This window comes from Cryptomeria japonica, chromosome 3 (genome assembly GCF_030272615.1).
Source record: "Cryptomeria japonica chromosome 3, Sugi_1.0, whole genome shotgun sequence".
In the NCBI taxonomy this organism is placed as follows: domain Eukaryota; kingdom Viridiplantae; phylum Streptophyta; class Pinopsida; order Cupressales; family Cupressaceae; genus Cryptomeria; species Cryptomeria japonica.
Window position 1 is genome coordinate 676,697,161 of NC_081407.1, and position 72,089 is coordinate 676,769,249.

A 72,089-nucleotide genomic window follows, 5' to 3' on the forward strand; every position below is an offset into this window, starting at 1 on the left:
CAACCTCGAAGAGTGTAGGCGAAACAATTAAATTTACCATGTGTCCACCATAGATTGTATTGACGAAATCGTCACATAGAAACATTTAATTGCATAAAACATATGGCGATCGGGCTGTGACTTTGACGGAAATTGATAATGTTCTGGCATCATGGCCCCCCCAGTCGGTATAAAATATTCACTTTTTGACATGGCCGATGTGAAAAATTTGCCATTGGTGAATATTCGCCACTAAAGTAATCTCTAGTCTTCACGTATTATGATCAGTTGCCATGATACTTGACCCTATCCTCATGGTGTTGGCACAATTCATATTATTTTTCCCAAGCCTAGAGGCTAAGTAATATATCCAAGGGTGTCTAGAAGAATGGAGTGTATGATCATTGACTTTGTATGTTGAAACCATTATACATGCCCCTCCATTGAGGGTATTGAGGAAGATTGGGAATAGTGTGTTTTGTTGAAGAAACATGATGTGAGAAGTTTGATGTAGAGACAAGGGTAGAACTCAATATTTCATATTAGGATAGCAACCACATTGATTAGGCAAGTCAAATAAGGTCTCTCCAATGTTTAGGATACACAAGGGCAACATTAGTCATGTAAGTATGCATGAGCATGGGAATGGATAGTTACTTTCCTTTTAGACTAACTTGGGTCTATGACTCTCAATGGTGTTCATCCCAAAAGTATATGTAATATTATTCACTTGCACCCAAGGTGTGATTGAGAATTTTGTCTTACTTTTTACTGATTTGGATAGTAATGAGAGGATCCTATAAGGATGGCTATCACCATACTCTCGATGACTTCAAAGCATTGATAAAGAACTCACATTAGACACTCATGGATTACCCCAATTAGACATTAGTCAACTTAAGATATGATACAAGGATTTCATACCACAAATCCATTAGCATATCACCTGCTCTAAATCACCACAAAGCCATTAGATATGTTTTGAGATGAAAAAGAAGAATTAAATGGTTGTGGTTCAATTTGCATTATTTCTATATTCAAGTAATTTAATTTGGTATTACTTATATATAACTAGTTCTATAGCTGGTTTGTTTTGCCTGTGAAGAAAGACCATGTCAGACAATATCAGCGACAACAAAATAAGGAGACAATTGCTAGATTATGGTCTAACTTGAAAAGAAAAGGTGATGGAAAATGTTATTGTCCCTGCAAAATTTGTAAGGGGTTAAAGACTAGAAGACTTCTAATCAAAGCAGCTAAGAAACATTATAGGTTGCATGGTCACATTGAAGGGGGACATGATTATCATCCATTGGTAAGTTTTTCATTATATCATTTTAACAATTTATATACATAAGAAATCACTTGATGATGAGATCATGATCATGGTTTATTTATGCTAATCATTTTTATATAGGTTGAGCACCCCAAAGAACATGATATGGATCAACACAACCCAGAGAATATGGTTTTCGAAGTGGAGGAACATGGAGGTGTGAATATCAAAGTTGAAGATAATTATCCCATGGAAGATGATGATCATGAGCCACAAAACACAATTGAAGATGATGGTATAGATACATTGATCCATGACACATTTAGTACCTGGCATAGTTGATCATGATGATGAATATGACCTTGATGTTGTTCATGATTTACCTCTACTTGAGAAGGCATATGAGGCCCTTTATGAAGGCTCCCAGAAAACTCTTCTCTTCGTTGTATTGTTGTTGGTGAACTTGAAGGTTATGAATGGTTTATCCAACATAACAATCTCATGTATGTTAAGGTATGTCATATATGTCATTATAGTTAATAAATGGTGAATCATGTACCATTAATATTCTTTATATTAACAAATTATATTTTTTTGTTGTAGATTGATAGGTGAGTTTTTGTTACCACCATCAAATATTCTACCTCGCTCATACCGAGAATTATCTGCAATTATGAAAGATATTGGAATGGAGTATCAAGCAATATATACTTGTCCCAATGATCATATTATATATCAAAAACAACATGAATTTTGAACTAAATGCCTTGAATGTCATATCATTAGATATCGAACAGATTAAATAACAAAAAAGGTGTCTCACAAGGTTCTTCGTTATATTCTCATTATTCTGCATATGCAATGACTATTCATGTGCACTAGCTTGGCACAATTTATGGATTACCATGCACACAATAGAAGTCGAGATGACATTATTCGAATTCTTGTGGATGGTTTAGCATTTATGGACATAGAGGAAAACAAGGCCACACTTTAAAGAATAACCTTGTAATCTCAAGCTTTCATTGGCAGCGGACGGTGTCAATCCATTTGGAGAGTTGAGATATGTTTACTTCGTGTGGCATTTTTTTGTTATCGAAAATAACATTCCTCCATGGATGTCAATAAAGAGGGAGCACATAATGTTGGCAATGATTTTTCTAGGTATTTTATCATTTAATAGTCGTCTACTTTTAATTATAAATATTGCAGTAAAATGGTCATAATAATTATGTAATGTTTTTGTTCATTCGACTAGGTAAGTACCAAGTTAAAGATATGAATGTATATATTGAGCTTCTTATCGATGATTTTCTGGAGTTATGGAATGGTGTCACTATGTATGACATCTCTAGACCAATAGGAAAAAGATAATTTCAATTCCATGCGATGCTTGTATGGACAATACACGATGCCCCAGGGCTAACACATTTTTGTGGTATGTATGTTCAAGTTTCGCATGATAATTATAATTAAAAAAATTAACATATTTAATCCAATTATACATTATCTTGTAGGTCTTCAAACAAAGGGAAAATTTGCATGTCCAGTTTGTGGTCCAAAGATGAAATCTCGTCATTCAAAAATTTTAGGAAAGCGGGTGTTTGATGAGTATAGGAACTTTCTCCATAAAAATCATAAGTATCAAAATACTGAAAAACATCTTTTCAATGGGAAAGAAGAGAATACATCAAAGCCACGAAGAATGACACCTCACCTGTGGAAGTCGGAATATAATAGAATTAATCGTCAAGGTAATGCCATTCCATCTAATGGTTTATGTCATAAAACATTTATCTATCGTGTTTTGTTTACTAATGATGTGATTGATGATCGTTGAGGTTGTCAAGGCATTAATGACCACCTTCCTAAGGGACTAAAAATTTATCCCCAACTATTTAGTAGGTTACCCTACTACGAGCAATTACAAATTGTGCATTTGTTTGATACTATGCATATTGGAAAGAATATAGCAGAGACATTATGGAAAATATTAGATGGAAGGTGTGACAAAGAAAAAATTGTCAAAATTTGTACTGACATTCAGGATTCCAATCATGCAATGAAAAATGTCATTCAATCAAATAGCCATGGAGACCAGATTAATATAAGTGACCTTCCTTGGTTATTAATGGACCAACAAAGCAATGCTATAAAAAAAGTCATACGAAAAATTTGATTTCCCATAGGATTTGCTACGAACATAAACAATCTAATATCAAAGAAAAGTGAATTTGGGCTAGGGATGAAAACGCATGATTGGCATACCTTCATTAAGGTAATTCATGTTCTTGTGTATTTACTATATATTTGTATATTGCGCATGTACTTTTCATTGTATTATGTTAGAAAAAATGAAAAGATAATTTTATAATTTTGTAGTACGTTCTACCTCTATCTCTCCCATACCACTTTGACAATAATGTCAAGAAAGTCATATATGATCTTGGAAAATACATGAGGTAAGTAGTGATTGTAGACGTATAAAAATGACCATATTCCTAAATGAATATTTTATGTTCATTTCCCTATTTAATTAAATCCAATTTAATTAAATTATCCACATTCTTCTATTTTATTAAGTAAATTACTCAATTTATTTAAATAAAATTCACTATACCATTTAATGAATAAATCATTTTATTCAATTAAATTCCCCTAGCCACTTTTAATTAAATTCAAATTTAATTAAATAGTTATCCTAAATTGAATAAATCAAATTTATTTAATTGTAACCAAATTGAATAAAAATCAAATAATTCAATTAAATCCTATTATCCCCCCATCCACTTGCAAAATCCCAAACCCCTTCCTAATCGATTCTAATTAACATAACCCCCCTCTAAACTTTGTCACATCCCTAAGCAAAGGGAAGTCACTTCTCAAAAACCTTAAAGTCTTTGATAACCATTGAAGGTTTTCAACCTTCAACCACTAAAACCCTTAAAGTCTTTGAAAACCATTAAAGGCTTCCAACCTTCAACCACTTAATCCCTAAAGTCTCCAATAACCATTAATGGTTAATTCAAACCCTCCCACATGGTTAAAACATTTGTTTTGACTCAACCTCTATCCAACCCAAGGGTCTCATCAGGCCATTAATGCTTTGACCATGATTATCTCTTAATCATTTGCACAAAGGTTTATCCTTGGATTAACTCCTAATCTAGTGGATAAGCCTAACTTAGACTTGACCCTTAGCCTTTAGATAACCATGAGGTCTTCTCAGGCCTTTAATGCCTCCAACCCCTTCTCTCAACCCAATCCTATGTTGACACTTGTCACCATTTCATTGGTACAAATTGTGCACATGGATCCCCAACTTTCAAACCTGGCCCTTGATTAAACCTTTCAATCCTGACCATCCATTGCCCTGTTTTTGCTATAAATAGAGCTCTCATTCCTCCATTCTTAACAATCATCTTTCAAATTTGAAGCATCACACTTATGCTCAAATTCTTTCAAGCTTTCATATCATCTTTATGCTCATCATTTAGCCTCTTTTAGATCAGAATTAGACTAAATATGCATGTTTAGAGTAATTTATTTATCATTTTAGCTCAATCATAGACTAAATATAGTATGCTAGGATAGTATTCATACTAACCTCGTCATCTTATCATCTAAGTTTATTACATTTTAACATCATACATAGCTTACAACACATCTCATACTAAAATCTATAAAAGCATCTCTCGTTCTCATATTTGCCATCCCTAAACCATTTTGCTCAGTAATCTGAGAGCAAAAACGTTGGTTTGAGGGACATTGTGAGATAGAGAACCATGGGACCCTCCTTGGGAAGCTGAGTAACACTACGTTACTCCATAGCTTGCATCAAGAAGTCCTGTGTGTGTGTGTGGACTAGTATTCTAATAAATTTTCACATATTGAATTCTATCAACCCACTTTTCCCGCATACATTTCTGGTGCCCACCGTGGGGCTCGACCCCCAATAACACATCATTTTTTTGAAATCGATCATTTTGCAGGTCCGCGGGAAACGAGAATCAGCGCATATACCTAACAAATTAGCGCATTCGCCTAACAGTTTAGCGCTTCTAGCCTACTGTTTAGCGCGTGGGCTCTCTGTCATAGCGCGTGAACACTTTTCCTTAGCGCATGATCCTATTTAACAAATTTTCCTGTAGGGGTCGACGCGGGCAAAACACATAATAGCGCATATACCTAACAGATTAGCGCATCCACTCAACCTTTTAGCGCTTGTAATACATATTCCAGTGCATTGAAACCAAAAATTAGCGCATCAGATTCAAAATTTTCCTGCACAACGGACCGCGGGAAAAAGCAAAACACAGATTAGCGCGTACGACACATAGAGTAGCGCATCCGGGTAACAGAATAGCGCAGAGAAAAGAAACTATAGCGCATCTGTAGCATATTGTAGCGCGTACAGTTTGTTCTGTAGCGCATCACAGACCAAAATAAAAATAAAAATTATTGTAACCGAATTAAAATTCTAGACTTGTAGAAGTCCCCCGAATCAACTGACAATCTTATTGTTTTGTTTATTTGCAGGGTTTTAACGGTTTCTTGCAGGTAAAGTGAGAAAATTTGTTTTTACAGCAAGACGATTTTCTTTTGTTGACCTCCAAAAACATCGAATTTGCTTTGTTGACTATTTCTTTTTCATAGATTAGACAATCATTGCTTTGAACGAATAAAAAGAACATCATGTTTTTGTGGAGCAACATCTCTGCATAGATTTTAGAAAATCACTGATTTGAAAGGCTAAAATAAAACCTCATTGTTTGCTTTGTCTTGAAAGTGGAAGGTATATGCTCTCCCCTTAATTGGGTGATCAAAAAGCCAAACCACTCTTACGCTTTCAGTACTTCATGCATTAAAAATCCTTTAGCAGGCCTGCCTTCCCGAGGAGTTGCAATCAACTCTTAAAGTCGTTTATGGCCGGTGTGAAGGGAACGACCTAAGTGGAGAACGACTTTGACGCCAAGAATTCCAACCCACTATAATCAAATGTGGAAAGTGACGAAAGTCCTTTTCAACGGTTGCGCGCAGTGATTAGTCTTCCCCCAGTATCCTCGAGATACGTAAAACCTTTATTCTAAAGGTTGGGAAGTCTCCTGAGGGAATTTATCACTGACGGCCGAACGGGAAGCCTGATTACGAACCATAGAATTAGAAGCTTTGAGCCGAGTCAGTATCCAAACATTTGTAACATCATAGTGCAAGGGTGGGGAAGAATCCGCCCCCAAGATTACTCACCATATATCTCCCAAGATAACTACTCAACTGTGAAGCAATTCACTTTGGGTTAACTTCTGGCAAAAGGCAAAAAAATGGGCGCCCTCTAGGGGGTGACACGGTTGTTTGAGCTGACGGAGTATCGAGACTAGTGGGCTATGATGTTACTTATGACCCTTGAATAAAGAGTCTTTTTGAAGTGTCTTACTTTGTATCAAAACCTGTTAAAACATTGGGGATTTGAACACATCCTCGCAAGAATATAAACTTTCTGTTAGATTAGGCGAAATGATTGTACTTTTTGTGCCGTGCTTGTGTTTTTTATTTCAGAAAACCATCCATCACACTTAAAAATTTTCTCAACAAAATTCAAAATCCTCACAAAAACACCAAAAAGGAAAAATCAGGGCGGTCTAGCGCGTAAGAGCAACATCTTAGTGCGTGTAACAGTTCTATTAGCGCATCCAAAATTCAAAATAGCGCGTACAACTAAAACAGTAGCGTTTCAATCCTAAGGCAAAATAGTGAACAATCCTTTAGCGCGTCCAAAACACATTCTAGCACGTCTCAGGAAAATATTAGCGCGTAGATACCCAAAGTTAGCGCAAGGAACAAAAAAGCTAGCGCGTAGGAGGCACAGTGTAGCGCGTCGTTTTTCCAAACAAACTTAACAGCAAATTTCTACAGCCTGTCTTAGCGCGTGAAACAAACAGCTTAGTGCGTAGAAACCATACTTTAGCGCATTGGCGGAAATAGTTAGCGCATATCAAGCCCAATCTAGCGCATGGATTTTTCACCTATTAAAGCAAAAATTTTCCAGAATCAAAATTTTAGCGCGTAACTAGGGGCAGATTAGCACGTGTGAAAAACATTTTAGCGCACCAAGAATATTCAGTAGCGCATAAAACCTTTGTTTTAGCACGTGAGCCCAGGCAGAAAAATAGAGAGTTAAAAAACCAAAAAAATTTGAAAATTTCAAAAATATTTTAAAAACAGTTTTTTATCAAAAATCATCTTTTATCAAACCAGAGTGACAAAAACAAACCGTTAAAAACTTTTCTCGAGTTCAATTTGTGTCAAACAAAGTTGTCAGAATCTGAAAACGAATTGCACAATAGAGGACGTCTCTCCTATCATAATCCAGAACATTTTCATCATTAGTATCAATCAAATCCTTTAAACATCTTATGGATTTTATCTCACAACCACTTGTCTAAAAATTTGCAAATTGTCAAATCCAGTTTCCAAATCGGGAAACTTCTTATCCATATCATTTGACATGCTTTATCGTGAAGGGATATCTAAACCTTCATTCTGATAAAGTAAAATTTGAAATTTTCAAAACAAGAATCAACTAAATCCAAACAAATCAAAGGAAATCATTGATCACTCATGCATGACTAATCCCCTTATTCTGAGAAGAAAGAACCTCTATCGTAACATCACGTTGAAGAAACAACAACCTAGCTTTTCCAAATTCATCAAGAGAAATAAATTTTTATACATCAATCGTCAACTCTTCAAATCCCATCGGGTATTTCTTCATCACGTCAAACATTGTATCCAAAACAAATCCAGTGAATTTGACAAAGAACCCCTGAAAACAAGAGCATACTGTCAAAAGTCTGCTTTTAATCAAAAGATAAACCGCAGAGGAAAAATCAATCCAGCATTCTTGCCCGACGAGTGCATCACATATAACACATCTCGACCAGAACCACCCACGCCCGAAAGACACATCGAAGAGGCTTTTATTCCTTTCATCACTGAAAGCTTCTACTAAAATGCCTGTCACTCGCTCTCAATGAGAAAAACAAAGCGAGGCACTCACAGAATCAAGTATGAATCGCAGATTATCAAATCCTTTTGAAGTTCCACCCGTAGAAGAACCTGAAATTACTGACGCACTTCTTCGGGAATGTCAAGAAAATCCTTCCTTCCAAAAACTTGTCGAAAAGCTCATGGAAAATGACAAGGAAAAATATCTGTTGATGCTCACAAGCAAGGGTGTTAAACTTCCTGAAGATTTCGACCCAAATCTTTTTCAAACCGGATTTCAGCAATATACATCTCAAGAACAAAACCGAGAAGAAGAAACTCACATACCTGAACAACATAACTTTGAACAACACATTCCAGAGCAACGTATACCAGAAATGCGAATACCTGAACTTGAAACTCCAGAACAACACATACCATTTACTACACCTTTTCAGTTAAGAACAACTACAAGGGAAGAACTCTTCCCTCGACAAGATAATGCGCCCTTGGTTGCTCTTACTTAACAAATGCAAATGCTGCAAAGACAAATACAAGATATGCAACAAGGGACAACAGTGCGGTATTCTATAAACGAAATCTGTCCTTATCCATTTGACAGAAGATTAAATATGGTACCTTTTCCTCCAAACTCAGACGTTCCCAAATTTGATAAATATGATGGGAAAAGTGATCCTCGGGACCATGTTCGAGAATTTTGCACCATGAGTCTTGAATTTTCTCATGATGACACTTATCTAATGAGGTTGTTCCCAAGAAGCCTGGGAGGACAAACAATGGAATGGTTATCCAAGATTACACCACCTGTCAGATCATTTGACGAATTGGTTAACAAATTCATCACCCACTATTCTTACAACATCTAACATGCCATAACCATGCTAGATGTTTGCAACACCAAACAAAAGAACAACGAAACATTCATGTTATTCCTTCAACGTTGGCGACGCATGGTATCAAGATATCCTCGCGATATTCCTAAAAAGGAGAAAATGGAAATCTTCATTGATAAATTGAATGGCGAGATGAGTTACAGACTCAAACTTCAATGCATACCATCCTTTGCCAAATTGATTGAAAATGGCATTCAAGTAGAGGAAGCATGTGTCAAAAAGGGAACCCTCAAATTCTACAAGGAAGGCACAAACTCATCAAACTACAATAACCAAAACAACACCAATCTAAACAAAACTCGATTTTGGACTCGAAACAAAAACGAAGGCAACAATGAATCATATGATCCCAAATCTAAACAGCCAGTGCTTGCCTTATCAAGAAATACTCAAAATACGAAAAATCCTAAAAATGCTACTCCCAGTGCTAACACATATGCGCCAAACAATACTCAAGGACAACTCAATACCAACAACGCCAACGATAATCAAAACAAAAACCTGAATCCAGGACCTAACAACAATTCACGCAACAACACCAATAATTTCGAAAAACGTATCTTCACACCATTGGGCCAATCATTAGAGTCCGCATTCAGAGAACTGTTGGCAAACAAGGTTCTTTCTTTACCACCACTCAACAATTATGAACCCCCAGTCAAACCACCTTGGTGGAATGATTCACACTATTGTGATTTCCATTGCAACAAGGGTCATAAAACAAACGAATGCATGAGATTGAAACATATAATACAAGACATGATTGATCGAGGTGACTTAACGGTCGATGGTCTCAAAACAAATAATGATCACGAAGCCTTCAAAAATCCTCTCCCAAATTATAATAAAGATGGAGCATCAACTTCAAATGATACACGCGGAGCTCGTATTAATCACATTTACGATAACACTATCAATCATATATCAGCTGAAGATCATCAAGTAAATGTCATCACCATCCGAGATCAGCATGATCATGAATCTGTCAATGTAACAACCCGCACTCAGAAATATGTCTTGAAGGGACACACTGCACCTCCAACTACCACACCAAAGATCCAATACGACTTGGTTAACCAACTACGCAAGACTCCAGCTCAGATATCTATCCTGGAATTATTGAAACTATCTCCAAAACACAAAGACATATTAGAGCAAGCGCTATTAGAAACAAATGTACCTCAAAATCTGGATACAGACAGATTTCAAGCCATGGTTGCCCATATGACAGGATCTCATAACCTCACCTTCACAGAGCACGACAATACCTCATTGAGTCATCCACATAATACCCCTCTCCATATTGAAGTCATTGTTTGCAAACACCGAGTCAAGAGAGTCCTAATAGATGGAGGAGCCGGTCTTAATATCTGTACTTTAAAGCTTATCCGTGCACTAGGTTTCTCAGAAGAATCTATTGATCCTTGTAAAAAGATTACCATAAAAGCATATGATGATGAGGAAAGGTCCTCTAAAGGAACAGTGATATTACCTATTCAAGTAGGACCAGTGCAAAAGGATACTATATGTCAAGTCTTAGATATTGATCTCACCTACAATATCTTATTAGGCCGACCCTGGATACATGAAATGCAAGCAGTACCTTTTACATATCACCAGTGTGTCAAGTTTCCTTATGATGGATAGGAAATCTCCATATCAGCTGATCACAATCCATTTCAACATTGCAATGCAATGGGGGCAGCACAGGACAGTTTGGTTCCTCATAATAGAGAAAAGCAGCAATCTTCAACATCAGATCCATATATAGCAAAATCCAACTCCTTATGGGGAGACTTCAAGCAGAAAATGCAAATCAAAGACCAAGGCATGGGAGAATACTCTTTGGAGCCTTTATGTTTGGCAAAATTGCCAACCTCACCTAGATCGCATGGTTTGCCTACTACATCAACACAACTGGCTACTCAGCCCATCACTAAATTTGATGGTACCTTCATCCAATTGGGTACTCTAGCACATGAATCAGAAGACAAAGATATTCTTAGCTGGTTATACAAAGATGAAGAAGAAAATCATAGAGCAGCTGCTCTGGACATTGTTCTACCAACACACATGTATGGAAAAGGCTACTTAATCATGAAGCAAATGAGATATGACGGTAAAGGACCCATTGGCAAACGCAAATAAGGAGTCACTAAACCTATAAATCTTCCTTCACAACTTAGCAGAAACAAAGCAGGATTGGGTTCTAAACTCACGTTCCTATTGAAGCGACCGCCTCACCTACCTATCAAACCTCAATGGAAAGTAAAGACACCATACAAAGAAGAATCCTGGCAAGAAGCACTTTTTGAATCAGCAGAAACAATCCGGAAGGTACGGGAACGTCAAGATCAGAAGTTACATAAAGAAAAACTTCTAAGTCATAAGAAGGCCCTATCTGCAGCAGTAGCTCATATTCAAACACCAATATCTCAAGAACAAATCAGGACATCTTCAAATACCGCTATTCCTCCCTGAAGAAGCATAGTCTATGAACAAATCCAGCAAGTAGAAGATGGATCTGATACAGAATCAACACAAAATATCAAAATAGTATCCATCATCAAAGATTTGTTTTCACCGTACAACACCCCTGTTTACAGCACAGATAGAATCTGGGATAATGCCTATGAGACAGATTCCAATGAATATGAATGGGGTACCTGCTCCAATGCTACTACTGATATCCTGGATGATACTGATTCTATATCCCTTTCTCAGGAAGAACATAATGCAGAGGATAGACCTCTTGAGTTTGGACCACAACATATCTATGACGTTCAGGAAAGCGAACAGAAATATTACGAACAAGTCTATGTAGAAGATGATACCATCGAAGACCTCGATGAAATCCTAGACTTCTTTAAAAACAAGACCCATCACGATGATAACTCTATCCTAACACTTACAGTAGCTGAACTTGACCCGCCAAATGATTCCTTACCACTTGTCTTCCCTGATCTCATCGACTGGAATGAACCTGAGACTCATGATATCCCAATTTTTCTAGATGATGAATCTATTATCCATTACCTATGTACCATAAATCCCGAAATAGGCTCTACCGGTGAACCAAATAACGATGTCTGTTCTTTAGGGAGTGCCAAGTCTCTCAGTCGCAAAAATGAATCAAATAATGAATCTAATGCTGAAAACCAGTCAATGGCAGCTATAGATCCCAAAAAAGTAAAAATAAAGGACGCATCTAAGGGTGAAAACCTTTTTAAGGCACCTAACGATGGGAGACTTGACACTCTTCCTGAACATTTTCATGAACGATCACCCATACTGATTGAGCCCACTCAATCAATCAACATTGGTCCCACAGAAGCAGCCAGACACATTCACCTTGCAGAATCTCTGACAGAGGAGGAAAGATCGGCATTTATCATCTTCTTTAAAGGACAGCAAATTAACTTTGCCTGGTCATATGCTGATATGCCCGGAGTAGATCCACACCTAATCATGCATCACTTATCCATCTCTGCAGGAGTCAAGCCAGTCAAGCAAAAGCTACGAAAGATGAATCCACAGGTAGCACTCATGGTCAAAACTGAACTAAAAAAATTATTAGACGTCGGATTCATCCGACCCATTGACTATGCAGAGTGGATATCCAATATCGTTCCAGTATCAAAACCAGATGGTAGTATCAGAATATGCACTGACTTCAGAGACGTCAACAAAGCTTGTCCCAAAGATGACTTTCCTCCACCCAGTATCGACATAATTGTAGATCTCACAACAGGCCATGCAATGCTCTCACTAATGGATGGTTTCTCAGGCTATAACCAAATCAAGATAGCTCCTGAAGATCAAGATAAAACAGCATTCACCTGTCCTTGGGGGACGTACTGTTGGAATGTTATGCCCTTCGGCTTAAAAAATGCAGGGGCCACTTACCAAAGAACGATGACCACAATATTCCATGACATGATGCACACATTTATGGAAGACTATGTAGATGACTTACTAGCTAAGTCCTTCACCAGAGCAGAACATCTTGGCATCCTATCAAAAATCTTTGATCGATTGGAGGAATTCCAAGTCAGGCTTAACCCTAAGAAGTGTGTCTTCGGGGTTACCTCAGGCAAGTTACTAGGTTACATCGTCTCAGCTAAAGGTATTGAAGTTGATCCAGCAAAGGTACAAGCCATCATGGATATGCCACCACCAAAGAATATCAGTCAACTTCGATCTCTCCAAGGACGACTTCAATCAATCAGGCGATTCATCGCTCAACTAGCAGATAAAATTCTACCATTTAACCATTTGCTACACAAAAATGTACCATTCAAATGGGAGACTAAGTGTGCAGAATCTTTTTACCAAATTAAACAGTACCTGATGAATCCACCAGTTCTAGTACCACCAATTACAGGAAAGCCTCTTATATTGTATATCTCAACAACAGATGTTTCACTGGGGGCACTATTGGCACAAGAAGATCAACAAGGAAAGGAACGCGCCATATATTACATCAGTAGAACATTGAATGGCTATGAACTCAATTATACATTCATTGAAAATGCTTGCCTAACAGTTGTTTTTGCATCTCAAAAATTCTGACATTACATGCTAGCACACACCATCAAGCTAGTTGCAAAAATTGATCCTCTCAAATATCTACTCAGCAAAGCCGCTCTTACAGGCTGATTGGCTAAATGGGTCATGATTCTCAGTGAATTCAACATCCACTACACAGAAAGACGAGCCATCAAAGGACAAGCAATTGCAGATCAACTGGCTGAAGCACCGCTACCAGGAAAACAAACCATGGACATTAAATTTCCAGACAGGGACGTTTTTGCTCTTTCCTCCAAACAATGGACCCTATACTTTGATGGATCCTATACACAACATGGTTCAGGGGCCGGCATTCTATTCATCACCCCTGAAGGACACACTATGCCGAGATCATACAGACTTATGTTTCCATGTACAAATAATGTGGCTAAATATGAAGCACTGGTCATAGGCATCAAAATGGCCGTAGAATGGAAAATCACAGAATTAAAAGTCTATGGAGACTCACAACTGGTCATCAATCAAATCAACAACAACTATCAGACAAAGGATGACAAGTTACTACCCTACAAACGGATGGTGGATGATTTCAAACAGTATTTTGTGCACATCACATTTGAACAAATACCAAGGTTGAACAACAAAGCAGCCGATGCAATGGCTACGATTGCTTCATTACTACAAATTCCAGAACAACAGAGTCGTTATGAGTTCCTGGTAGAGCAACTGTTCTCCCCTGCCTATGACCACTCTGAATCCCAGGTTATATATGCCTTGACAGGTTTAGATTTTCCGTTATATGGACCAATATACGACTACCTCAAGCATAATATCTTACCCATTGACCAATCCCGTAACCAAAAACGTAACTTTATCCGACAAGCTGCCCGTTACACCCTTACCGCTGATACCTTATATCGTCGAGGTCTAGATGGTACTCTTCTTCGTTGTCTTGATCGTAATGATTCCAATTCAGCTTTACACGAGCTTCATGAAGGTATTTGTGGCACACATTCAAGTGGCACTACTCTTGCTAAAAAGCTTCTACGAATGGGATACTATTGGCCCACAATGGAAAAAGACTCATATCATTTCGCCAAGAAATGTCCTAAATGCCAGATCCATGGCAATCTGATACATGCACCTGCACAGGAACTGCAGCCATTTACAACATCCTGGCCCTTTTGTCAATGGGGATTGGACCTGGTTGGCAAAATACATCCTTCATCTTCCAATGGACACAAGTTCATTATAACTGCAACAGAATACTTTACCAAATGGATCGAAGCAGTTCCCATGACCACAGTGACCGGGAAACAAATTGCCTCTTTTATTCTAAATTATCTGATCTGCAGATATGGTATTCCAAGTTCAATCGTCACAGATAATGGACGACCTTTCAAAAACCAAGATGTGCAGGAACTATGTGAAAAATTCAAAATCCAACATCGGTTTTCTACACCATACTATCCATAGGGAAATGGTCAAGAAGAGGCATCTAACAAGACAATCCTAAAAATCCTCAAGAAAACGGTGAATGATGCAGGCAAAGATTGGCACGTACAACTCAATCCAGCACTTTGGGCATACAGGACCAGCATCCGCACGCCTACAGGGGCAACACCATATTCATTGGTATATGGATCCGAGGCTATTTTACCCTTGGAGGTAGAAATTCCATCTCTTAGAGTCTCTTTGAAAGGTTTGATCCCCGATGAAGAGTATCGAGTTAACCGACTGCAAGAACTGGAACTATTAGATGAAAGACGCCAACATGCTTATACTCATCTCAAAGCATATCAGCAATGCATGTGCAGGAGCTACAATCATAAGGTCATTCCTCGCAACTTCAAGGTTGGTGATCTAGTCCTAAAAGAAAATCCAAGAAATCAGCAAGATAGAGAAAAGAAAGGGAAATTTGAACCTAACTGGTTGGGTCCCTATGTCATCATCTCAGTCTATGGATCAGGTGCCTATCAGCTAACAAATTCTGAAGGAGATGTGCTCGATGATCCAACTAACAGCATTCATCTGAAGAAGTACTATACTTAGGATAGCCTAGTGCACGGAAAAAGCTAAAAACAAAACAAAAAAATCAAAAAATCCAAAAAAAGCAAAAATACAAAGTACAATAAAAACAAATGGTGAAAACCTGGTAAACAGGCACCCTTGTGAAAGACCAGCTCCTCTATCTATATCCATGCTATTTTATCCATCAAAATACTATCGGCCATCGCCCGACACTTAGCATATATCCATTCAGGACATACTTAGCGTAGTCACTATCTTGAGTTATTCATCTACCGCATTCCACCATGGCTTGGAAATCATTGTACATAATCATATCCAAAGGTACACTCAGCTAGGGGCATTAAATTGTTCAAAAACTTACAAACATTCAAGACATGCCAACTATTGCAAAACTCAGATGAATGACATCCAACAAACACAACTACGCTTCATCACAACAACCAAAACACAAACAATTACACAAGAAACTCAAGGATGGATGATTTTCTGAAGTACTAAATGTTGCATTATCGCATTAAAGTCTTGATTATTTTGCATTTTGAACTTTTTAATTGTTGGAATCTTCTCCTTCTCTCATAAAAAGCTTCAAAGCTAGAGATCATGAGGAACTTCCAATATTTTCTTAGTCTTCTGTCTGAGAGGCGATCACTCGTACTGTGTGAATATTTGCCTCGAGATGTGATGCATATCACTGAAGGCCTGATTCCATTTCACGCATATAAATGATCTAATCTTGTATGTTTACGCAATACGCACTCAGGTTGTCCTGGTTCAATTATACCTTGACGCTTGTGCTATCTTGCAAAATCAAATATCATGTAAATTTTACTCAGGTCATTATGGTTCAATTATACCATTATGCTTGTATAAATTTTCAACATATCCAAATATCAATAAATGCTCCATGATGATATTTACAAAGAAAGCAAATAATGGTTATATCGGATGGCAAATATCGAATGAGAGATGCTCCAAAAACAATTAGTTGCATATCATTTTACAATTAGTTGCATATCATTTTACATTATTATCGCATATCATCCTGCATCACACATTACATCATATATGTAAACATTACATCATCATATAAAAAGGAAGTAGTACACATAAAAATGCATCCATAAACACATCACATCGATCAAAAATGGTGCTGTGTATATATATCTCTCAAAAAATGATCAAAATCTACAAAATGTGTCAAAACTGTGTCCAGTACGAAGAATACAATGCTCAAAAATACAACAGAGACCATGTCTCTCAAGTGTGACTATCCCCTGATGGAGATGGTCTAGCTCCAGATGCACCTGCCCCTGGATATCTAGGAGGATCCTGTCTAGCTCCTGATACACTTGCCCCCGGATCTGCAGGAGGGTCCTGTCTCGCCGGCCCCATCACTCCTCGGCTCTCAGATCGTGTCCCAGCAGTTCGAGATCGACTCGATCTCGACTGTGCAAAGCTCTCAACACGCCGATCTCTAGGTACTGCAGCCTCATAATGCCACCTGTAATACTCCGCCTCCTAGACACTCTGTGTCAGCTCTCTAAGGGTGTCTCTCAAAGGACCACCCGCCGCTGCTCTCTGCACAGTCGCTAAGGCTTCTTCTGCTCGACCCCGCCGCTCTATCTCCGTATCTCTCTCAGTGGTCAACTGAAAAATCTGCCGCTGATAGGTCAACATCTGTGCCTGCAGCTGCTGCACAGTAATCTGTAGGGTCCGGATCTGTGCATCCTCTACATGACCCAGCACTCGAACCCGCAGTGGTACCTGTGCTAGCGCCACTCCTCCCACTCGGCCTGTCCTGGGTACGGGAGGTGGGAGTATATCTACCCTCCTCTGTGCTAGCTTCCCAACCTCCTCCTCTCCCCCCACTGCAGCTAACACCTCTGTCACTCTCCCCTCTCTCCCGGCTCCAATGGCCTATCCTCCTCTCCCCCTCTCAATCCTACCCTGCCGTACCGCTCTCTACACACCTCTGCCACCCTGCCTCCCCCTGACTCCTCTACCTCCTCCATCATCTCCATCGTCTCCGTCATCTCCATCATCTCCCCCCTCCTCTCCATCTGAATCAAATGCTGGCCTCATCTCCTCTAGATCTGAGATCCTCACCACGGCCCGAGCAGCAAACAAACGAGCAAACTCGTCAGTCATCCCAGCATCCTGTATCTCTGGGGCATAGTCCCAGATCTGTCCTGCCAGCCCTGTGAACTCCTCTATGGCCACAGCACTATCAATAGTCGGCCCCCAATCGGCCACATCTTGCTGCCGCCGTGCATATAAGCACGCTCCCTATGGAATCCCCTGCTGCCTCCCGAACTGCCGCAAAACTCGAGTCACCAAAAACCGCTCAATAACGAACGGAGTCCTCCCAATCAGATACCTCGTCATGAAAATGAAAGGCATCTCCATACCATCCTCCGCCCACACCTCGCAGTCTATATACGATCTCTAGGTGATCGTATCTATGTCATCAAAAACTTTCCTCCAGTGCTCTAGTTTGCCCAGCTTACGCTGGACAATTAGGCCTCTATATCCATAGGCGTATGCTGCACCTACGGGCCTATCTCTGTCTGCCAATGGCCTCGCTACTAGGATGTGCTCCCAACACCATACCTGTAATAGGGTCACACCTGCTAATAAGCTCCCATAACCGAGGTATACTACCTCATGCAGGCTCCTGTAAAGATGAGCCAACATCGCTGACCCCCACGCAAATCTCCGACCCTGTGTCACCATCTGCTCCAAGACCAGCCCCCATCCTACTGAAAATCCCTTTGACCTGCGATCAGGACAAAGGAATCCCCCAATGAATCCTGCCAATACCGATGGCAGCGGTGCATAATCCAGATCCAAAAACTCCTGCCAGGGGATCTCATAGCCACAGACACTCTCATCATGAAATATGCGGCGCAGTGCCTCTGTGCCGCCCTCCTCTGTCTGCTCATAAGGTAAAATGGCCCCTACCACAAGAATGCGCAATATTCGGTAGCAATCCTCCGGTGTCACGGTCATCTCTCCAGTGGCAAAATGAAAGGTGTTTGTGTCGCTATGCCACCTCTCTGCCAATGCTGTCAAAAGTCCCCGGTTCATAGTGAACTGAGGCATATCCAAAAGCGAGGTCAATCCACATCTCTCTATAATATCCAAGTCTGCCTGTGACAGACGTGGTATCAGCATCCATGGTCTCGGGAATCTCTCCCTCGACTGCACAATACCCAAACGCTCCTGGCAACAAACAAAACAAATCCAATATCAGTTTCCACATCACAACAAAGATATCAAAATCAAACTTACATCAAAAACATGAAACAATTTGCTCATCTACAATCAAAGTTCAACATCCTATCATTTCATAACAAATTGTAAAACAACTCAAGTTTTCAAAAACCATATCAAAACTTGTAAAACAACTCAAGTACCACCATCACATAAACTTGTAAAACAACTCAAGTTTCCCACCCATATCAGCTTGTAAAACAACTCAAGTTTCCAACCCATATCGGCTTGTAAAACAACTCAGGCTTTCACACACATTGAACTTGAAACAGACAACGCAAATAAATCATATTTTGATCAAAACAACAGCTTGATAATCTATACATAACTTGGAAAATTGCACATCAAAACAAGTTATACAAATACTCATCTTGGATAAATGCATCAAAAACACGACAGGCACACAAAACCACAACTTTTTCAAACTCGGCCAAAAACTGCAAATTTTTCTTGGATGCGCTAAAACAAACCTTCACTGCGCTAAAACAAACCCACGCGTTAGGCTGCTTGTCCTACGCGCTAACCTATCTGTCCTATGCGCTAGAATATATCTACGCGCTACTCTTTTCTTCCGTTGCGCTACCTAATCTGTCCTATGCGCTAGAACCTATCTACGCGCTAATCTATGCCTCCTAGACGCTACCCTTTTACCCCTATGCGCTAGGTTAGTCCTACGTGCTAACCCCCTTTGCCTATGCGAACCCCGGCAGCTCCTATGCGCTAGGTCATACCTACGCGCTACCCTGTTTCCCCTACGCGCTACCCAAGCCTTTGCATGTGCTATTTTATCTACACGCGCTAACCTACAGATCCTATGCGCTAACTAAGCATTTTCGGACGCAACTTCTAAATTTAAATCTGATGCGCTATTCTACACTTCGTATGCGCTACTGTTGACCCTAGACGTGCTAAAACGACCTATCCGAACTTTAAAATTCAAAAAAACACCTGAAAATGACAAAATGAAAAATCCAAAAGGGGTCAAAAATGTTGACTTACTGGTGGTCCACGCGCTACTGGTCTCCGATATCTCCGGACGCGCTCGAAACGGTGTCTGTGATAGGGAATAGGCATTTTCTCTATAGAGCAAATTCTCTTTTCTTCAAAGTCAATAAAGCACAAATGACTTTAAATCAACCCCTTTTCCCCTTTTATAAGAGGAAAATGAAATTAGGGTTAGCCAACTGGACCTGTAATATGGTCGCGGTCTCCCCTATACCAAAACAGTCGTAATTTATCGGGAGATGAATCAATTTACACACTTTCTACAAGCACGGAATCCTACACATCATACGAACTTCATCAATTTAAATCAAAAAATTTCCAAAAAATATTGATTCATCTCCCGAGGGGGCATCACCATCAAATCTCGAATCTGGGGCACGACCGGCAAATCAAAAGAGCGACACAAAAATTGCATTTGATCATAAATCATCACAAAAACACATCATTTTCTTTGAAATAACATGTGCACACACGTCACTTCAAAGAGGGGCAAAATGTAGACGTATAAAAATGACCATATTCCTAAATGAATATTTTATGTTCATTTCCCTATTTAATTAAATCCAATTTAATTAAATTATCCACATTCTTCTATTTTATTAAGTAAATTACTCAATTTATTTAAATAAAATTCACTATACCATTTAATGAATAAATCATTTTATTCAATTAAATTCCCCTAGCCACTTTTAATTAAATTCAAATTTAATTAAATAGTTATCCTAAATTGAATAAATCAAATTTATTTAATTGTAACCAAATTGAATAAAAATCAAATAATTCAATTAAATCCTATTATCCCCCCATCCACTTGCAAAATCCCAAACCCCTTCCTAATCGATTCTAATTAACATAACCCCCCTCTAAACTTTGTCACATCCCTAAGCAAAGGGAAGTCACTTCTCAAAAACCTTAAAGTCTTTGATAACCATTGAAGGTTTTCAACCTTCAACCACTAAAACCCTTAAAGTCTTTGAAAACCATTAAAGGCTTCCAACCTTCAACCACTTAATCCCTAAAGTCTCCAATAACCATTAATGGTTAATTCAAACCCTCCCACATGGTTAAAACATTTGTTTTGACTCAACCTTTATCCAACCCAAGGGTCTCATTAGGCCATTAATGCTTTGACCATGATTATCTCTTAATCATTTGCACAAAGGTTTATCCTTGGATTAACTCCTAATCTAGTGGATAAGCCTAACTTAGACTTGACCCTTAGCCTTTAGATAACCATGAGGTCTTCTCAGGCCTTTAATGCCTCCAACCCCTTCTCTCAACCCAATCCTATGTTGACACTTGTCACCATTTCATTGGTACAAATTGTGCACATGGATCCCCAACTTTCAAACCTGGCCCTTGATTAAACCTTTCAATCCTGACCATCCATTGCCTTGTTTTTGCTATAAATAGAGCTCTCATTCCTCCATTCTTAACAATCATCTTTCAAATTTGAAGCATCACACTTATGCTCAAATTCTTTCAAGATTTCATATCATCTTTATGCTCATCATTTAGCCTCTTTTAGATCAGAATTAGACTAAATATGCATGTTTAGAGTAATTTATTTATCATTTTAGCTCAATCATAGACTAAATATAGTATGCTAGGATAGTATTCATACTAACCTCGTCATCTTATCATCTAAGTTTATTACATTTTAGCATCATACATAGCTTACAACACATCTCATACTAAAATCTAAAAAAGCATCTCTCGTTTTCATATTTGCCATCCCTAAACCATTTTGCTCAGTAATCTGAGAGCAAAAACGTTGGTTTGAGGGACATTGTGAGATAGAGAACCATGGGACCCTCCTTGGGAAGCTGAGTAACACTACGTTACTCCATAGCTTGCATCAAGAAGTCCTGTGTGTGTGTGTGGACTAGTATTCTAATAAATTTTCACATATTGAATTCTATCAGCCCACTTTTCTCGCATACAGTGATATTTGTTCAATTTGTTGTATAGATATTATATTTATGATTTGTTTTACTTGTTATGTAATATATATGTTTGTGTCTTGAATATCTTGTAGGTGGTTGTCATGTAAAGAAATCCATAAAGAAGATATAAAATATTGGAAGAGAAAAATTTCTCAATGTGTGAAATGCAAAAGTGTCTAGCTTCGGCTTTTTTCAATGCACAAGAACACTACCTCATACACCAAGTTGAGGAGATTGAATTGTGTGGACCTGTACACACTAGGTCAATGTGGATGGTTGAGAGGCACTTGAAATTTTTCAAGGATTTGGTTTGACAAAGAGCACATCCTGAGGGTTCTATGGTGGAGGGATATATGGTATACCAGACTATGGTGTACATTTCTAAATATCTTCCTAAGTTTGCAGCAAAGATCCATGTGGATAGCATTTGGGATCCCAACCCCATTAACAAATTCAAAGGGGAGTACTCGACGGGGAAAGTTAGATTGAGGAAAGTGAGAGGTAATTATTAGATATTATTGTAGTTAATTAATTCTTAATCTTCAAAATAAATCAGTTATAAGACGTCTATTTATTTTTTGTACAGTTGGTCGAGAGTGGGATGCACTACATTTGTATATTGCAAACAATCTTGATTGGATGACGGTATGGATTGAATGTTGTCAACATTCTGATCGCACATTAACATGGGATGGTGTTGCTTCATTGGTTAAAGAAGCTCATCGTAATGGAGATTCCAATATTACGCAAAGGGAAATTGATTTAGCATATGGTTTAAGAGATAAAAAAGTACGTATAAATATATTAATCACCCATATGTTTATTAACTCACGATGCAATAACTTTTACATATTTGACATATTGCAGGTCAAACACCACAACGCTATGTGCTGCAATGGTCATAAATTTCGCATCCAAAAGTTGGATGACACAAAGAAAACTTGTGATTCTGGGATAATTGCAGTCTTTGAGGTGACAAATATTTCATCGAGAAATGACATACATCCTCAAGAGTCTCAAAATCAATACTATGGCATTTTGGATATACTCGAGTGTGACTTTAATTCTTTCAAATTAGTTTTGTTCATCTTCAAATGGTACAGTCTACGACTAAATAAAAACGATCCTGATAGAACTATTATTGAACATGATAATGGTTTTACAATGGTTAATACAAGGTCATTTGAACCAGTTGGGGATGAGCCCTATGTTCTTCCAAGACAATGTGAGTAGGTATTTTACTCAGAAGTTCTGGACATAAACCGGGTTGGTCATTTGTTGTTAGACATGATCCAAGAGGAAGGTTGATAAAGTATAATGTGATGGAAGAAGAAGATACCAAAGTAGAAGATGATGTAGATGATGATCATGATCGATAGTTACTCGATGATGATCAAGAAGAAGAAGTTGATGATGATGATGATGATGATGATGATGATGATGATGATGATGATGATGATGATGATGATGATGGTGATGGTGGTGGTGGTGGTGGTGGTGGTGGTGGTGGTGGTGGTGATGGTGATGGTGATGGTGATGGTGATGATGGTGATGGCGATGGTGATGGTGATGGTGATGATGATGACGAAGACGATGATGGTGGTGGTGATGATGATGATCATCATCATCATCATCATCATCATCATCATCATCATCATCATCATCATTTGGATGAAGAAGATAAATGACATGAATGAAATGTATGAGGTATGTGATTAATATATTATCCATTTAACATTGATTTCTTGATAGAAATTTATTTCACTTATATGGTTACATAATTAATTCATTATATTTTGTAATTCTAATGTCATTACATAATTAATTCATGTTGCACCTTTTAATGTTTTCAATTCATGTTCCACCTCTAGCAGGTCCTAATAGTAGAACTATTCCACCTCGAGGAGATGGAGATAGGGAGAGTGACTATTTATGTGACATTTTTTAAACTTTGTGTTTATTTATGGAATTTGGATTGTTTATTAGCTATGTGATGGATATTGATTTAAAATACATATGTGATCATGGATTACATGTTTATGATGATACATGTGACATCTTTTGAACTTTGTGTTTATTTATAGAATGTGGATTGTTTATTACCTATGTGATAAATGGTGATTTGTGATACATATGTGATGTATATATTTATGATGACACATATGTGATTCTTATGATTCTCAATTACATATATGATGATACATATGTGATGCTTATGATGCTTATGATACATACGTATTATTGCTTATCAACTTACAAATGTAATGCTTATGATGTTTAATTGATGGTGTTGATTTCATGTATACATTTTGTGTGATGCTATCACCCTTGGTGGAAACAGGTAATTGACTACAAACATTGTCAACCCTTTGGTTGAGGATCTTGCATAGTCTACATAAAGTAAAGGTAAGGAATTAAAAAATTTACAATGATTATGATGACAACATATTTTTTTTTTTTTAAATACTCTTCTTGTCTACAAAATTCATGTTGTTCTTGTTGTGTACTATGTAATTTTTAGTATACGTATCATGTAATTCTTAGCTAACATAAGATAATTGAATTACATGTGCAAGAATCTGAACCCCTTTGAAGAGGATCCTGCACAGTCTCATGGATCGACAGGTATAAGTCAATACATTCTATAGAAATAGTTTATTTTTAAAAAATTATTAGGAAAACAAACTTCCTCATTTCTTCAAACCTCGACATTAGTAGAAAATATAATACAATTATCAATAGTTGAGGCCCCAGTTGGACTTATTCAATTTTTAATCTCAAAGTCAACTTCAGGGCCGACTTCTTCATCAACATTACCCTCATTTGCAAAATATCTCTCTCATTACCAACTAGCTCTCTCATTTGATGGAGTGTAGGTACCACTAAATAGGTATTTGTCAGATGTGTCTTCCTCAAGTGAGTGAAATGTAAGAATAGTCGACGAAAGTGAGACATGTAATAGGTCTAAAATAGGGAGATCAACTAGAGGTCAAAAGATTAGAAGAAAATTCAATAAACGCATGGAATTTTTCCTTGCTCAAGGGGGGTCATGTTCTTATGATGATGAGACCAAAGATGACATCGAGGTTCTCTTGAGGTACAAACATCTAGAGAAATAATGGGTACCCAAGGAACTTCCACCAATAAATACCATTTTTTGTGTTAACAAGAGGATATATCACATAGCATCTTCGTCGTTACATGGTTTGGGCCTATTTTCCATGGACGACATAAAGGTTTGTTACAAAAAAGTTGTTGAATTGATGGAGTATGTCAAACCTTGTTACAATTACAAAAGTTGGATGTCGATTGTTCGATATAAAAAAAGTATGCATAGGTATGCACTGTCGGCAAATTATATACAACAGAAAGATAATGATCAAAGTAAACAAGTGGTTGTATACATTGATAGAAGGCCAAAAGCAACAGGGAATATTGCAGGTTTTATAAATAGTACGCGACCTAGGTCAACTAATAAGCAACCCAATTGCATATTTGAGGCATGCGAGGGAAATCATGTATTCGTATGTGCAATAAAATCAATAAGTGCAGGGGAAGAGTTGTTAATCAATTACAATTTGAATCGTATAGATACAAAAAAAGTTACTATAATGGGGGTGGTATGTACTATATACCATTTAAATTAACCAACCTCCAATTAATGACTCCAATATGTACCATTTTATTATTAAGTTTTTTTGCTAAGTCTATTGGTTTCATTTCACTAACGTTTTTTATATTTTTTCTTTGACACGGGGTGACATGGATCCATCAAATAGCACAGACAGGGATGTAGGTCGCGAAACTTCTATCGAGCAAGTAAACCTCCTTGTAATTGTACAAATTAGATAGAAGCAAACTGTTACATTATTATGTTCTTTTATTGAGTGTTTTGGAGTAATTTTGATAGTGTTAATAATATTCTTGTCATAGACGGATGTTTGGGGAAAGGGAAAGGGACCTGCAGTACATCAGCACCTCTATAGGGATGTGGACTCAATAGTATTATGTGATGATGACATCACATCAACCACAAACACTATAGAAATGATGAAAAAGTCTATTAGAAAAATTAGTAGAGAGATTCTTTCTTTGGCATCCATGAGCTATTAGACCAATGAAATAAAAGAGAGGGTGCAACATTTGATGCAAATAGCACAAAACTTGCAAGTAAGCAGTAATGAAAGCTTTAATTATACCAAAAGTTCAGTAATGGTTTATATTTTATTCTCTTTTATGTCATTAACTAAAATATGTACGTGTTGTTTTTACAGGATTTTATGCATCCTCATCAACTTGGTGGTCATGATCAAGGTATTGCAGGTAGTTCAGGTGATGATGATTTTCTTGGTTTATCACTTGCTTGGCTTATCACATTAAGTACCCAAAACACATCATACTTGATACTATCAATGTTCATAATAAAGGTTCATCCTTGTTTACAATTCTTGCAGTTTTCATATATTTAATGTATTATTCTTCAGGTGTTGTCAATATTTGGGCCCACCATACGTAAAAGGTGGAACATCATATGTGAACTAACCCTAATCCACTATTTTGATTTCATATCATTGCTAGAATATTTTTCCTTTGATCCATTTGTTGAACTATAATAAAGGTAGCTTCAGTTCATTTTTGAATCTAACAGTTTTGTTTTTGCTTTAAAAGGTGGAATGACCAAGAAAAATGGTTAAAAGATGAATTGAAAAACCGTATGGTTGAGTTGTTTGGAAATGACATATTCTACAAAACCAAGCTCCTTGAAAAAGCTGACACATATCTAAAGTATGTGAGGGACCAATATAGGACCCATTTAGGGAAGAACGTAAAGTACGAGTGTCCCCCCATGATTCCAGAGAGGGGGTGGAAGGACCTTATTTTGGATGCCAAGGAGAGAATTGAAAGGAAAAAATGAAATACACCACCATACGCCAAAAGAAGGTATGGGATACTATTAAGAATGTAATTATGTACTAATTAATTACTCTTTATATGTATATAATCTAACATATTTCAAACTTTTCATAGACTAAGTGACATGTCAAAGGCAACCAAGGCAAGACAAGAAAAGCACAGGGAACACAAACTCGGCTCTGGTGGTTATATGAAACTTGTTGCACAAATTGTAAGTATCAGTAAATGAAATATTGCATCAAAATATTTATAAATTGCAAATGATTTTTTTTTATCAAACAATGCAAGCCAAATTCACGATACCAAGCAAAAATGCAAGGCTCTGAATTCAATAGAGTGCCCACAGAAGATGACAAGAGAATTACCTACCAGCAAGGCTATACAGTTGTGGCTGAATGGCTATGAAAATTGAGTGGGTAAACACAAGATTCTGGTGCATCCGTCACACAGGTAAATAAGCGAAATGAAAATTATTTCAAATTGATTACTTTACCAATAATCTAATTGATGTTGAGTTCCAATATAAAGTGACTATATACGTTTTAAATAAGTAAGCAATGATAACAATGCGCATGGCATTAGAATGCAACCTGCTGATCGTGAAACATGACCTGCACATGAAGGTCTGGATGTGCGTCCCAGTAGTGGAGGTATTCATTTGCTATTCAAATTTATTTATGTAATTATTTATACAATTAAACATCTTAAATTGTAATTAGTGTAGTAATTAATGTAGCCTTTTTTGTTAATATTTTAGAGCATGTAGTCAGTGGTGACCAAGTGGAGCATGATCCGAGTACACAATATCAGGAACGTGATATTCCCCAATCAGGTAAAGAGGGCCACTGTCATTCCTTTAAACAAATTTAATTGCAATTGGTGTTCAGCATTAATGTAACCTTTAGTATTTCAACTCTAGAGGATCTAGAGGGTGTTCAATATGTTAAGGTTGAGGCTAGACAAAATGATGTAGCCCCATCAGGTAAAGAGCGCCACAGTTATGTTCTTTAAATTAATGAAATACTTGTAACAATAATAAAAAAATGTTTTGAATTTAACCCATTTATTTGTTATTGAAGAGGACCCCCTTCGCTTCAGTGTCCTCATCCTCAGTATAGGACTAGGCATACATTGAGATCTCGAGCAGAGGGCGGGACAACTGAAGAGGGGGGAAATGATGAAGAACACGATGCTCCACTTATTCTTTACATAGCTTCAAAGAAAAAACAAAAAAAGAAATGATTTTAATCTACCTTATTTGATAATGACTAATTTTTATGTGTTAATGAATGTAATTATGTTCTAATGAATGGTTATGAATGATATGTGCTAATTAATATTGATGAATATTGCATGTTAATTAATGTTAATCAATGTTATGTGTTAATGAATGTTATGTGATATTAATTAATGAATGTTATATTTAATTATTGGTAGAAAGAATGAATGAATGTTAGATGTAAATGGGGAATTTAGAGTGATTTTCGGGGGGGAGGGGCCAAATGAGCTTCCACCTTCACGTGGTTAGCCCTGTTAAGTAGAGAATATTAAACTATTCTTGAAACCAAGCAAAGCTCAATAAGATAACACACTTTTCAATGTTTCATTATGTTGCATAGTTAATCTTATTGAATAATGTATATTGAATCTTAATTGTAGGGTCCAACAGAGCCAACACAAACAACAACACCACAAGTTGTTGGGTATAATGAACTCTCATATTGTCTTGTATGTACACTAATAGTATGAGTTGCTTCTAGTGTTGATATCCATGGTGGGACTGCAAAAGTTATGAATATGCCTCATCCTTGTAAGTTTTTTTATTAGTTGACATTTTCTTTAGCATTGTTTTATTTTCCTTATCATTTTAAGTCTAACCACTTTTATATGAAATTTATTGTTCTAGTTTTTTACTATCTACCAAACATTATCGATACAAGGACTTGCATTGCATCCATATTTTCAATTAGGTATTACAAAGGGTAGGTTGTATTTGTAAATGTCTCTTTGAGTTCATCCAAATTTAACAATTGTTACCTCACATCTTGTTATCGTTGCAACAGGGATTATGGCTATCATAGGCTACGATTACAACCTCTCGGTGCCATAGAATCTCTTTGTTCTTAAAATTGTAGCGGACTATTAGGTACATTCCCTCTTTTGTATTCCAAATTGTTGCGGTCAATGCACATGACCAAATTTCTTTTGACATCTAGAGCATAGTATTATCTTTTAAGTAATAGGGGGAGGAACCCATTATTCAAATTGGTACCAAGTGATATAATATTACTATTGATTCTATCTTACTTCTTTGCTTCATGGTTGAAACTATTCATTTGTTCTTTTTTGGTTTGTGTTTTGAACTATTCAATCAAGAACTTGTTTTATTTTTCTTTAGTTCTATATACTTTTTTTATGCATCTTGGATTTTCAAGTGCATCATAACTCACATTCGCTAACAGATTTTCCTACTAATTGCATCCTTGAAAGTGCATGCAACTTTGCAAATGAATCACTATTTTTCTGCCACCAAAATAGTATAACATGGCCTTTTTGCACAGAGATATAGAGTAGCAATCATCAATTATAGATGATTATAACAAAGAACTGATTTTCAAAATGAAAGAATCCATAACACCATTTGCAAATAAAGGAACTAGCTTTGTATTAATCTGAAAATAATGTATTGTTCTTCAGTACAGAAAGAAAAATTGTTCTTTACTTTTTTTTTCTATTTTCTCCTACCAAAAAACTCCCCTATCAAATGATTACATCAAATATTATATAACATATCAAAAGGTCATGCCTTTTGATCCAAGTCTTTTGAAAACAAAAGAGAACTAATAACTAATCACTTAGTTAAACACAAATTCACACTACTTAGATGTGACAGATACTTCTCATTGTATCTAGTATCACAATCATAGATGGTGTCTCAGGCTTCTACTTCCATAAAAACTATGCTCTCTACGAAATCCACCACCTTTTCAACATCTTGGTATTCTGCTACTTTCAGTGCACTCGGGAGTATATGCTAGCAATCACAGGTTGAGCCCACATTTTCCTTTTGTTCTCCATTATTGCTGAGCAATGAAGGAATATTGTCTGTTTTTCCATTGAGGAAGGCTTCTCCTTCTACTCTCAAATCCTCTAGGTATTCTTTGTGAGCCTTTATCAAATCTTCACAGTTCTGTATATCACTAGGTTGTCTCTCATCCCTATTTTACAGTTCCAAGATTTTCTCATGTAGTCGCTTATCCAACTGCTCATGTTCTTCTATGACAGTATGGTTCTTGTTGTATGTAACCCAGTCTTTATCCATCCATGTCATCATATTAGTGAATCTTTTTTGAATCAAGGCTGCCATGGTTTCACTTTTTGTTGTCTTCAACTGGGCCTGCAGTTGATAGTTTTCTTCCTCAATTGATCAGCCTTGGTTTGGGGTTGGGAAGATTCACCCTTTATTAACAATATTTGTGGCTCCCCCTGTTTCGTCATTTCTCTAATTTGATCAACCTCTGTTCTCATTTTTACAATTTCAAGCTTATTTGATTGGTTTTCTTTCACCAAGAATTGAATATGTGCTTTGTTCAGTTTGGCTATGTTTACCCCTAAACCAGTTGTCATCATGGGGTCTGCCTCTCCAACCTGTAAGGTCATAATTTTCCTGAAGGCCTTCTGAGTATCAATAACCATAGGCTTTTTGCTTGAAGGATATAGTGACCATATTTGCATGGCATGCTTGTCAGGGTTGTATAGTGATCCCGTATACACTTGGGTCACACCCTCAGGAGATAATTAGTTCTTGGCACCAACATCATGGAGAAAACTATCAAAGATTAGGGCTGAATTCATATCCCACCCAGGAAAAATCAAAACGCTGGCATCCTTTAGAAGCTTCCTCCCCTTTTCAGGAGTCATCAAAGCCATTTCTTGTGCTACTTCATTTTCTAAGGTGACCAGTTATTGCCTTCCATTGGAGGTATTGACCTCATCAATATTTTCTCTGATTGCTTTCCCTTTTATCTTATATAAAAATGACATGAACTTGGGAGATGCTATGAAATCATCATAAGATATTAGAGTGTCACATGCCAATTTCCTTGGATCATCTTCCACCAGGGCTCCTTCATTAGGATCTCTTACAGGCAGCATGTGTTCCTCAATCGGTATTTTAGAGAATTGTTCAAATGAGAGCTCATACTCCTTTGATGATTCCCTATCCTTTCAAGATAATATGTTTACAGTCTTCTTCTCATTAGCCTTTTGGTCAACATCTCTATTGCGATCATCTATAGTCACTTCAACATTATTTTCATCCAGATTTCTTATCAAGTCATCTCTTAGATATGGGATGTGTTCATAGACACCTAGTTTGTGTCTTTTTTCTCACCAAATGAATATACCCCTCTAGGTCAAAGCCTTTTCTTGGTGCTCCCAATTTCATGTTATAATGAAACAATTTGTTTCATGTGAGATCTTGCCCTTCTCTTCCATTTACAATAAATTCTCCTATGCATAGAGTCCTAGGCAGAAATGATTGATTATCATGTGAAGCCAGATGCATAGAATTTGATTCCCCCAATTGTCTTATGATCTCCAGATAAGCTATCATGTTGGGAACTATTTTAGGTAACAATAGTGGGGCATCTTTGAATCCATAAACCCTTATCATGGTTACATTGGAGAAGTAGTACCAATCTCCCCAATAGTGTTTGACAGATTCTGGTCCCCCAAAGTCTACAAGCCTCAAGAATCTCTTTACATCTTCTGAAAGTGCAGAGTGGTAAGGATAACTATAAAACCTGTAAAGTGTTTTAACAAAATATTCTTCAAAATGAATGTAATTAGATCTAACAAATCTGCAATCCCATATTGAAGTCCATAATTGGACTGGTAGAAAATGGTTGGTATCATCATGTCTTCTTATCTTCATCTCTTTGGGCCATAGACCCATCTCGTGCCCATAGAATAACACCATATGCATAAGTAGAGAATAGTGCGAGAAGTGAATTTTTGCAGAGTCCCTCTGGATGGTTGTGAGTCCAAGGACAAGTTGTTCTACCATGAATGTTGCATAGTCAAATTCTCTGGCTTTCTACGATTGAATGTCTGCTGCAATGATCACAGATTTAATTTTCATGAAATCTGGAGTATTTGGCCCCAGTAAGTTTGTCCTACTAAATAATATGTGTATTTGAAGTAGTCCTTGAATATATTTACATGAAATGTCAGACTTTCCTCTGTTTACAACGGGACCTCAGGATTCAGCAAATGAAATGGTAATCTCCACCTAGCATAAGTGGTATCCAATCTTCTATATTCCTCCAGCAAATTTTCAAGAATGATGGGACGGTCATAAACTCCACACAAATCAAAAACCTTAGAAACTGCTTCTCGTGACATGAAGAAACAAGGATTTCCATCTCGGTAACATATTGCTCTTTTGTTTGGATTAAAATTTAGTGCTAACAATTCTAGGAGATCAATATTAACAAAGACATTTGGGACTACAAGTTTTCCCAGACCTAACTGCCATGGATTGCAGATGGGTTCTAGTTTCTCTCGTCTGTGATAGTGAAACAAAAACAATTCATATCCCCTTATGGTTGTGTACACGTCTCCCACATCAGTATAATTATCCCCTAATTCCCACTCTACAGATCTCTTAGGCTTTGGGGTGGAACCTGGCAGTTGATCTAGCACTTGTCCTGATTTAGTTTTCTATCTACATCCTTAGTTTTAAGACTTGTCTCACCTGTTTTTTCTTTTCTTTCCCTTACCCTTGTTTGTTTACCCTCTCTGTCTCTTTGTAGCACCACTAGGGTTTTCCATTTCACACTCAATTTAATAGACTATTAGAAACAATAACAGGGGAATCGATCAGAGAACTTACTCACCGATGTCCAATGTGCCCTCAACCTGCCCCAATATCATCTCAAAGTCTCTGTAACTGAATGCAAAGTTCTCCTGAATACGCTTCTCAGAAAGCATCTTTTGTGAAACAATAAATGTGCCTTAACTCTGTGAATCAATGTGCCATCTTTTAGAAATTTGAATTTTTTGATGATGTAGGAAATTGGCTTAACTCCTTCTATTGCTGCTCCAAATTTGGTGCTTTTCTGACAAATTAGTCGCCATAGATAAATATGGTTATATTAGTAACCGTCTGCCTCTTGTGTCATTTCGGCTTGAGCTATCCCGACAAGTAATCTTCAATTTGTTTTATTTTTTATCTGTCTGCACCTATAATATCTCGGTCGGTGTCCATCGGCATTGTTTTAACTATCAACATACCCAAAGTTCATTTTCCCGACACTACAAGTTGTCTCGATAAGGGTTTTATCCTTCTCCCATCTGCTATTGGGTTGTTTGTTTTGTGAATGTCAGATCGGGATAACTTTCTCGATGTTGTTTCATTTGTAAAGCATCAGGACAACTTCATTGATTAGAGCGACTTTTATGTGATATTCCGCTTATGTAAGTTATCCCGAATACCTCTTAAGCAGTGCTTTATCGGAATTACCTTTACCATTGGCGAAGCAGAAAGATGCTCTCCCATCTTTATAAGTTATACCAATATAGGTACTTAGAAGAGGATGCATTATCAGAGTGTCTTATTCCGTTGTTATTAGATATATTCATTATCGGGATAGGATGTTCTATTGGCCTTTTGATGATCCTTTTACTCTTATTTTTATCAGCTTCTCCAATAAGGGTATCATTCTCTATATTGCCATAGATTCCACTGATATCCATCTTCCAACCATAGGTGTATAGTCAGGATAGTTTCCCTGATACCGCCTTGTTTACATGTCATCGAGATACTTCTCACTACTCGGAATGTCTCTAACATGTTATTTCGACTTCACGAGTTATCTCGATAAGCTCAAATGACACTTGTGCTTATACTTTCTTCATCGGGACAACTTGACCTCATCGCTATTGAGAAATATTGCTATTTCGCCCTTGTTAGTTATTCTGACAAGCTTCTCAATATTGGCGTTCGGTATAGCTATTCCGATTACCTCCTTCAATACTGGCATTACTAGATCGGGTTAGCTATCCCAATATTACTAGATCAGGTTAGCTATCCCGATATTGCTAGATCAGGGTAGCTATGTGTATTATTTTTTTTAAGAAAAATAAATCACCGTAGGAATTCTGACATCCTCCCAACTTTGCACCGATGACCAAACCATCGAACAAACAGCATCCTCGGTGGTGCATAGTTCCTAGCAGGTGTCAAAATTCCAACGCTAATCGACAAAAAATCCGACAAGGATGTTGCATGTCTGACGGCACTCTATTGTCGGACGCTCGTCGTAATCCTCGTCAGTGCAAGTTCCTGGTAGGCGTCGGAATTCCGACGCCCATCCGACGAGGATGCTTTACACTTGACAACATTATCTCATCGAATAAGCGGTCATGGCCACTGTCAGAAGAGTTCAGGATGTTGTCGGAATTCTGACGTTAGATGGCACTGTCGGAATGACCGATGACTATTTTTTTATGGTTTCGTTTGTCGGCAGTCCGACGAAAAATAGTCAAAATTCTGACGATAGGCCATCGGAAATCAGCCCCAAATGTACTAGTGGATAGAGATTAGGTCAAATTGATGTCATAGGATAGAAATGAGATTGAATTGTTTCCATGGGACAAAAATGGAGACAAATTGATATCATATGGCATGCAATTGGGACAAATTGATGCCAGTGGACATAAAATTATGTAACTAACAAAATTGTTTAATTAGGTGGCCAAGAAGAATAATATAGGTCAAAATGAAAAGAAATTGGTAGGAAAAAGATTAAATTAGAGGACAAAATAATGACACTAGATCGACAAATGGTGAAGATCAAACACGTGATGGAAGGTATGTTAAAAAGGGAGATGTGAGCATTGAACCATTTTTTAGTGTCTACACATGTATTGAGAGACTAACACTTATGATAAAGTATTATGACTTATATTGTAAACAATTGAAACTATGAGTGAAAATAATTTGGAAGCCACTAATGAGATTAAGGAAGATAGTGAGAGGTCTAACTCAAAGATCCCCATCCCTTGCTTATTCTGGGGAAGATAATTTTGGGCCATCTCTCAGGATTTCCTCTCGATGAAGCAAGAATATAGCACTACCAAATTAAAGGGTCAAATTGTTGACCTACGGGTTAAGGTTATGAACTTGGAAAGCAAAGTTGAGGAATGTCATAAAAGAAAAAGGCAAATAGGCAAGGTTCTCAGTTCTATCTGTGCCATTATTAATGGTATCATATGTAAATTTGCAATGGGATTCATCTCTAGACGAAAAAAAAATTAGGAGGAAGGCCAAGAAACAATCAAAAAAGGGTAACTCCCAAAAGAAGGATTGGAATGATGAAGACTTAGACTAGGAGGTTTGGCAGGACTAGATGGGGAGACTTGCTAGGAAGTGGGACATCCTCAATAGTAAATAATGTAGAGGTTCACGATGGAGTGCTGGATGTTGTGCCTTTTTGCTATCTTTTCAAAGCTTACTGATATGGATAGCTCTGATAGCATTAGAAGCCTATTAGGGCTTTGGTTTATTGGCTATAGTATTTCTAAGTTAATTTCTCTAAACAATTTATTTAATAAGGCCTATGAGCCTTCCAATACGAAGTTTTTGTTTTCATTTTGTGACTGTTAGTAATGTTTACATTAGCTTTAGTCGGTATTGTATTATGATTGTATATGTTCATATGATGTTGTTTTGGTCGGATAGCACTTTCTGGGTTGGTTGGGGTTCAGGAATTAGTTGTTTTGGTTACTTACTGGTGATTTAACTTCATGATTTTTGTCTAGCTTATGGCTATGTGATGTCAGTGGTTATTTTGTTGCTGCTCAGTTTGTTGTTTGTTGTCTTGCTTTGTGAGGGATTAGGGCCCTTTTGGGCTTCTTAAGTAATAAATAAATAAAAAGAAAATAAAACCAATTTAAACTTTACATATAGGTTTTCAATAAGAATATGATTCATAACAAGTTTAACTTTTGAAAATGTCAATAAATATTAGGAATGCATTTAAAGATTGACAAGTTCCTATGGATTGAATAAACCTATAATTGAACATAGAGGAACATGCAATACAACATTTTATATATATATATATACTCCACTATCAAAAAAATGCCAGGCATTGATCATGCAAATTATCAATAAAATCAATACATTTAAAGTTATATGATTTTAATGACAATCATCTAAACAATGTGATATTAAATAGGAGATATTTTCTACATCAAGTCAAATATCTAAACAATGTGATATTAAATAGGAGATATTTTCTACATCAAGTCAAATATCTAAACAATGTGATTTGACTTGTGGAAAATATCTCCTACTTGTCAAGTCATGAGCTAAAAGGCTTTATAGTGAATGGATCATAAGATACAACACTCCTAAATATTTTGTAAACATTTAGTGAGCTAAGTGCACTTAGCCTTCGAGGAAACTCCATGGTTAAGTGCATTTGAGTTTGAGTAGTACTCGCATGGGTGACCTCCTGAGAAAGCCCAATGCTTCACCTCACCTATGTGAACATCGACTCAAAAACTACATAGTTGAATCCTAAAAGCAATATCACAATGTGATTTTATTATGTGCTGATAATATTAAATATCCAATTTGTGGGGTGGATATTATTTTGCTCATTGAGCTACTGATTATTATAAAGAATATAGTCTGTACAGAGATATATTATTTTTTATTTTATTAACCATAAATTGTAGGTGTGATTTACTTCGCTATACGCACAAAAATTGGAATCGAGAAATCCCCAAATATTAAGAGTTATATATATATATGAGAGACACAATGACAGGCTTATTTAGAATTGTGAAACAGTGACATAAGCACAGTACAGAATATTAGAAGTTCAAGTCTGCAAGGCGTTTGTATCGGCGCCGAGCATGGATTTGCAGGTGGGGCTTTTCCTTCACTTCACTTGCCTTTCTTCCATTAACAGAAATAAACAGATCCGACCTCTGCTCGCATTTTCCTGAGCTTATCTGATTAGACGCCGATATGTTTTGTGTGACTCTGTAGTTGCACCATTCGCACGAAAAACGCTCCAAATCTATATTTGGATACAAGCTACTGCAATACCTGCAATACCATCATTGCACAAATGGGTTTTAAACATTAAAAAGCAACAATCAGAGCTGAATCTGATGAATTTAGAAATGAACTATGAAACTGAAGCATACTTAGACCTAAAAACGGCTCTGTATTAGTCTAAATTGAATGAAAACTTTAGGTAGAGAGAAGGAAAAGAACAATAATTACGTGTGCTGAAATCTGAATAAACAGGAGGTGCATTTGATGAGATGCTCCTTCAAACCCACATCGCCACACATACTACACTCACTGGAAACAATCTGAAATTTAGAGCTATTCATAGTCATTTCCTTAGATTTTGGCAACAGAGTTTCCATGCATCATAATTCTACTTCTACTACTTTGAATCGTTTGTGGAATTTGCTGCCGAAGTGTGGAATATGTAAAATATAAGAACAATATTATATCTAATTATAGAATCAGATCTCCTGGTTCCTTGTTCATGGCCGAACTGATAAGCTGTACCTGCAAATTTGTGGTGCCCGAGTTATCACCTGTCCACAATTTCGGTTGTTGAAAGCATAAGTTTTGTCGCGAGTGTCTCCCATGATGTCCTTTACTGCAAGTAAAACTGTTTCCCATGTTTGTCCTTTGCTCGATCATCAATTATATTTGAGGGACATTTTGATGCTCATTTCTATTATAGTTTATAGAGCTAAAAATAAGAGTTCTAAAAATAGAATTTACAATCACGTTGTTAATTGTAGTTAATGACATTCTACCATAAAAAGATATTCTAAAACAAAAACAGCCATACACAGAAGAAGACGCTACAGCAGCCGAGCACCGAAGCTGGTGATATATAGCAATCAGGTTTAAATCAGGGTCTCGGATTTATCAACAAAAAATAAAACAGAAGGTTTAAAAATCAATAAGAATCAAAACATAGGTCACATCGGAATTTTCTAACCATTCATTATCACATCCAGACTTAACAAGATTATCCATTCCCATTCAATCAACGTCATCTTCATTAACTCGAGGAAAATTGATTTAAAAACCTAATTGCTATCCGTCATAGGAAGATTCTACTCTCAACATTAGTATCAACCATGTTGGAATCTTGAATTGGCTTTGTAAGTTATACTCTGAAAAAAAGCAAGTTTTTTCTAATTTGATGTCATTTGCAGAATGTTTTCAGATGTTTTCTTATAACAGCATGGAAATCTCTAAATCTTTCCTTAATGGCCAAATGTGGAAGCCCTGAGGATATGCCAATGAGAGAACAAACAAACTCTCAAGGAAGGGAAAAAGTGTTCTTGGGAGACTTAGTAAAAAGTAGAGGAGAATAAGCTGACCTAATAGATTGATGATGAGTATATCTACGAAATATATAACCACCCAACCATGACCTTTTATATCTTTTGGATCTCATGCCATATATTTTTAGTTATGTCTTATTTAATTTCATTTGTAAAATTGTGTTTTGAGATGTTTTCTTTTGGTCACATGGTAATAAAATAAAAAAAATTGTTTAAATTCTTCATGGCTACTTCAATTCTATTGAAGGCTAGATGTGGAAGTCGTAAGGGTGGGACAATCAAAGAACTAAAGAATATCTTACGAATAAAAAAAAAATCTTGGTAAAGTTAGTAACAAGGAGGATAATAAGATTAACATGAAAGTCTCACAAAGGAGAGGAAAAAGGGATAAAAATAGTAATAGAAGATGCATAGTAAAAGAGTATCCAAAATAAAGAGAACATAGATGTCTAGTAAGATGAATGTAAATTCTTAATCAAACCAAGAAGATTATAGAAGCATTGAAAAATTGATGATGCTACAAGTAAGAAAAATGGAGCACGTGAATAATGAGGATTTGAAAAAAGACTTGAATCAAACATAATAAAGTATGATAGTTGATTTCTTCATGAATCTGAATTTGTTTGAAATATAAAATCATAGAATTGTCCAATAATTCACTATGAACTATAGAGTTCCTCTTTGAACATGATTTGTTGAGATACAAAAGGGAATAAACCATTATATTTTAATGATGTGCCTCCATTTTGTAAATATTCTTACTATTTTTCAATTTATTATTAAGTAAAAAATGGGGTTATAGGGTACCCAGCAAAAACAAACAATAAAATCTTAGTACAACACTATTCTATTGGAGATAGAACTCATGTTCTCTCAAGACTACAAAAAATAGTAGATATAAATAGCACAAAAATTAAACAACTAATTGCAACTTTACATACTATTAAGATAATTGAGACTTCTCCATCATTATTTCCATGTTCTCCAAATTGGAGATAGTATCTATTTTCCCATATGAATTTGTGATTGATTTAGAATAGTTTTACCTTTTTTCTTTCCATGACCTGTGTGGAAGGTTGCATATATTTCTTGATCTTAACAATTTCTAAGTGGAAATTCATCATATTGTTGGTAGTGTTTCTCATAACATATTTATGGAAACATATAATGGTACAAAGAAGTAATAATTTATCCCAGTTGATAAAAAAATTTATTTATTTTTATAGGTAATAGGTTGAAGCCGATAAGGTGTACATACCCTACCCCCTTGTGTGCATTGAACTTGTGACCTCTCTTTCAAGAGCACAAGTTCTCCACCACTAGGCCAAATTAAGTTGTACCAATTGATAAAAATTATTGATCAAGTCAAAATTTATCTTATCAATAACTTCTTTAAGATCTCTTTATGAAGCCTAGATCTCAAAAACCATCATGCGTAGTGAGCAGTAGGAAAATCATATCTTAGTGTTCACATATTCACCTCAAGCAATCAAAGGACATACATGATAAATACTTTTCTATAAGTTGAATGGGTAAGGATGGGAAATGTCCTTTATCCTTCAACATGTTCCTAATACAAGCATAGATATCAGAATCACTAGTAATAGGACCTAAAGGATTGATTTATCCCAAGGAATAAACAATAGGAATATCCAAGGTGGGAGTATCAATAAATTCAAACTAAGGAATCTCTTGCTTGATAAAAAATGCAATCTTAACACTTTCATTTTCATGCTTCAAAGTCAACTTGAAAAATAACATGTGGATAAATAAGAACAGAACTATTAGAGTTATCTTATACGTAATATATAGGGTGTAAAGATATTTCATTTAGGTGAGAGTAATTTTGTGAAACATGAGATGGGGAACAGAGGGTTGGATTCATTATCAAATAAAATGGAGTGGTTGGGAACAACTAGAGCTTGAGATCCATTCATAATTTTAGAGGAAACATGGTAAATATCAAAGTATTTTGTTGAATGAAATGTAATCCACTTTAATATAATGAACAAGGGAAGGTTTTGGATTTTCTAAAATATTTGGACTATGGAACACAATCACAGTTGGAGCAAGGGAATTGTATAGGTGGAAAGAGTGGAAATGGAAAATTGGGCCTTGATGAATGAGAATTCCAACCATGTTAATGGTAAGTGCAAGTTCATTTGTCTAGTTTTAGTGGAAGTGTTCAACTTGAAAAAGCTTTGACAAGAATAGATGTCTATTTCATAAAAAATGAGTACCCATTTAGGTTTGAACTCTAGAACCTCAATTTATACTTGTATGGATAGATAGCCATTTTGAAATAGGTACTCATATTGATTTGTAAAATAAGTACCCATTTTAAAATTATGGGTACATATTTTAAAATGATATTGGTACCCATTTTAAAATTTCTACCCATTTCAATTTCCATTATATTCTTGCTCCTTTTGGGATGGGCATACATTTTAAAGTGGTTAAACATTTAATTTTTTTTTAATTTGAAACCTGCAATTTTCCTTTATTTTTAGTCCTAGAAACTAATCCCTCAACCTTGGACCTACAAGTGCAATGCCATAAAAACAACAAGAGAAAAATCAACTTTAGGAATATGGTTGATGACTCTTTTTATATATATATTTTTAAATTGAAACTCATTATAGATGATAGTTTCTAGTTATCAAATATGTATATTGTTGAACTCGATTTTTTATTTAATTATTTTAGGATGAAATCCGTCCATAAACTTGAAATGTTAGGCATTAGTATCTTTTAATAACTTTTAAATTTGAAATTTTAAAAAAATTATGTGTCATCAATCTAAACATTTTCTTTTACAAAATGGAAAAAAAAACACTTTTTAATTACTTTAGATCAACCTATGTTTGTTGTACACAAGGGGTTTTCAAATTAACAACTAGAGCCATGTGTGTGGGTGTGTGTGTGTGTGGTGGTGCAGGGGGTGGGGGGTGGGGGGTGGGGGTGTGGGTGGGCGAATTAAAAAAAAATTATTATCAAACTTTACTATAGTGCACATCTTTTTCTAAAAGGAATTAGAAAAATGCATTTATTTAGGACAAAATTATGCTTCTTATATATGTGCATATTATGGCCCTAAAAAGGTAACTTTAAGGTTATATGTGTACATCTTATAAAAAAAATATCATATATCATCTGGGCATGAAAATAAGTTATGTATTTGAAAACTAGAATCAAAATCCTACATTTTATATTACTAGACTTTTTAAAGATTATATGTGTAATGTTTTCAAATTTTTACTCCAACTAAAACAAATTCTAATTTCCAAAAAAATATTTTCACTTTTTTTGTCGAAAAGTGAACCCACCTTCTTGAACTTACCTTTAAGAAGAACTTAATCATTTTTTGGTGAAGGGAGATGAGAAGGAAATTTAGGAAACTAACAAATAGACCATGTGTTTAAATTATCTAAATGAGTGAAATGGTATGATAAAATACAACCATACCTTCCCTCAAAGGTGAAGTACTCAATGAGATAAATGCTCACTTTGTCTTCACCTTCTCTATTCTATTTATTTTGGAACCTTGACACCTTCTCTTCACCTTTGAGAAAACTATTCATCATAATTTTATCTTTTGACCTTCTTTGATCCCATTTTAATTTAATCCCCCCATCCTCAAGCTATTGTTTGGGTAATAAACCTTTCAATGGTAATAAATTTTATGCTTCTTATCATAACATTTTAAACAAGTAGGATTAAGATAGTTAATATTTTCCATGTAATAGTCTAACCCGCTATTAGAAAAATAAAAATAAAAAAAAATTCCTTATTACTTTTAATAATCACTCAATATGATCTCTAGCTAGATCCATTCTTCATCTATACTATTCACAAGGTACATAAAGGAAATTAATAATCTAGAGTCTTCTATAAAATGGAGTAGGGATAAAAAAAAATCTTAATTTGGGCCTATAAGTTATAGAAGTGAAATATGGACAAGAAATTGCACAACCAAATACCAAAATGAGAACCTTTCTTCTTTTATAATAAACACTATTGTACATCCTTTTTATTTGGGTACTCATATCTCCACACAATAATTGATATGTATTTCTTTGTGGAAGAACAAGTAAAATTATAGAGTTCATCATATAAGTGAAGGATGACATAACACTAAATGAACACCTAGAGAAATCCCACAATCCTAACACTAGGTGCAAGATATCTAATATGATGATTTTGGGAATCATCATTCATAAGAATATATATTTCTATGCAAATTGGAAGTGAATTTCCAAACCATCCAACCATTAATATTTATGCCTAGATTATCTAAAATATTAGTATTTTTATTGATTTTGTTGTAAATATGTCTAATGTTGACCATTAAGAGCCTTTATGTCAATTTTTGGCAATATTAATGTAGGTACTAAATTTCCAATTTGAGAAATTGCTTTGATTTAGGTCAACAAGGATTACTTTTTAGTCTCCTAAATCACTTGTTAATATATGTTGACACTAGATAACTTTATCTTCACTGTTGGTTATAAAAGTAATAATGCCAATATAATCAACACTTATGTTACCTATTTAATTTTTAATAATTCCTTGCACAAACCTTACTAAGATTACCTTTATAAGCGTCATCAAAATTAGTCTTTAGCCAGCTCAATATAGGAGAGATCCAATGAATATCCTTCTTGATTTGTGTTGTTTTTAAGAGGAGTTCACCAAGTTGAAATCCTTTCTCAAATACTAATTTCTTATCACTATATTTTATTTTTGCAAGGGGTGTAGCATCATTTTTTCATTGAAAAACTCTATACTTCAACCATTCTTAGGTGAAAATATTCTCAAATAATAACTCAGTATATAAAAAATTGATTTACCAAGTTCTATATGTCTTCTAGTATAGCTTGAAAAATGATTAGTACAGCCTAACATACTATAACACCTTGTTAGAAATTAAGACCTTAGGATATAAGCATTATGAACAAAGTATAAAATAAATAAAATGAGAATCATACAAATATATGTTTTACACATTACACAATATATATATGGGGAAAACCATTTTGGATTAAAAAAAAACCCTAAAGCATCATATTATTAAAATAATTATGAAAATATAGATTGAACCTAAGGGACACTACTCTAGATACTTCTATTGGACCAACAATACCTCGAATGCATACTATGTAATACACTACATATATCTAAAACCACACCCTATCAAATTAGAAAACATCCTTAGATATAGGAGAAAGGATGCAAAAATACCTTATGGGGTATTAGTCACACCTACTCAAAGCAACCATTTATAAATAATTAATAACATAGAATAATTATTATATTATTAGTTATTAAATGGTATATGCTTTATAACATAATATTTTATAACCTTATATTAGAACAATATACAAATGTAATGAGAGTGTGACTCCTAAAACCATTATGTTGAAATAAATTCAACCCAATATAATTGTTCCATCAAAGTATTATTTTGAATTCATGTTTGTGATTTCTTATATACTTTGAGATACCTAACTATTTTAAGGTATACGTGCGCCACAAGGTACAACAAAAATATTATGGTTAAATTTTCATACTCATGTTGAATCCCAATTAGATTTGGGCGCATTTTCAAAGAATGTATTAATATAACTACATAGTGGCATGCCACTCATTTTGGCACTAATCTTGGCTCCTTACATGATGTTCATCCACCATCAAATTGCTCCATTCTATTACACATTTCCTATTATTTAACATATTCATGCCTTAACCACATGTATTCCTACATATTCATCTCACTATTGACCTTGATTTCCACTCACTTTATCCATACCTATGAATCTACCTATTGTGTTTTCTAGGTCACTTCTCCAAGCATGACATATTCCACACATAAAAATTTGACCTACAAATTTGAAAAATTCAAATTGAAAATTATTGACCAACACCATTTTCCACTTGTAGTTTGGAGTTTGTTGTGTACATGTTTATATAATTCATTGCTTCGGTGTGTTATATGAGATTCATTTGGATGTTAATTGACATTTTAAAAATTGATTAGTATAGTACTTGAAGAAGCATTTGTATAAGAGCATTATGATTTAGAGTTTTTAGGTTCAAAGAACACCTCTTGAAGACTCTAAGAGCCACCTTACGGAAGCACATAAACCTTATAGTAAAAAAAGTAGGAGAGATTCACTTCTATTATCATGGGGAGAAGGAGCCTTTTTACCGAGGCTAACACCACAAATCATCATATATTCAAACGCTAGTAGCAATAAGGCAAACTATTAGGAAGGTCAATGGAAGCTACCTCACCGAAGCTCCAAAACTTTAGAACCTATCCCAAAAAACTTAGTGGCAACTAACGTTTTCTAGATGGAAACCCACCATAAAAACCTCCCACAACAAATCTTCCACCTCACAATACAACCAGTGTAGAAAAACAAGTTACTAGATAGGAACTACAAGGATTTTAACCACAACCTTCTCTAATGTGGAAAAATAATAGGATGTTGAAACTACTAAGAGTGTATAACAACTAACTACTGTTGAAAAAATGTTTTTTCCAATAAAACGAACAATAAAAAGGATTTTCTATCATTTATAAATATAATTACTTAAATGTAAATTGAACACTTTAAGGCTCTTTCATACATTATTCATTTGTAGAGAAGGAAAGTAAATAGATTTTTTTGCAAGTGACTGAAGTTTCCCCTTTTAAAAGTTGAGAATACATTTGATTAATGTAGTTGTGTAGCTCTTATGTCTCATAAAATGGCATTTACTTTATTGAGTGTTAATATTTAAAAGAGAATGCATGTCCTATTCAAACATCAATTGGTGTGGTGAATTTTTTTAATAAATATTGAATTGTAAGGAAACATTATAAGTATAAAAAACTTCATCATATTTGGACCCTAATTCTACTACAAAAGAAAGTAACATATTTGGAGATGTACCAAGTTGACATAATCTTCCCTTCATCTTTGTTATGTTTAATGGACGTGTTTAGTATTATGTTTAAGTGCTTCTTAAGTTCTTAATTTTTCACTAACCTTGCCACTTCATGACTTCCAATCAATGAAAACTCAATCTATATATTTCTTTTTAAAATGGCATGAAATAGTACAATGACTTTGCTTGAAAAAGAGGTCAAAATTTTTGGCTCTACAAATTTTGGCATTCAAATTAGGACCAACAAGATGCATGTTGAATTTATTTTTTTAGTTTTTACTTTGTAATGCTTAAATATTATATTATAGGAACACGTATTTTTTTATAACCATTTTGTGGAGTTCAGATCATCAATTTATAACACATATCATAGGTACTTCTATTTATACTAAATTGTCTAGTATTTTCAATAGTATAATTTGTCATTATACTCTTTTACACTTATATCCATAGTTTGTAAATGCTATATAGGCACTTCTATGTATACTATATTGTCTAGTATTTTCAATAGTATAATTTGTCATTATACTCTTTTACACTTCTATGCATAGTTTGTAAACAGTCATCTCCTATTATCATCTCTAAGTGTTCATGTAATGTAATAAAATATTTTTATATGACTTATTTCTCAATTCCTATAAATTGTTTTCTATCATGAAAGGACAATATTTCAAATGACAATAAAAGAGGTAATGGCTATGGATGTCATGGCTACACAAGATGTCTATCAGAAAATTTGTCGTGATTTTTTAGAGCTTGAAATATATGAAAGAATAAGTACATGTTTGTACTTCTTTTATATTATAATCTTAAGTCAAAATCTTTTTTGTAGAGATGATATGAAATTTTCTAGAATTATTATAATTCAATCTAAATGTAAATATAATTCAATATGATTTTTCATATATCAAATATCAATATAAAATGAGTGTTCTACATATATGACCATATAATTATTAAAAAATTAATGTAATATTCACCTAAATTTAGTTTATATTAAAATTTACTAAATTTATTTTTATAATATCTTTTTTTTTAAGAAAGAATATAACAAAACTATATATACATAAAATCTCTTACAATGATTTTCAACACACCCACCTTATTAAAACAAATTTGAAACTTTGTAAATATTCTCCACACAAAACAGTTCTTGATCAAGAACACAAAATTTGCAAATCAAAATAGATTTTTATGCGATTTCTACTGGTTCGTTTTTCTTAGTCTGTTTTCTTAATGCTATAAAAATGTTAAAAATCCACTAAAAACAATTATGTTACGCAAATATATATTTCTGATCAGATACCATTTTGTATGAAAAATAACCACCGCCATAATATTATATGACCACATATAAAATCATCTTACGTGACAAAGGGTCTTGTGCTTCTACACAAAGAGAAGGAAACGTTTAGCAAAGAACGAAAATGACATTCATAGAACATATCAGAGAAGTGAAATAGTAGGAAGGCACAAATAGAGAGGAGAGACCAGAAAATATATTGGAAGGAGAGAAGTCGCAAATCCCAGATTATAGGCTTCCTTTGTCGTTTGCCGCAGTGGTGGATAAGACAGGCACATGAAAAATGAGAGGCTAAAATCCATTCGACATAAATGCACGTAGCAGGAGTCCAGAGAAAAGAGAATATATTCAGAAAGGAGAAGATAATCAGAAAAGGAGACATGGGATATTGCAGAAGTTGCCAGAATTGGACGGTGTGCATGTACGAGGCTTGTAAAAGGAGGAGGAGACTCACAAGTACAAGCACATAGAAGACCAACGAGCAATGTGAGTGAGGAGAGGTGAATCAGTTTAAGAGAACATCTTAGCTATGGAAGACACCATTGAGCATTTTTTATTAATAAAAGAATCTTAGTATGAAAACTCTAGTGATTTTCAAGGGTGATCTCAAATTTTACATTTGAGTTTCATTGAAAATAGACTCTATTCCCATTGTATTGATTTGATTTTACTGTTAATATGATTTTTTACTATTAATAAAGAAGAGATTATAGGATAAAACGGAAATACAAACGTTGAAGAACATGAAAGATATGGAGGTAGTGTGAGTGAGGAAAGGTTTGTTTTTAAGTAGGTGAGTTCAAGAGAACATATAAACTATGGAAGACAAATTTTAGAACGAGGACTGTATTGACATGTTATTATAAGATAGGGAATGCTTAACTCACTATTTTATTGTTCTTGCTCAATTTAAAGTGCGTGCAAGTTGTATGAGAATATGTATTCATGAAAGAATGGTATTTTGGTTTTTCCGTAATATTTGATGTTTGTACATTTAACCATGTTTGATTTCAAATAATTAATCATTTATTTTTATTTTTAATATGTTTTTCCTCATTTACATTTTGGAAAAGTGTGTATTTCTACTTCTATATTATTCTATTGCAATAATAGGACTGAAATGGTGAAGTTAAATCAATGTGTACAATTATTTATAAGAACTATAATATTGTCTCCTTAAAGTGGTTACAAAACTTATACCTTTAATAATGTTATTATCACACTTTACTTGTTCATGAAGAATTGGTAGGCAACTACCATCAACTGGTATCAAAGTTCTTATGACCACCATCATTGTCTTCAATACTTTGTATGATCATAAGATAATCAATAAAGAAATAGAGATTTTGTACAAAATACCAAACACATGTCATATAGATCATTTCTAAACCAATATATGAATTGCATGCTCACCTTAAATAGATTTAAAAGATCATATGCATGTGTAAATGGTGAATGAATGTGTGTATTTTTTGTTTTTACAGTTTGTAATGCATATGTTACATTATTCTTCCTTATCCATCACATTGATATAAATAAAATTTATTTACAGTTTGTTTGTTTTTTTTTTGTCAAAGTCTAACTTCTGACACAAATTCATTTTTTTATAAAGGATTGTTAAACCACATGTTGATGTCTGAATAAACAGGAAGTGCATTAGAAGAGCTGCTCCTTCAACCCCGCATGTTGCACTCACTGGAAACAATCGTCGTTTCAGAGTTGTTCACACTCATTTCATTGAACTTTGGCAACAAGTTTCCATGCATTATCATTCTTTTTCTAGTACTCTGAAACTTTTGTGAATTCTGTACATTGCGGAATATGAGATTTATGGTGTCCGCGTTTGTCACGTGTCCCTGTTTTTGTACGTTTTGTCGGGAGTGTCTCCCATGATGTCCGTTGCTTGATCATCAATTATATTTTAAGGACACTTAAATAAACGGATGCCCACAAAGTATAAGCATGCACCTTGTGGTGTGTAATTAAAAAATTGAAAATAAGAAATAGCAAACTCAAAGGAAGATGGGGTTTATTGTGAGGGTTCTTGGCTTTGTTGAGTGTAGTTTTTTCAGAGATATTGTTAGTGTTTGTATGAATTTATTGTTTCAGCCTTTTTTTTAATATTGTCTAAGTTTAATATTATTTTAGGATAGAAATACTTTTTAGTATTTGGAAATATGAGAATTTTATTCTTTTTAATTGTGTTGTCAATTAATGTTTTTTCTATTAATGCTATTTTTTTTTCTAATATTTGTATGCAAATTTAATTGCAAGCTTACGAAGTTGTACAACTTTTCATTTCCAAGAGTTGTTTAACCACTAAGAAAATGTTGTCCTCCAAACTCCACCTCCCCTTGAAGGTTTCAACATGGATGCAACCATTATGTCAAGTGTGATCATGGGCTTTGAAGATTATGATTCTCACTCTCATGTCCCCTTGCCTAAGAATTTTAGGGATTATATTGCCCATGGTGGATGGCCTTAGCTTCCCCTCTTCCATTTCCCAAGCGAGAATTTGGTTGGTCAAACACTAGTAATTTCCTAGTATGTAGTTTTCTCAATAGCCTTCCAAAGAGAATGAACATGACACTATCACTCTCACTAGATAGGATCCTACTAATGAGGTCACTCCTAATCATGTTTGGGGGAACCCTATGATCAAGATTTTCCTCTATGAACATAGTATATTATTGGTTTCTTCATTTTTTTTGTGGGCTTAGCCCCTTGTATTTTGTTCTTTCTATATGGGTGTCTCATCAACCACCTTACCCCATTTTTTGTGAAAATTGTACTATTTATAATTTATCTTAATATACATTTTAATAAGGCCTGTTAATGGGCTACTGAGGGCTAATCTTCAGAGTCAAGGTCAATCAATACCTGAGTGGACTCCGCTAGAAAAGGGGTGGATTAAGATTAATTTTGATGGCGCATCGAGAGGCAACCCAGGGGTTTCTAGTGTTGGGGTGATTGCTGGCAACGATCAGGGCAACACTCTGGCCATTGGTGCTAAAAGATTGGTGGATGGATCGAACAAAAGCAGCATTAGAAGCTATCCTAATGGTTGGGAAACTGGGAGTGAAGAAACTCCATTTGGAAGGAGACTCTCAGGTTGTGGTGAATGGGATAGCTCGAGGCCAAATGGAGGCATGGCACTTAGACAAGCGGGTTCGAAGAATGCAACTTCTGTTGGGCGGTTTTGAAGATTTTAAGGTGACTCATGTCCTCCGGGAAGCAAACTTGGAAGCTGACAAACTTTCAAATGTGGGAGCGAATGGCTCCTTGGGAAATAAGTTTAGTTTGTTCGAGGACTTTAGAAATTTTAGTCCTCTTGATTTTGAATTTGGTTAGTTGTCTTATCATAGAAAAGTGAACCCGAGCTCAATCTGAAGTGACCATTTGTAGCCATGGTCTTGTGGGAATTAAAGATCCTCATGGTGTGTGATCTATGACGTTACTGCAAGTGGCCTTGTGGTGATGGATGATGATGGAGGCAATTGATGTGAGTGACTGGCAATGATAATTAGTTTTCTGCGAGGCGCATGGAGAAATCATGACATGTGATGGTGGTGGATTTTAAAGGCCTTTGAGTTTCAATTCCTGACATTTGGTGATGGATGCTTGGTGGTAGGCTGTGTGTTCAGGGTTTCTTTTGTGCAGTAGCGAGAAAGGATGGAAGCAATTTTTTCTTTGATGTCAGATGGGCAATTGCCTATGTTTTGTGGGCTAATCTTGAGGAATAGGTTGACGAACGTTTTCAAAGTGGATGGAGATGATTTCTGGAGGGCAATGAGGTTGTTGTTTGGAGAGGAATTCCTGACTCTAGATTGACAACTGAGAACAAACCTTGACATTTCGTCGCTTTTTGTTGCCTTGGCCTTGTAGGTGGGAAAGTCGGTGGAAGAAGTGCAATGGGTTACCTCTCTGGTGCTGAGACCCAAATGGGCGAGTGGTCTGCATGAAGTGGTGGCCCGAGTTGTCATTGGCGAGGCCCTAAAGTTGGTGGAAGGCCCGCGGAGGACGATTGGAGTGGATGTTGGGGCGCTGCAGCCTTTTGTCATCTGGTCGACTTCCTAGTCGGTTGCATTGCATAAGGAGGACGCAAGGAAAGGATGGGGTGAGATTGTGGATTTTGTGCGTAAATTGGGGCCGACTGAGTGAGTGAAGATCTGTGGGAAGGTGACTCCCGTTCGGTCTGAGGCCCCTCAAGATGAGGATGGGAGGCCTTTGGTTCAACACCAAATTCCAAAGAAATGGGTGAAGGTGGTGGAGCATGGGTTTCTATGTGGTAGTAGGCTAGGAACGGTGCTAGGTGGAGGGAGCATGACGTAGGAGGCAGAACCCAGCAGAGGTATCCCCAATTTTTCAAGAGAAGAGGCATTGGGCTGGTTTAGTAGATAGGTTCTATGGGTTGTTCGAGGTCTCTTTGGTGGTTTTTGTGTATGTATGTGGATTTTTTGTGGTTGTTGGCCATGGTGGGATGGTATCTTATCGGGTTCCTTGATGTAGTAGGGGCGTGACCCCATAGTGTCGCAGAATGTCTATCTGCTCTTCGGTTGTAAAACTTTTCTATTTTAAGCAATATATTATATAATGTTATCGATCAAAAATAAATATAAAGTTTAATAAGAAGTATTCATCAAAGAAAAGAACATGGAAAAAGACAGAAGAGTTGCAGAACTAGTGGTGGTATAGGTAGGAAAAACATAGAACAAAATAACAAGCATGGGAAGAAATACTTGAGTTGGTCATAAAAATGTGAAATAATGCACATATTTGTTACTTAATAAGTTTATATGCAAGTTATAGAAAGAATTCTATAAGTTACGAAGTATTGTATAATTCCCCTTAAAGCAAGTTGTATTGAAAGGAATAAACCTGTTAAGCACATCGATATACTGAGGGGGGGATGAATCAATGAATGACAATTTCAACTTGATTGAACATTAATTATCATTAATAATTTTTCAAATAATGAATCAAAATTATCATAGAAGCATTTACAATATGAATTAGGCACCAATCTACTAGAGACACGATTCAAGGGCACCAATCTACTAGAGACCAAAAATTCTAGGGCGCAATAATCATGATCCAGGTCATCTTTACACAGTTCAAAACATGAATGACAAATCATTAAGAAAATATCACCAAAGATCATAGAAACCAAAGAGAACCAGAGTACAAGAATCTGTTCATCACAACATATCCAAACATACAATTGAACCATGACATTCGAAGAACAGCTTCCGAAGCATAAGACCAAATGTCACAAACAACACAAAAAACTCTCACATCCAGATACTCATGTCCTCATAATTTTGGAGTAATAATCAAATCAAAGTCTGCGACAGTAACAACAACAACAACTGTTTTGCATACATACCTATCTTCCATTGTTCTGCAACTCAGCATATATGACATCTCACATACCAATCTGGATCACCAGTTTTGACATCAATGACAACTGAGATAAGTGATTCCAACAATCTACCCCTTTGTCATTCATGGAAAAATACTTCAAAAAGATTCAAAATATTTGTCAAAAAAACTCCCCCTTAGATAGAGCTTCCAAAAACCAAATTCTCCAAAAATTCTCCCCCTTTGACATCAAGGACAAAGGTAGAAAAAATAACATAATTGCATTACAAAAATACTTCATTTTCACATTTCAAATATCCTCTTAAATTTTTCTTTCAACTAAGGAAGGAAATTATTCCACAAGCTCATCGCCAGATGGATACACTAGCTCAAGCTATCATTTTGCACAATTGCATCAACTACATCTGATAACAAACCAAGAAAGGAGATGTTTCGTTCACACTTCTCATCTTCAAAGAGAATACCGAAAAGATGCTCTAACCGAGCTTCAACAATCACTTTTACTTTCAAGAGTATACTTACCACATCTTCTTTCTATTGTGATAAAATATTAGATCTGATTGTAAGGAGTTTATCTTTCTTCGCTATGCACCATCAAGATCACTGAAAATATCAAACACCTTACCCAAAGAACACAACTCAAATTCAATAGAATCAATTTTTTTTTTAAATTGTTCCATAGCTACAGGCCACTGAAAATAGTATTTCTATACTTTGCTTGCTTCTGCCACACTTTTTGGCCAAAAAGTGGAAGTGTTTTCCCTGATTTTCAGATTTTGTCTCATTTGAGCTTAAATTTTGAAACACTTAGAGATTGAATCTTCGAAAAAGTCAGTAATATAAAAGATAGCCCTCTGAGTTTACTTTCCAAACATTTAATTTATTTTAATACCCACATAATAAAAAACAACTTTTTGAATGGAGTTCTAAAAACTATGTTTTAAAAATGCATGTTTCGGGACCATACCATGCATGTGTACGAACCACACTTTTTGACACAATTAAAATTATTTTCTCAAACCATTTTGGGAAATGGTTTTTAACACACTGAAGCTTGATGAGCATATTTTTCTGTATATTTTTTTCTAATATTTTTTTTAATTAATTTTTTAATGGTCGTAATTATCTTTTTAAAAATTTGACATGTACGACCCACATAATTTGACATAAACTTAACATTTTATTTTTTATTTTTTTTAAATAGAAAAGAGTTTTGTGTAGATTGATGACATATTTTTTTTTCAAAATTCATTAAAATAAAAAGTTATTTAATTAACAAAATTAGTTAATATTTCAAATTTATGGACCCAATTCAGTATAAATTAAATGAAAAATAGTTAAAATAATCAATTTTTAAATAAATTTACATATTTAGAATCTAGACAGTATAATATGAAATGGGTTTTAATTTCATATAAAAAATACTTGATTAGAGGCACGTAACCTATTTCAGAAGTTCATATTTGTGCTTTCAGTCATTGAGATTTGAATTTGCAGGTCCATGTCTCAGGTGTGGCCATCCCAGGCCTATCCCGGGCCTAATCCCAAGCCAAGTGGCGGGTTGTGGTTTCAAATTCCACAAAACGGGGCCCCGTTTTATAAACGGGGGCCCGTTCCATTTTTTTGCCCATTGGATTTACTAACGGGCCCCCATTCCTAAATAACCGTTACAGTAAAAAAAAAAAATAGATTGCATCAATTTACCACACTATCATTGAAATCCATACTGACAAACATTTTTTACATCATTTGGTAGTACTTTTTTATATTTTTTACACAAATTTTGTATGAACTCAGTAAAAAGGTATTATTTTTTGAAGAGGAGTTTGTAAAGATGGGTTCTAAGCAACGTTAAAAGAAAAAAAAGAGGACAATGACAGCAGACAAAATTCAAGCACAAAGAGAGGAGACAAAATGCCAAAGAGATCGAAGATCACAACAATGACAATTGAATAACACTTCTGAAGCATCTAGTTCAGTGCCCGTTGTAGATGAGACCATTGAAGACATCATGATGGATGCAAGAAATGTAGAACCAAACACGGGTATGACTGTTGATGCAAATGTTCATGTGGATGCGAATCCTGGTATGTTTTTAAATCCCCATGACTATGATGCCAGTCAAATTGTTGATTTAAATGTAGCTGGATATAAATTTCATACACCAATATGAAAAGAAATAAAAATTGAAAATATTACACCATCCTCTCTGAAAGAAAATGAATGTAATTTGTTTACTATTGATAGCAATGTGCTAGATAATCTTAATGGGTTAGTTTCTTGGAGACAAATCAGAACACATGCGAACAGATTATATAAACAATTTTTCTATAATAAAAAGTTAGGATTCCAATGTCAATTAATGCTACAATTAATAAAAATGTTAGAAATGCGTAAACTCATGAAAAAAATAGGTATTTATGCAAAACCAAAAAGAAAAGATGAATCATATAAGCAAGTTGTATCTACTATTGCCAGTGCCATCGATTCTATCGAAAAAACAAGTTGATCTAAATATAAGAATGCAGCACGTAGAGTTATAACAACTGCTATAGTTGACAAAATGATTGTTAGTAAAAGAATGTTAAGTGATATAAGTGGCTATTTGAACTTACATCGTAGAACCTTGTCAAGAGCGGCCAAAAGAAGAGACACAATTGAAATTGATCCACTAAACCATTGTTGGAGTTGTAGTGGTAGACTTCAAAGGTCGGACATGAAATTAAATGATGAAACTAAACAATTAATTGCAAAATTTTGGCATGACAACACTAGAGTTTCATCAAATGCTAGAGATGTTTTAAAGTTAAGGGTGGGATCAAAAATTTGTGATCCTCATCCAAAACATCTTCTTGGCATGACTCAAACTGAATTCTTTAAAAAAATTAGTGATGAATCTATGTTAATGAATTTGTGAATTAGTCAAAGATCATTTGAAAAATACAAACCCTAGTATGTTAAAATCAATAAACAAAGAATATCTTGTTATTGTAAAACTCATGTTCAGTTTGGTTACTATTATGATGTTTTTCGATATATATGTTGTATGTTGCATGGTAATGATCTTGTGTAGGATTGTGGTGTTTATGTTCCACCTGAAACTATAAAAGATTTTATTGGAAGTTTATTTTGTAAATCACCTAATGAATAGTTATTTCTTTCTAGATCGTGCATTTATGGCCTTTGCAATTTATGTGGGAACTATTCTTTGAAAGGTGAATGTTTGCATGAACATGTTTCATCTGAGTTTGGACAAAATATGGTTGATGTTAGGAGATTTAAAAACATAGAATACCCTCTAAAGGATGGAAAGATGGGGAAACGTTTAGAATTGATTACAGAACAGAATAGTGTGAATGCATTTATCAGTGGGTTTAAAAGTCATATTGTTCCAATATATGTGAAAAATTCCAAACATGCCCGATGGCTTGATGGACAGTTTCGCATCTACAAGAACACATTTCTAGTTGGAAGAATAGTATTAGTTGTGGATTTTGCAGAAAATTATACTCTAAAACCACAAGAGGAAACTCAATCACAATACTACAACTCAGTGCAAGTGGCCATATTTGTGCACATTATATATAGACATGACCATGACAGTACAAAAGATAACAGAAATTTTTTGAAGGAGTATCATTTCTATGTTAGTGATAATCGATTACACTCTTCAGATTTTGTTCAGCATTGCTTCGAGGTATTTCATGATAATCTTAAGGAAAGCGAAATTGACATGAAACAACATATGATATGGTCAGATAACTGCATTGGACAATTCAAAAATGCAAGAATGTTTTATTGGCTATGCAAAGTTCACAAGATAACCAATGTCCAACATTTATGAAGTTTTTTTGAAGCGAGACATGGTAAGGGGAACACGATGGAGCTGGTGCCTGTGTAAAAAGAGCTCTTTCTAGAGAACAATTGAAATTTGAGGATGCAACGAAATTCAGAGATCCTCGTGCAGTCGTAGATTGGTGCAATTCAAAGTTGTCAAAAGGATCAACTGAAAACTCTGCAATTTGACGTTTCTTCTGGTTGATAGAGGAAGAAAGTATTCCTATTCGACATGATTGTAATACCATCATTGGATCAGCTAAATGGCATTCGTTTAATAGTTCTAACTCAAACACATGGACTATATTCACAAGGCAGCTTGCTTGCTTTTGTTAGTTTTTTGTTTTCGGAGATTGGGAATTTTGTGAGAATAAAGAATGGGTTGAAGAATGGCAACAAAGATCATTGACACCCATAGATGCAAATGATCCGCATGAAAGAAATGATGAAGATATGGATTAGATGTTTGCATCAAATGACTATGATCGCATTTCAGATCTTATACAACAAGGTAAAATTATTTTAAAATTTGTTTTGATTTATTAAATAGTACATATTTATGAAATCTTACAGTGTATATTTTTGTTTTTATTAGATCATTAAATATTAAAATAAAATTGTTTTGTGCACAGGACATGTATATGCTTTTGTTACACTAGAGGACAACGAAGAGGGGACAGAGTATTGGTTGGCTCGATGTGTAGAGCCAAAACATAAGCTAGCCACTCCTCGAGTAGATGATGATGGTTATGACTATCCAACAGGATCTGTGGTTGTTGTTGGCACTTGGCTACACAAATATCTAACAAGAAAAAATGGATTGCCCGCATTTCAAGATTATGAATTAGAGAAGAATATTATACATTACTCGCATTTGGTAGTGGAAACTAATATAAAATTGGATAGATATCATGGCAGGCCTCCTAATAAACAATTATGGACTCTCTCTATGGAAGAGCACGAGACAATTATAGATGCTTTGCAAAAGAGAGAGGATGCAGATGGTATAACAGAATGAATATCAAGTAAGTTATAATTTGAACCCTTAATCCACCTCCCTTTTAAAATTTGTGATGCATATTTTATATAGCATTTTAAATCATGCATCATAATTATAAAATCTAATCTAGTAATTTTGTTTCAGGTCTACCACAAGTAGAAGGCATGAATGAAAATAAAGTTATTTGTGCATACTTTATGTTTCATTTTGAATAATTGCAAGTTAAATTTTTGTACCCTTAAGGCAAATCCCTTTGAAGAGTCGTGATGTATGCTTTATGTTGTATTTGAAATTCAATGCATCCTTATTATAAAAACTAATCATATGTATTTTTTTTTTCCAGGTCTCTCAGAGTAGACTTGGCCTCAATGACTACTATTGTTTGTGCATACTTTATGTTGTATTTTAAATTCAATGCATCCTCATTATAAAAACTAATCATATGTATTTTTTTTTTCCAGGTCTCTTAGAGTATACTTGGCCTCAATGACTACTATTGTTTGTGCATACTTTATGTTGTATTTTGAGAGATATAAATCCTTATTATTATAATTTAAATAGACTGTTTATTTTATTTTAGATAGGTCTTCTTGATTACATTTTGTGTAATATACATAAATGAGAGACTATTGGTCAAACTTATGAATGAGATAATTTTGTTTTAATCAAGTTCTATTCAATATATTTGTTTTGATACTTTTCTCTTATCATCATTATTATAGTAATTGTAATTATATATTTGATTATATATTTTGCTTACCTATGATGATTAATACTTTTTAATTTAGAATATGTTATAATTATAAGATATGTTTCGATACTTAGTTCATGATATACACCTTTAGTTTATCTAATCACAAGAACTATTTAAATAAAATTCCAAAAATAAAATTACAAGTCCACATAATCCATATAAAGTTATTTAAGCACAACTTCCATAAATAAAATTTCAAGTCCACATAATCCATATATATATATATATATATATGGATGGTAACATGATGAACTCCACATAATATCTAATGTGCACAAAATATATAAAGTATGCACAAAATATATATGTTTTAATCCTATTATGCAACTATCCATATATATAAAGTATGTGCACGTGTAAACAAATGTCTAAAGTCCATTAAAAAGTACATATCAGAAACAAATAAAAAGTAAAATCTAAGTGTTATCATCAATAACATCTCACAGTCTCTTCTTCCCTGGACGTGGTCCAGATCCACCCGTCTCATGTTGTACAAGGAAAAAATAATATTAAAATACTTGAAATTAACTATTAAAAGAATCATTTATCAAATATAGTTGGAATTCATAAATTAAGTTACAAACTTACCATATGCTCATCAGATCCTCTAGCAGTATCTCCTCTAGCAGTATCTTGTGCAGTATCAACACCAAATGTAGTGCTAGCTAACTCCTGTACAAGGTCAAATTCAAAGTTTCCAATTAAATCTTAAATTAAGATTCAAAATAAGATCAAATTAAGTATTACATATTAATACCTCAAAGGATGTCGATGTGCGTTTAAATTGGCTCTGAGAAAAATTATGAGGATAACCTATCGTAATAGTAGTGTCCACTTGCAAACATGCATTTAATGAAATCATATTTAGTGAACATATATATGTGTACTAAATAATTTCAAGTTAAGTTACAATGTTGTAAGAGTTCAGATTTAATTTATGAATTCTAAGATACATACCATAGATGGTGTCACAGTAGTCACACCCTCTTCTCGATGTGATGTAGAGGGTCCCTCATGACCTGAATCCTGGAGAAAGAAGCATTCAATGTATCAACATGAAAATTTATATAGTATACGATGATAACATATTAACTTAAAAATATAGTACAATGTCTAGATAGAAATTTATACTATGCCCCATAAGGTGTGTTGAGTTGTGTTCCAATAGATGCAATATTGACTCTAATATTAGGTGTAGTCCTTATCTACATAAACCAAATTTATTTAATGAAGTATTAGATTGTATAAAAAAATGCATGCACTTCATTTATATCTATATTTAATGAAGTATTTATAGATTGACATGTACATTTATATATATCTATACCTGGTCAAAATGATCATCAGAGCAAAGAAAATCCATATATGATGTCATCATACTATCATCTGTTGCATCATGCTCAGTTGGAACTGAAGAAGATCTTGGATCAGCAATAGGACCTACACATGTCTCATGACAACTCAAACACATATGTGGCATCCATCAAGGAGCTGCATCTAATGTCGAAATGAATGATGTATTCTGGACATCTGCAAGAATCGATGGAGAAACAAGTGGAACTATGGGTGGATCTGGTAGGGGATTATTACTTTGTGCCCCTAATCTATGTTGTGGCATTCCACGACCAACACCCTGGAATGACTTAATATCAAATAATTTGGTTTTTGGTGCATTACAAACTCACAGTATAATTTCTTCAAAAAATAAAAAAGGGACCTCATAATTACGATGTGGTGGATAATCAAAAACTATCCACCGTCTATCCCAAAAGTGTCTAGCCATTTCTGGATGCACACACCACCTAATTGAAATTCTTTTCTGGTTAGGTTGCATTGGTTCTTTTATTTTTGGGTTAGTAAAATATGAACATAAATGAGCTTTGGTTATTATGAGATCACTAATTTGCCTATAAGTTAAACCATCGGCATAAAAATCATGCAACTCTTATCGTTGCCTATGAAATTGATCTAAATGAGAATCAATAGATCTAACTGACTCGACAACAGTTTGCATTGATTTTGCAAACCCTAGAAGATGGGGTGGCGTGATTGGCTCATTTTGGATAGCAGTAATATTTTGTTCAATCACTTGTAGGTTTTCATTAATTCATTCTCTTAAATGAATTTCATCCAATCTAGGGGGTGGAGGTGGAGATGGAGGTGGTGGTGGTGGTGGTGGTGGCGGTGGAGGTGGAAGAGGAGGAGGGGGGGTTGCGGTGGGGGATTTTGACCTAATAGTTCATCTATGTCAAAGAGATCCATGATAACAAAGAGCTCCTGCATATATAAAGATATACATGAATTATATACAACTCTATGTCAAAGAAGAATCTATTTTAGTTTTTTTAAAAATATATTTATAAATAGTAACATTTCTATGTTATTAAATGAGATACACATGAAATATAATATAATATTGAACTTAAAAAAATATACATGTACATACTATTGAATCTTAAAATATAAAATTTATGCACAAAACTTAATAAAAACTTTCAATGAAACTTCATAAATCTATTATATATTCAATTTAATGCATTCATTTCTTGTAAAATGCATCAACTATTAAAATCAATATAAAATATTTCATACATAAGATCAATAAAGAAGTGGGAAATAAGACGATCCTCCTTAGTGTAAGAATATATAAGGATTGATGATAACTGCTTAAAATAAGATATTGAAATGTAAGATCATTACGCTCTATAAACCAAGATCTGAACACAAGATCATGCAAGATTTAATAGCAATACAAGATCATCATGTGAGGCATAATCATATGATACTAAGATGCAAAAATGTGTGATCAAATAGTGATAATCTATTATATTCTCTAAAATAATAGGCATGACAATAAAGGATTGTAAATAACATGTTGTAAAAAAAAAAAAATGATGATAAGTCATTGATGAAAAATAATAAATAACATGTTTTTAGTAACTAGACATAAGAGTAAGAGATCATATAGACCTAATTATCAGTGTACCTAGATATAATTATATATAAATGGAAGGATATACAAAAATGATCTAAAGTGATAAATTTCCCAATGTATGAACATAAGATAATACCTTAAGAATATAGATTAACCTGAATACAAACATAAGATAATGCTTTAATAAGATAAAAAAAACACTATATGAACATATGTGAAGCAAATAGTCTTGAAGATCATAAGATAGAACAAAGATTAAAGTATAAGACACAAATCATTATGGGAAATTAGTAGTTATTAATAAAGATTAGATAATGTAAAAATAGGAGATAAAACATATGAAGTAAAAGTAAGATTAAAAAAGGAAATCAAGTGAGAAAATACTAAACATGCCCTACAAGTGGGGTAATAGAATATGAAGTAAACATAAAAGATTAAATTATGTGATATCTAGTGGTTTCTCTTTTATGTTATGTGTCACCTCAATGTGTACATTCACTTTGTTGGTGCATCATTATTTTATTGCATTTAGCTAACTATTGTATTCCATATTTGCACCTAGGATAGGATAAGATTACTTGGGTAGGCATCACATGTTTAACTCATACTCCCTACTTTGGTAGAGATGTGGATATATGTTACTCATCTTCTAAATTTTTTTGTAAGAGTTCTCTGTAAATAGGATTTTATATATTAGAATTTTCCTAAAACATGTCTCAAAATGATTAAAACACTTGAATCAAGGTCAAAAACTAGGAATGTGAGATACATGATATGGATGATGACAAGTGATAGGGAATCTAGTGCTAGGTGGTTGTTAAGTGGCTAGTATGTTGCTAAGTGATAGACCCTTACTGTTTTTGAGGTGTAGTCCCCAAGGATAGAGTGCAAATAGCTCAAAGGCAGTCTAACAACTCACCTTGATCCACCTCCCTATGTCAAGCTCTCCTTGGCTACTCAAAGGCTCCAACTCCCTAGTTCTTAACATCCTTCCAAGTGCTCCAAAACCAACTTATGAAGCCAAACTCACCAAATAGGTTGAATTCATGTTATGTTAACCTGTTTCAACTTGTTTTGTTGGATTTCATGCTTTGTAACCTTCACTGGCATACTCGATTTGACAAAAACTTGGTTTTAGGCCTAAAACGGGCTACTAGGCATTAGCCCTCCATTTGAGGTTTTGTGCTCACCCTGCTCAAGCGATGGACTTCCGGACTAAAAGCTTCACATTTATGGATACCCTTTTGGGAATACTTGAATATTTTCAAAGTCTCAGGGTCTCTTAGGCCTTCTCCATGACTGTCCCAAAAATGGGTGAAAAGGGAGGGTTTGGTAGGGTTTTGATGGTGAAAACCAAGATTCAAACTAGAGACCTCCAATATGGAACAAGAAACCTTAGTGCCATCATACTAATGACTAATTAGGCCACAATAAAGAAGTTTTACACTTCAAGGTTTGGAGAACAAGATTTTACAAAAAGTTGCTTATGAGGAGAATGCAACAATTTACAACTTTTCCATTATTGCCTCTTTCAAACACATCATTTGCAAACAAAAACCAATTACATTCAACATGTAAACATGTCTACCATTTAGAGAAAAAGGAGAGTCATGTTAGCCCTACATACAAGCATTAGGCAATTACAAATAATGGATTATTTCACTATCAAAGCTAATTGTCACTGCACTTTTGCCTTTCACTGTTTTTCTTTCACTGTGACCTGCACTTTCACTGTTAAAACTCTTTACAAAAAGTCTATTTCGTGCTCCTTAACAAGGCTCTTTCTTTAATGGCTTTTTGACCTTCATACCTATCATTTTGAAGGAGAAGATTACATATATAACTTCAAAAGAAAATGTAAAACTCAGTCCTAGTTGACTGTGACAGCCAACTAGCATTACAACCTTGCCTCAAAGATCATTGATTGATCTTGGCAACTTCAAACCCATAGATAACACCAAAATAACTCCTTGTTCTTGTTAGTAAGAAATTAGAAGGAGGTACAAAACCTTACAAGCTCCAATGTATGGTGGAGAGTAGGCTAATGAAAGGAAATTGACTCTAAAACAGTGACTCACTGTCTTTTAGATTATTTTCACAAACTAAACATGAAATCATTCTCCTTATGGCTTAGAAAGCCTCTTAGCCTTGACATACAACCTCAAACATCAAGGCAAGTCTGTTCAACTATTAAATGCACTTGTTATAGAAGAGCAAAGCATTAAATTTCTTCAAGACCCTAGCCAAATGGCACACTTGCCTAGGGCTCCATGGCCACAAAACTCCTTGCACCTGCATTCTTGAAAGAAAAACATGTATTTACATAATTTACAAATTGACCAACTAGTTCTTGGGAAGCCATGAACATTTTAGGACTTCAAGAAGCCAAGTTGGTCAAGCATCCTTGCCAATTACCTTGACAAGGCAGTGAAATTGTCAAATCAAACTAATTTTGCTACAAACTCAAAACTTGATAAAACTAGATGCCATCAAAGGGAAAAGCTTAAGAAAACATAATATAAACTAAAAATGCAAGAATAGTATGGCCAAGTACAGCACGTGTACGGACTGTTGTTCACATGGAGTTAAAAACTAGAGAAAAACCAAGTAAAACTAGTGCAAGTTTGCAAAATGCTTCATAACTTCAAATGATCAACCCTTAGTTAAAATAGGAGATTAAATACCTCTCCAAGTTGGTTATCCTCCTGTATAGACAGGTACATGTCCAAGGGCACTTAAATTTGACATTTTGATGCCTAAATGACAACTTTTGGTGCCTAGAAAATGCAAGATTGACCTCCAAGACTAACAATCACCTAAAAACACTTCTCACACCTAAAACCCAAGTAATAAACATGTCTAAAACCTTATAAAACAAAAACCACATTAAAAACTCATTTTTTCATCATTTTGCCAAGCAACACCAAACTGGCAATTTTGAGCAAAAAGATTAAAACAAGAAACCAAAACCACATAATGAGTTCAAAACTCATCCAAACAACCTAGAACAACTTCAAAAACATCTAAGATGACTTTCCAACTTAAAACTAACAAAAATCAAACCTGAGATGAAAATGAAGCTAAGAATGAAGCTAGGTGCTCCTGCACCATACTCCCCTGGTGACAAAGAAGTCATGTGACTCCTTTGGGTAGAAAAGAGAGAGGAATACCAGCCTTGGTGAAGTCACTTTCAGGGATCCAAGTGGCTTTAGAAGCTGGTTAATTTTTCCACTTGATCAAATGCTCAAGGTAGTCATGCTTTCTAGTCTTTTTGATGATTCTGGAATCAAGTACCTGTTCAGGAATGGGAGAAGAAGAAGAGGAGATAGATAGATCAGAAAGGGAATTTGAAATGTCTGAACCTCTCTGAGTCTCTTCTGGAGGCTGCCCCTTGAATGGTACCAAATCTGCAACATTAAAGATAGGAGACAATGAAACATCAGCAGGTAAATCAATTTTATAAGCATTTGGACCATACTTAGCCAAAATCCTGCAAGGTCCAATTCTTCTCATCTGTAACTTGGTAGGAACTCCCTTTTGCAACCTAGACTTGTTGAGATGTACCATCACAAAATCTCCAACTGAGAATTGGACATCCCTCTTTGAAGCATCCGCCCTTGCCTTGACACTTGCTATGGTGTCTTGCAAAGACTGCTTAACCTGTTCATGTATCTCTTTTAGAGATTGTGCCATATCTTTTGTTGTCCCACTAACATGTTGCAAGTTATTCACATCATGTAACTCAAAAACACCTCTTGGGTGCATACCATAAACAATCTGAAATGGACTCTTACCAGTGGATCTATTTACACTGTCATTGTAGGCAAACTCTGCCTGTGGGATAAGCTGATCCCAGCTTTGTCCATACTCCTTTGTGAGACATCTAAGTAGATTACCCAATGTTCTATTCACCACTTCTATTTGGCCATCTGTCTGTGGATGGTAAGCTGAGCCAAAAGACAAGTTAGTACCCAATTTCTTCCACAAAGTCTTCCAAAAATGACCCAAAAACTTAACATCTCTATCTGATATAATGCTAGATGGCAAATCATGTATTCTAAAAACTTCTTTAAAGAAAAGGAAAGCAATATGACTAGCATCATTAGTAGTTTTGCAAGGTATAAAGTGAGCCATTTTACTAAATCTGTCAACAACCACAAAGATACTGTCATGCCCTGTTTTTGTCTTTGGTAAACCTACAAAAAAATCCATACTGATGCACTCCCATGGCCTAGAAGGAATGGGAAGTGGCTGATATAAACCAGCATTAGTACTATTACCTTTGGCCTTTTGACATATCATGCACTTTTCCACATACCTCCGGACATCTCTCTGCATCTTAGGCCAGTAATAAAAGCATTGAACCAACTCTAAGGTCTTGTTGAGACCAAAATGGCCACTCAAACACCCATTGTGTTTCTCTTGGATGAGATTTTCTCTCATGGAACCTTTAGGAACACATAGTTGTCCTCCCGTAAATAAAAAACCATTCTGCAATGTATAGTCAGCATACTCACTATGGAAATGATTCTCAAAAGCAAGACAAACTTTATAAGCAGTAGCAAAATCATCATCATTAGGATATAAATCTTGAAAGCAATCAATCCCAATACTCTTAACTTGTATCTCCTGGATAGTCAACAATCTCCTACTTAAAGCATCAGCTACTTTGTTACATTAGCCTTTCTTGTGCTTAAGAGTAAAGGTATATGCTTGTAGGTAATCTACCCATTTCACATGCCTATGGTTGAGTTTATCCTGAGAATTCAAGAAACTGACTGCTTGGTTGTCTGTATACACAACAAATTCTTTAGGAAGCAAATAATGCCTCCACTTCCTGAGTGCTTGCACCAATGCATATAACTCCAAATCATAAGATGAATACTTTTTCTTTGCATCATTTAGTTTTTCACTAAAGAAAGCAACTAGTCTATTATCCTGACTCAAGACTGCACCTGCTGCAAGATGACTGGCATCACATTCTATAGTAAAGAGCTTATCAAAGCTAGGAAGGATTAACATTGGTTGTGGAGCAACTCTAGTTTTGAGTAACTCAAACCCCTTATTTGCTACTTCAGTCCATTGAAACTTGACCTTATGACCACCTTTTATTGTATCTAACATGGGTGCACAAATTTCGCTGAAACCTCTGATAAACTTTCTGTAAAACTGGGCTAGACCATGAAAACTCCTAACTTCACTGGCTGATTGTGGGGTTGGCCAACTTGTTATGGCTGCAACTTTAGATTGATCCATCTTAAGATCTCCACTAGACACAACAAAACCAAGATAGACTAGCTCTTGCTGCATAAAATCACTTTTTTCAAGATGTATGGTTAACTGCTCATCAGATAATCTTTGCAAAACAATAGCTAAGTGTTTCAAATGCTCCTCTTTAGTCTTACTAAAAATGAGTATATCATCTAAGTAGACTACCACAAACTTACTGAGAAAATCCTGCAATACTTCATTCATTAACCTCATAAAGGTACCAGGAGCATTAGAGAGTCCAAAAGGCATAACCAACCATTCATAAAGACCCTCATTTGTTTTGAAAGTAGTTTTCCACTCATCACCCTCCTTTATTCTTATCTGATGGTAACCACTTTTTAAGTCTATTTTGGAGAAATACCTCACACCCCCTAAACAATCCATCAAATCTTCTATCCTGGGAATAGAGAACCTGTATCTTATTATGATTTTGTTGATAGCTCTGGAGTCTGTGCATAGTCTCCATGTGCCCCTTTCTTAGGTGCTAACATAGTGGGTATGACACAAGGACTTATACTCTTTCTTATTAATCCTTGATCCAATAACTCTTGAATCTGCCTAGCTACCTCTTTGTTCTATTCAGGAGTCATCTTGTATGCTACTTTGTTTGGCAAAGAAGCTCCTGGTATAAAGTCAATTTGATGACTAATTGCTCTAGGAGGAGGTAATGTTACTGGTTGTCCATCACTGATGATGCCCTTAAAATTATCAAGAATTTGTTGCACTTCTTGTGGGATCTCAACTTGTTTTTCTTTCTTCTCCTCCTTAGGTTTCACTACAAGTGCATAACCAATCCCATCTCCCTTTTTCATGGTTTGGATGAACTCTTTTTCATTCTCTAATAGCACTTTAGGTGCCTGTGGCTTGTTGTTCTCTGTCTCTTCACTAAGGGACTGAATTTTGTAGACAATGCCATTCTTTTGAAAGGAATATGTGTTTTTTTTACCATCATGGTGTGCCCTTCTGTCAAATTGCCAAGGTCTACCTAATAGTAGATGGCAAGCATCCATGGGAAGGATGTCACATAGTATCCTATCCTTGCATTCACCTATGTTGAAGTCTACCCATGCTTGTTCACTCACTAGGACATGTTGCCCCTTGTTTAACCAAGTTACCTTATAGGGTTCACTGTGCTTCATTCTAGGTAGGTTCAATTTGCTAACTGCCTCCTCTGAGATAATGTTATCTGCGGAGCCTAAATCTATAACCACCTTACATACCTTGCCTAGGATTTTGCACTTTATCCTGAACAATGCTCTTCTCTGAGACACTTCACACTTATGAAGTTCTTGCATCAATACTCTCCTCATCATTAGACTCTCACCATCTTTGGGTGCTAGGTTCATTGCTGGAGTTCTTGTACTACTTCCTTCCTCCTTAACATAGTTCACTCTTTTTTCACCTCCATGGGAAGAACTAGGCTTTTCTAGACACCTATAAGCAAGATGACCCAATTTCTGACAGTTGTAGCATTTCATTGTAGAGAAGTAAGACCCTCTACCTGGGCCACTAGACCTACCCCTTCCTAGGTTGCTTGATCCCCTTCCCCTATAATTAGGTTTGCTCTGAGAATCCTCGCTTTTCTCTATAAGCTTAGATTCCCCCTGGGACCTTTGATCTATGTGTCTTCCCCCAAAACTACCTCAATGGCCTCGACCATCTCTGCCTCTTCCTCTACCTCTGTTATGCTGCTCTTGCTTCTTCCTACTCCTTTCCTCTACCTTGAGTGCAATTTGATAGCACTTCTGGATTATTGTAGGGCACAACAAACTTAACTATTCCTGTATGTTCCATCTCAAGCCATTAAGATACCTAGCAACCTTAACATTTTCATCCTCTTGGATCTTTGACCTAAGGCATAGCTTCTGAAACTCCTCGATGTAGGTGCTGACATCTAACTCTTTTTGCCTAAGGTTTTGCCTTTTCCTATGGAGCTGTATTTCATAGTCCTCTGGAATGTAAGCCTCTCTGATCTTGGACAACATTCCCTTCCAAGTTGCTATGGGCTTTTTTCCCTCTTTCTCACGTTCATCCTGAATGAACTTCCACCATGTTAAGGCAGCTCCTCTCAACCTGGACTTAGCCACCTTCACTTTCTGGGCCTCTGTCACACCATCACACTCAAAATGGTTCTCAAGCTCCTCAATCCACTCCATGACCACTTCTAGGTCCATTTTTCCACTGAATAGTGGGACTCCTTCTAGTGTTCTCCCACTCATAGCCTTCAAGGCTTTCAAAAAGGGTTCGTTCTCTATCACAAGGTCTAGTATAGGGGTTTCATCCTCTATAGCTAATAGCTTACCCTTGCCTTCTGTTCCCTTTATCTTATTGTTGGCTTCATCTACCTTCACTTCTACTTCACCCAACTTCTACTCTAAAATTGTCTAGTGTCACTCTGAGTAACCTATTTTCTTCTTCCTCGTCTTCCACTTTCTTTGCTAGCTCTGCATTTGTCACCATGGTTTCCAAATTGCTACTTCTTCCCAAGTGTAACTATGCTCGGATACCACTATGCTAGGGAATCTAGTGCTAGGTGGTTGTTAAGTGGCTAGTGTGTTGCTAAGTGATAGACCCTTACTGTTTTTGAGGTGTAGTCCCCAAGGATAGAGTGCAAATATCTCAAAGGCAGTCTAACAACTCACCTTGCTCCACCTCCCTATGTCAAGCTCTCCTTGGCTACTCAAAGGCTCCAACTCCCTAGTTCTTGACATCCTTCCAAGTGCTCCAAAACCAGCTTATGAGGCCAAACTCACCAAATAGGTTGAATTCATGTTATGCTAACCTGTTTCGAATTGTTTTGTTGGATTTCATGCTTTGCAACCTTCACTACCATACCTGATTTGACAAAAACTTGGTTTTAGGCCTAAAATGGGCTACTAGGCATTAGCCCTCCATTTGGGGTTTTGTGCTCACCCTGCTCAAGTGATGGACTTCCAGACTAAAAGCTTCACATTTATGGATACCCTTTTGGGAATACTTGAAGATTTTCAAAGTCTCAGGGTCTCTCAGGCCTTCTCCATGACTGTCCTGGAAATGGGTGAAAAGGGAGGGTTTGGTAGGGTTTTGATGGTGAAAACCAAGATTCAAACTAGAGACCTCCAATATGGAACAAGAAAACTTAGTACCATCATACTACTAACTAATTAGGCCACAATAAAGAATATTTACACTTCAAGGTTTGGAGAACAAGATTTTACAAAAAGTTGCTTATGAGGAGAATGCAACAATTTACAACTTTTCCATTATTGCCTCTTTCAAACACATCATTTGCAAACAAAAACCAATTACATTCAACATGTAAACATGTCTACCATTTAGAGACAAAGGAGATTCATGTTAGCCTTGCATAAAAGCATTAGGCAATTACAAATAATGGATTATTTCACTATCAAAGCTAACTGTCACTGCACTTTTGCCTTTCACTGTTTTTCTTTCACTATGACCTGCACTTTCACTGTTAAAACTCTTTACAAAAAGTCTATTTCATGCTCCTTAACAAGGCTCTATCTTTAATGGCTTATTGACCTTCATACCAGTCATTTTGAAGGAGAAGATTACATATATAACTTCAAAAGAAAATGTAAAACTCAGTCCTAGTTGACTGTGACAGCCAACTAGCATTACAACCTTGCCTCAAAGATCATTGATTGATCTTGGCAACTTCAAACCCATAGATAACACCAAAATCACTCCTTGTTCTTGTTTTAAAGCAATTAGAAGGAGGTACAAAACCTTACAAGCTCTAATGTATGGTGGAGAGTAGGCTAATGAAAGGAAATTGACTCTAAAACAGTGACTCACTGTCTTTTACATTATTGTCACAAACTAAACATGAAATCATTCTCCTTATGGCTTAGAAAGCTTCTTAGCCTTGACATACAACCTCAAACATCAAGGCAAGTCTATTCAACTATTAAATGCACTTCCTATAGAAGAGCAAAGCATCAAATTTCTTCAAGACCCTAGCCAAATGGCACACTTGCCTAGGGCTCCATGGCCACAAAACTCCTTGCACCTGCATTCTTGAAAGAAAAACATGTATTTACATAATTTACAAATTGACCAACTAGTTCTTGGGAATCCATGAACATTTTAGGACTTCAAGAAGCCAAGTTGGTCAAGCATCCTTGCCAATTACCTAGACAAGGCAGTGAAACTGTCAAATCAAACTAATTTTGCTACAAACTCAAAACTTGATAAAATTAGATGCCACCAAAGGGAAAAGCTTAAGAAAACATAATATAAACTAAAAATGCAAGAATAGTATGGCCAAGTACAGCACGTGTACGGACTGTTGTTCACATGGAGTTAAAAACTAGAGAAAAACCAAGTAAAACTAGTGCAAGTTTGCAAAATGCTTCATAACTTCGAATGATCAACCCTTAAAATAGTTAAAATAGGAGATTAAATACCTCTCCAAGTTGGTTAGCCTCCTATACGAACAGGTACATGTCCAGGGGCACTTAAATTTGACATTTTGATGCCTAAATGACAACTTTTGGTGCCTAGAAAATGCAAGATTGACCTCCAAGACTAACAATCACCTAAAAACACTTCTCACACCTAAAACCCAAGCAATAACCATGTCTAAAACCTTTTAAAACAAAAACCACATTAAAAACTCATTTTTCCATCATTTTGCTAGGCAACACCAAACTGGCAATTTTGAGCAAAAAGATGAAAACAAGAAACCAAAACCACATAATGAGTTCAAAACTCATCCAAACAACCTAGAACAACTTCAAAAACATCTAAGACAACTTCCCAACTTAAAACTAACAAAAATCAAACCTGAGATCAAAATGAAGCTGAGAATGAAGCTAGGTGCTCCTGCACCAACAAGGATGGTTGAGAATAAAGAAAATTTGAATGTATTATGGTATACTCCTAAGTGTAGGGTACTTTTAAAAAATAGATTATACATGATGCAAGAATTTGGTCTTCATCATGGTACTTGTCCAAGGTGTCATAAGAATGGTTTTCACCCATGAATAAAAAAATTATGTTTACTTTTCTCTCTTTTTTAATTGTTATGCAAGACCAAATCCTTTAGGTGTGGATATGTTAAATGATACACGGAATATTTATAAGTTTTCAAAAATCCTAGCCAAAAAATATAGGACACTAGAACTATGGACCTATTATGCAATGTCATGGCATAATAGGACTTATTATTCCATCATGGCATAATAGGTGGACTATTATGCAATGACGTGATATAATAGGTGGACTATTATGCAATGATATTATTATGGACCTGTTATGCTATGATGGCATAATAGGTGGACTGTTATGCAATGTCATGGCATAATAGTTGGATTGTTATGCAATGTCATGGCATAATAGGATCTATTATGCCATGATGGCATAACAGGTCCTATTATGCCATGACATGATATAATAGGACCAACTATGGACCTATTATGTAATGTCATGGCATAATAGGACCTATTATGCCATCATGGCATAATAGGTCCATAATTGGTCCTATCAAACTAAGTAAACATGTCGAATTAGCATAGTTTCAGTGTTGGAGATGAATTAGATGATGAAGTTGGCAATTTGAGAAAATCATGTCATGTTGTGGCTAAATAGGTCCTATTATTGACCTGTTATGCCATGATGACATAATAGGTGGACTATTATGCAATGTCATGGCATAATAGGACCTATTATGCCATGACATGATATAATAGAACCAACTATGGACCTATTATGCCATGACATGATATAATAGAACCAACTATGGACCTATTATGCAATGTCATGGCATAATAGGACATATTATGCCATCATGGCATAATAGGTCCATAATTGGTCCTATCATACTAAGTAAACATGTCAAATTAGCATAGTTTTAGTGTTGGAGATGAATTAGATGATGAAGTTGGCAATTCGAGAAAATCATGTCATGTTGTGGCTTAATAGTTCCTATTATGGACTTGTTATGCGATGATGGCATAATAGGTGGACTATTCTGCAATGTCATGCCATAATAGGACCTATTATGCCATGATGGCATAATAGGTCCTATTATGACATGACATGATATAATAGAACCAACTATGGACCTATTATGCAATGTCATGGCATAATAGGACATATTATGCCATCATGGCATAATAGGTCCATAATTGGTCCTATCATACTAAGTAAACATGTTGAATTAGCATAGTTTCAGTGTTGGAGATGAATTAGATGATGAAGTTGGCAATTTAAGAAAATCATGTCATGTTGTGGCTTAATAGGTCCTATTATGGACCTGTTATGCCATGATGGCATAATAGGTGGACTATTATGCAATGTCATGGCATAATAGGACTTATTATGCCATGATGGCGTAATAGGTGGACTATTATGCAATGTCATGGCATAATAGGACTTATTATGCCATGATGGCGTAATAGGTGGACTATTATGCA

The 72,089-nt window shown here is 35.4% G+C and overlaps 1 protein-coding gene across 1 annotated transcript; it reads right to left on the reverse strand.

Annotated features, from left to right (window-relative positions):
* Nucleotides 1–36,697: 36,697 nt before the first annotated feature.
* On the reverse strand, nucleotides 36,698–37,341 carry LOC131055184 (uncharacterized). Its single transcript, XM_057989780.2, has 2 exons — nucleotides 37,159–37,341; nucleotides 36,698–36,978 (listed from the first exon to the last, which is right to left on the reverse strand). The coding sequence occupies exons 1-2, from the start codon at nucleotides 37,305–37,307 to the stop codon at nucleotides 36,741–36,743; spliced, it is 387 nt and encodes a 128-aa protein (XP_057845763.2). The 5' UTR covers nucleotides 37,308–37,341; the 3' UTR covers nucleotides 36,698–36,740.
* Between the last annotated feature and the right edge of the window lie 34,748 nt (nucleotides 37,342–72,089).

What these genes read in the sequence shown, in the direction of transcription:
- LOC131055184 (XM_057989780.2), bottom strand. Translation starts at nt 37,307, where the DNA reads ATGGAAACTCTGTTGCCAAAATCTAAGGAAATGACTATGAATAGCTCT. An exon ending in TTATTCAGATTTCAGCACAC is followed by an intron (nt 36,979 to 37,158) that starts GTAATTATTGTT and finishes ATGGTATTGCAG; the next exon opens with GTATTGCAGTAGCTTGTATC.